At 36.4% G+C, this 72,089-nt stretch overlaps 1 protein-coding gene and 1 pseudogene across 1 annotated transcript; one reads left to right on the top strand and one right to left on the bottom strand.

Annotated features, from left to right (window-relative positions):
• The first annotated feature begins 18,289 nt into the window (after positions 1-18,289).
• Tc2n (tandem C2 domains, nuclear) lies at positions 18,290-62,221 on the top strand. The gene is made up of 11 exons (XM_028777310.1): positions 18,290-18,377; positions 20,636-20,866; positions 26,402-26,569; positions 28,077-28,168; positions 29,817-29,892; positions 30,585-30,685; positions 34,820-34,936; positions 50,145-50,336; positions 57,812-57,926; positions 59,503-59,702; positions 61,417-62,221. The coding sequence occupies exons 1-11, from the start codon at positions 18,311-18,313 to the stop codon at positions 61,525-61,527; spliced, it is 1,470 nt and encodes a 489-aa protein (XP_028633143.1). The 5' UTR covers positions 18,290-18,310; the 3' UTR covers positions 61,528-62,221.
• Positions 62,222-64,177: 1,956 nt separating this feature from the next.
• LOC114629293 lies at positions 64,178-64,513 on the bottom strand (annotated as a pseudogene).
• Between the last annotated feature and the right edge of the window lie 7,576 nt (positions 64,514-72,089).

The following is a 72,089-nucleotide window of genomic DNA, read 5'->3' as shown; positions in this document are numbered from 1 at the left end:
ACTACTCAAACAATAAACAGGTTGAGAAAGAAATTAGGGAAATGACACCCTTCACAATAGTCACAAATAATATAAAATACCTTAATGTGACTCTAACCAGGCAAGTGAAAGATTAGTATGACAAAAACTTAATGTCTCTGAAGAAAGAAATTGATGGATATATCAGAAGTTGGAAAGGTCTCTCATGCTCATGGATTGGCAGGATTAATATAGTAAAAATGGCCATCTTGCCAAAAGTAATCTACAGATTTAATGCAATCCCATCAAATTTTTAATTCAATTCATCAAGTTAGGGAGAGCAACTTGCAAATTCCTTTGGAATAACAAAACTCCCAGGATTGCAAAAATTATTCTGAACAATAAAAGAACTGGTGGAATCACCATCTCTGATCTCAAGCTGTATTACAGAGAAATAGTGATAAAAGCTGCATGGTATTGGTACAGAGACAGACAGGTAGATTGTTGGAACAGAATTGAAAACCCAGAAATGAACCCACACACCTATGGTCACTTGATTTTTGACAAAGGAGCTAAAATCATCCAATGGAAAAAAGACATCATTTTCAACAAATGGTGCTGGTTCAACTGGAGGTCAGCATGTAGAAGAATGCAAATCAATCCATTCTTAACTCCTTGTACAAAACTCAATTTCTAGTGAATCAAGGACCTCCACATAAAACTAGGAACACTCAAACTAATAGAAAAGAAAGCGGGGAAGAGCCTTGAACACATGGGCACAGGGGGAAAATTCCTGAACAGAATACCAATGACTTATGCTCTAAGATCAAGAATTGTCAAATGGGACCTGATAAAATTGCAAAGTTTCTGTAAGGCAAAGAACACTGTCAATAGGACAAAATGGCAACTAACATATTGGGAAAAGATCTTTACCAACCCTACATCCAATAGTGGGCTAATATCCAATATATACAAAGAATTCAATAAGTTAGATCCCAGAGGACCAAATAACCCTATTAAAAAATGTGTTACAGAGCTAAACGAAGCATTCTCAACTGAGGAAACTCGAATGGCTGAGAAGCACCTAAAGAAATGTTCAACATCCTTAGTCATCAGAGAAATCCAAATCAAAACAACCCCAAGATTCCACCTCATACCAGTCAGAATGGCTAAGATCAAAATCTCAGGTGAAATTCGATGCTATTGAGGATGTGGAGAAAGAGGAACACTCCTCCATTGTTGGTTGGATTGCAAGATGATGTAACCACTCTGGAAATCAGTGTGGTGGTTCCTCAGAAAATTGGACATAGTACTACCTGAGGATCTAGCTGTACCACTCCTGGGCATATACCCCAGAAGATGCTCCAACATATAACAAGGACATATGCTCCACTATGTTCATAGCAGCCTTATTTATAATAGCCAGGAGCTGGAAAGAATCCAGATGTCCTTCAACAGAGGGATGGATACAAAAAATGTGGTACATTTACACAATGGAGTATTACTCAGCTATTAAAAACAATAAGTTCATGAAATTCTTAGGCAAATAGATGGAGCTAGAAAATATCATCCTGAGTGAGGTAACTCAGTCACAACAGAACAGTCATGATGTGTACTCACTGATAAGTGGATATTAGACCCAAAGCTCGGAATACCCAGATACAATTCACAGACCACATGAAGCTCAAGAAATAGGAAGACCAAAGTGTGGATACAGGAGATACAAAGTTTGGAGTAGAGACCGAAGGAAAGCCCATCCAGAGACTTCCCCACTTGGGGATCCATCCCATATACAGTTACCAACCCCAGATGCTATTTGTGGATTGTGCTTGCTGTCAGAGGAAGTGGATACTGACAGAAGCCTGATATAGCTGTCTCCTGAGAGGCTCTGCCAGAGCTTGACATATACAGAGGCAGATGCTCACAGCTAACCATTGAACTGATCACGGGGTCCTCAATGGAGGAGTTAAAGAGAAGACTGAAGGAGTTGAAGGGGCTTGCAGCCCCATGGGGTAAGCGACAATACTAACCAACCAGAGCTCCCAGGGTCTAAACAGCTAGCCTGGGAACACACATGGAGGGACCCATGGCTCCAGGTGTATATGTAGTAGAGGATGGCCTTGTCGGGCATCAGTGGGAGAGGAGGGCCTTTGTCCTGTGAAGGCTGGATGTCCCAGTGTTGGTGAATTTGCAGGCCAGGAGGTGAGAGTGGGTGGATGAGTGAGAGCACACTCTCATAGAAGTAGGAGGAGGGGAGAGGGGATAAGGGGTTTCCTGGGGGAATGGGGAAAGGGAATAACATCTGAAATGATGATAAATAAATTATCCAATAATAAAAAATAGATAATGGAATTGGTTATTGCAGTGGAGCATTTGAGACTTTTTGTCAGCAAATTAATATTACCCATATTGCTGGGATTCCTTATAGTTGTCAAGGACAAGGGACTGTGGAAGTGGCTTATGGAACTTTAAAACAATATCTTTATAAAATAAAAAAGGGTGAGGTATATTCCCCTATACCAAAAATTTATTTACATCATGTTCTTTTTATTTTAAATTAAAAAAAATATTTGGATGCCTAGGAACTTTCTGCTGAGTATCTATGGCACTCTACAACTAGGCATGCTTATGCCTAGGTGAAATGAAGGATCCACTTACTGGCATATGGCATGATCCCAGTCAGGTATTTAATATGAGGAAAAGGGCATGTTTGTGTTTTTTCTGCAGAATGCTGAAGGAGCATGGTGGCCGCCAGAGCTAAAGGTGAGACATGCTGATGCCAGGAAAATGATGCTGAACTGTGAGCTTGCTGAGCGCCCTGACAGTGGTGACTAGGACATATTGGACATATGTTCCCAACCTACCTTTGCTTACCTATAACCCATGGGACAAGCTGCCTTGCCTCAAGTTTTTAGACCTTGTGGAATAGAGAATCAAAAAGAGAAGTTATGATGACTCTTGTATTTTTCTTAAATGTGACCAGTTATTCAGACTCAATCATGGACTGGTCTAGAAATCAATCCAATATTGGAAATAACAGTCTTCATTTGGAAGGCTGGTTCTGGACATTTTCAGAGACATATTTGAAAGTTACCTGCAGTTCTCTATGATGTTATGTTAACAAGAGATAAAGCTGGGACAGGATCTGGGTTTCAAAGAAATGTTAGTACATGTGTTAGGGCTCCTTTAATTGTCAAGTTAAAATTACTTTTGTTTCTTCTACAATATTTAATGTAAGCTGCATTGATTGTACACTTTCTAATTGTATTAGTATGTTGAAACCCAGCATGTCTGTTACAGAGGTCTATCAACCAGCTTTTGTTTTATTGTCCTGAGCATCACAGAACCTTGGTATTCTGAAAAAGGCTTGCAAGTACTGGAGGAAGTGAGTCAACTTTTAAGCAGAAGCAAGAGGGTAGTGGGCTTGATTATTGCTGATATAACAGCTTTAATTACATTAATTGCTAGCATCAGTTCTTCTGCTACTGCTTTGACACAAGAAGTTAAGACAACTACTTTTGCTAATCATTTAGCAAAAAAATGTTACTAATGTGTTGAATATACAAGAGGATTTAGATAGGCATTTGGAAAAAATGGATTGATGCTCTTTATCCTATTATAATTATTGGAAGGAGGTTCAGAGATTAAGAGTAAAGAGCCATCTTGAGTGTCATGCCAAATACCATTGGATTCATGTTAGTTCTAAAATTTACAATGGAAGTCATAATTAGGAAAAAGTTTAGACATTTGCAGTGTATTTGGCATAATTCTAACACTTCTCTGGATGTTTTAACTTTGCATAGTGAGCTTACAAATTTAAAGAATGCTGCTCTGCTGAATGTTGATGTGACCAATACTGCTGATAAAATTTCCCATGGCCTGAGGTCAGTATTTCTATTTTGGTCAAGCTGCAAGAATGGCACATATAGCTTGATCATGCTAGTCCTTTTTGTCCTGGGAATACTTTTATTCCTGCCCATTGTGTTAAACCTTGTCTTTAACAACATTAACATGTTGGCAGCCAAAGTACACAGCTTGAACCTGAAAATGGACCCCCAGACAGAGTTATTAAAGTAACATGCTGGCAAGCCAAGGACGGGTAAGATTCTGCACAGAGCCTTACCAACCTAAGACAGAATTGCATTGCTTTTGATAATGCATATTCCATGATGGGTAAGGAAGGCATTATTGGCAGAACAACTTAAGACAGGCTCAGTCATGTTTATGAAATAAAAAAGAGAGAGAGGTGGAGAGATTTTGCTGCTTGGCAAGAATCTAACATGTGCCAAGGACAAGAAATGGGCTGCTTGGCAGGAATCTGACATTGGCCAAGGACAAGGAAGTGGGCTTAAGGCAGGAATATGACATTAAGTTAGAACAAAGAACTAATATCAGGCAGGAATCTAAATCTTAGTCTAGAACAAGGAAGTAGGCTTCAGACTTGAAAATGACTTTGGGCTAGGACAGGGAAGTAGGCTCAGATATTTTGGTCATCCTGATAAGCCCTTAGAAACAGTGATCACGGGAGTGATCATGGAACTTTGTTTTTGCCTTGCTTGTTCCTTGATTATTAACATCTATTGTATTTCTATTTCCTCAACCTAGAACTGACCTTAATACTTGCATGTGATTAAAATGGTATAAAAGCAAATAGAGGAGGGGGATTGCATAGGGGGTTTCTAGAGAGGAAAAGTGGGGAAAGGGGATGACATCTGAAATGTAAATAAATAAAATATCCAATAAAACAGTTAAGTGGAAAACGAAACAAAACAATAATAATAATAATAATAATAATAATAATAAAAAGAAATGCTTGCTGATAGGTTCCTGGTGTAACTATCTCTTGAGAGGCTCTCCCTGAGCATGACAAATACAGAGGTGGATGCTCGCACCAGCCATTTTATAGAGCACAGGATCCCCAATGAAGGATTTAGAGAAAGGACTGAAGGAGCTGAAGTGGCTTGCAGTCCTATAGGAGGAACAACAATATAAACCAACCAGATCATCCAGAGCTCTCAGGGACTAAACCACCAACCAAAGAGTACACATAGAGCAGCCCATGGCTCCAGCCTCACATGTAGCAGAGGATGGCTTTGTTGGGCATCAATGGGAGGAGAGGCCCTTGGTCCTGTGAAGGCTCTATGTCCCTGTATAGGGGAATGCCAGCATAGAGAGGCAGGAGTGGGTAGGTGGCTGGGGAACAAGCACCCTTATAGAAGGAGTGGGAGGGAAGATGGGATAGGGGTTTTTCAGAGGGGAAACATAGAAAGGGGATAACATTTGAAATGTAACTATAGAAAATATCTAATAAAAAATGACCAAAAAATATAAAAGGGCAAAACGGAACTCACAAATTGGGAAAATATCTTTACCAACCCTACATCTAATAGAGGACTAATATCCAATATCTACAAAGAACTCAAGAAGTTAGACTCCAGAGATCCAAATAACCCTATTTAAAAATGGGATACAGAGCTAAACAAAGAATTCTCAACTGAGGAAACTCAAATTTCTGAGAAGCATCTAAAGAAATGTTCAACATCCTTAGTCATCAGGGAAATGCAATCAAATGAACCCTGAGATTCCACCTCACACCAGTCAGAATGGCTAAGATCAAAATCTCAGGTGACAACAGATGCTACTGGGGATGTGGATAAAGAGGGACACTCCTCTATTGTTGGTTGGATTGCAAGCTGTTACAACCACTCTGGAAATCAATCTGGTGGTTTGTCAGAAAATTGAACATAGTACTACCTGAGGACTTAGCTATACCGTTGTGGGCATATACCCAAAAGATGCTTCAACATATAACAAGGACATATGCTCTACTATGTTCATAACAGCCTTATTTATAAAAACCAGAAGCTGGAAAGAACCCAGATGTCCTTCCATAGAGGAATGGATACAGAAAATGTGGTACATTTACACAATAGAGTACTACTCAGCTATTAAAAACAATGAGTTCATGAAATTCTTAGGCAAATTAATGGAATTAGAAAGTATCACCCTGAGTGAGGTAACCCAGTCACAGAAGAACACTCATAGTATGCACTCAGTAATAAGTGGATATTAGCCCAAAAGCTCAAACTACTGAAAATACTATTCACAGACTACATGAAGCTCATACAGAAGGAAAACCAAAGTGTTGGTACTTCAGTCCATCTTAGAAGTAGGAACAAAATACTCAAGGCAGGAGATACAGAGTAAAGTGTGGAGTAGAGACTGAAGGAAAGGCCATCCAGAGACTGTCCCACCTGTTGATACATCTCATATACAGACACCAAACTCAGACACTATTGTGGATGCCAAGAAGTGATTGCTGAAAAGGAGGCTGGTATAGCTGTCTCCTGAGAGGCTCTGTCAGAGCCTGACAAATACAGAGGAGGATGCTCATAGCCAACCATTGGACTGAACATGGGGACCCCCAATGACAGAGTCAGAGAAAGAACTGAAGGAGCTGAAGGGGTTTGCAACCCATAGGACGAACAACAATATCAACCATCCAGATTCCCCAGAGCTCTCAGGGACTAAATCACCAACCAAGGAGTTCAAATGGAGGGACCCATGGCTCCAGCTGCATATGTAGCAGAGGATGGCCTTGGCAGACATCAGTGGGAGGAGAGGCCCTTCTTCCTGGTAAGGCTCGATGCCCCAGTGTAGGGGAATGCCAGGGCAGGGAGGCTGAAGTGGGTGAGTAGGCGATCACCTTCATAGAAGCAAGGGAAGGAGGATGGGATAGGTGGTTTCTAGAGGAGAAACTGACAAAGGGAATAACATTTGAAATGTAAATAAATAAACTATCCAATAAAAAAAATGAAATGAAAATACTTTTGGCTACATCACAAATACCAGGATTATATAAGATGACTGTCAAAAGCTTTGTAAACAATACAGAACTGCATATTGGTGACAAATTACTGAAGGTGAATGTTCTAGTTCTCTAGCACTGTTTTTTTAAAGTGTGGTGATGGTGGGAATAGGTATTTCTCAAGAATAGAGTTCTGTGATTAAATTTGGAAATGTAAGATTAGCAAAATGAAACATAGTTTTTAGGTTGGTAAGATGTGAATCTTAAGGGAAACCACTCTAATGTCTCTTGTCTTAAATTACACTTCTCATGGGACATCCCAACCCCTCCAGGACCAGCATCTCCAGCCCTCATTTGGAAAAGAATATGTGTAATCCTTACATTTTAGTAATATGGAAGCCTCATTAACAATTCTGTTAATTTATGAAATAATTGTCCCAGCATTGAGATTCTGGCCATGGAGGTGTAAGAGGAAAGTTTCAGCCTGCTCTTTAACCAAGTTAATAGGCATTGCCTCTTACAATGGTCATACCTATGGACAGTTGATTTTTGACAAAGAAGCCAAAACCATACAATGGAAAAAAAAGAAAGCATCTTCAACAAATGGTAATGGTCTAACTGGATATCTGGATGTAGAAGAATGCAAAGAGATCCATATTTATCACCCTGAACAAAACTCAAGTCCAAGTAGAATAAGGATCTCAACACAAAAACAAATATACCGAATCTAATAGAAGAGAAATTACAAAATAGTCTTAAATGCATTGGTACAGGAGACAACCTCCTGAACAGAACACCAGTTGCTCAGTCCCTAAGTTCAACAATTGATAAATGGGACCTCATGAAACTGAAAAGCTTCTTTAAGGTACAGGACACTGTCAACAGAATAAAATAATAGCCTACAGATTGTGAAAAGATCTTTACTAACTGTACTTCTGATAGAGGGCTAATATCTAAAACGTATAAAGAACTCAAGTAGTTAAACTCCAACAAGTATAGTAATCCAATTAAAAAATGGGGTACAGAGTATTCTCAACAGAGAAATCTCAAATGGCCAAGAAGCACTTAAAGAACTGTTCAACATCCTTAGTATTCAGGGACTTTCAAATCAAAATGACCCTGAGATTACACCTTACACACATCAGAATGGCTAAGATCAAAAACTCAAGCAACAGCACATGCTAGGAAGGATGTTGAGAAAGATGGACACTCCTCCATTGCTGATGGGATTGAAAACTTTTATTACCACTCTGGAAATCAGTCTGGTAGTTTCTCAGAAAACTGGAAATAGTTCTATATCAAGATACCAGCTATACCGCTCCTGGGTACATACCCAAAAGATGCTCTACCCAAAAGATGCTCTACCATACCACAAGGCCATGAGCTCTACTATGTTCATAGCAGCTTCAGTTTTCATAGCCAGAAACTGGAAACAACCCAGATGCTCCTCAACTGAAGAGTGGGTACAGAAAATGTGGTTCATTTACGCAATGCAATAGTATTCAGCTATTAAAAAACAATGACATCATGAACTTTGCAGGCAAATGAATGGAACTAGAAAAATATCATGAGTGACGTGATCCAGACCCATATGGGCAGGGATGACAGGAGCCTAGTGTAACTGTTCCCTGAGAAGCTTCATCTAGCAGTGGACTGAAAAAGATGCAGATACCTACAGCCAAACGTTGGATGCAGGTGGGGGACACTTATGGAAGAGTTGGGGGAAGGATTGAAGGCTCTGAAGGGGAAAAGAACCCCACAGGAAGACCAACAGCACCAACTAACCTGAACCCCTGGAGCTCTCAGAGACTGAGCCACCAACCAAAGAACTCACAGGCGCCAGGCACATAGGTAGCAGACAGGCAGCTCAGTCTCCATGGCTGCCTTGTCTGACCTCAGTGTGAGTGGATATTCCTAATCTGGCAAAGACTCAGTGTGCCAGGATGGGTGGATACCCCGCGGGGACATCTCAGAGGAGAAAGAGAGAGGAGATGTGGGTAGGGACTCTATGAGGGAGGGACTGGGAAGGGGAGCTTTTGGGATGTAAACAAAAAATGGGGGAGATACATGGTGTTTTAGTTGACACATTCAATATTCTCTTTCAGGGAATATTAGCAGGGCAGTAGAAGACACAAAACAACCATAGTGAAGAGACTTGAACGGAATCTGAAAGATTTTATTTAATTAGACTTAAAGTCTATGTTATTATTTTACATGCATAGTGTTTTGCCTTCATATGTATGTCTGCCCATAGAGGCCAGAAGAGGATGCTGGAATCCCTGCAACTGGAGTTACAGATAGTTGTGAGCTGCCCCCTGGGTGCTGGGAATCAAATCCCAGTCGCCTTTAAGAAAACCACTGAAACATCTTTTCCGTTTATAATTAAATGTTTTATAAAGCATTAAAAGTCACAAAATCACAACTTCTCTGTTTTGGGGGGGGGGGGCCCAAATTCAGAGTTCATCAGGCCAGTAGCTTTTCCTCTTTACTTTTCCTTTCGTCTCACTCAGCACACTTGAGGCTCTGGCCGGTTGGGTTTAGTCTTTCAGGAGTGAGCTGGCAAAGGCTTTCAGCTAGGTGCTGGCCAAGAAGCCAAGACAGCTGGAGGGCTGTAGTTTTAGCTGCTAGTGCTGAAAGTCCCACCCTGAGGGGCGGGGCGGACGCGAAGAGGGGCGGGGCTATCCTGGGAGGCGGGAATTCTAGGGAGGGGTACCTGGTGAGTGAGTGTGTGTACGTGTGTTTTGTGTGTGTGCGTGTGTGCGTGCGTGTGTGAGTGTGTTTTCACCTGGGGGCGGGGAAGCCTGAGAGGAGGGCCCGGGCTGTCCTAGAGGCGGGTACCTTTCGGGGTTGGGGTGGGGCACCTGAGGGTTGAGGGGCGTGGAGCGGTTTTGTTGGTCCGGAGCCGGCCTGGCGTGAGGGGCGGGGTTAGGGGCGTGACCGCGTGAAGGCTGGGAGGAGCTGAGCGCTGCGGAGGCGGAGCGCTGGTGTCAGTTACAGGTAGCAGGCTGTGAGGGGCGGGGCAAAGGGCGTGGCCGCGGGAGGAGCTGGGCGGAGCTGAGCGCTGCGGTTGCGGAGCGCTGGTGTCAGTTACAGGTAGCAGGCCGAAGCGGTGGGACGCCTCCTTGGCGGTGGGTGCAGCGAGGGCGCTCCCGTCTAGAGAGCCCTGAGGGAAGACGCCAGGAGGAGCTCGAGACCTCGGCGACGCAGGTGCGCCTCTCCTCCGGGCAGGTTTCTGGGGGCTGTGAGGGGCGTGAGAGCGGGCTGAGGTGCCGCGGAGCCGGGTGGTTTCAGGTCTCTGAGCCTCTTTAGCTTCTATCGCGGGTCGCGGTGGCCCTAGGTGCGCCGGCTGTTCCCGAGACTCCTTCGGACGCCTGCCGTGCGGAGGCCGGAGGGAGATGTGGGGCGAGGCCGGTTCCCCGCGCGGCTGGGCGGGGGGCCTCTGTGAGACGCGGGACCGGGACTGGGACCGGGACCGCGGCCGGCCGGGCGCCGGCCCAAGCCTGCCCCTGCCCTGTCGGGACGGGAGAGGCGAGCAAGGCGAGCAGCCCGCGGGACTTGACCTGCGAAGCTTCTGAGACTCCGCGAAGCTGCGAGAGGGTGTCAAGTGCCAGTTTCCCGGTTCTTTTTGCACTTCGCGATAGGATTTCTACTTCTGTGCTTTTTTCTCTCTCTCTCTACTATGATTTTTCTTCAATATAGGGAGATAGAATAGTTAAGTTGTGAGATAGATGCCAAGCCAAACATTTGTTTAGAATATTTTAAAGAAAGAGCGTATAGGTTTTGCTTTTGTAATTAGAATATTTTGATTCTCACTGCAGGTAGGCAGTCGGTAGAGTTGTATTTCCCCTTTTACCATAAGAGAATCTACAACAACCCCCATTTTTCCTACCTGTTTAATATTCAACTTGATTAAAAACCATCTCTAGAAGGAAGTTAATAGTATTTGGGTCTGAGATTCGGGGAAATTTGTTTTTTATCGTCTTCGTAATTTTTTTTTCTGTACAGTAATGAACATTTTGCCCTTATAACTAGTAGAGAGTACTTTTTTATCCTTCACAAAAATATGACTAGGCTTTGAACTTTGGTTCAGTTGAATTATAATTATTCATGAATAGAACTTATTGATGAAGAAATTTACTCAGGTTGAGAGAAGATGAATTAAGATTCCTTTAGGACATCTGCCCAGGCGGTGTTTAGTTGGCAGCAAGATTTATTGGTATTAGGTTTTTCTGAAGCCGGACTCAGAAATCATGTAAAGATAGAGAAGATCGTTTAAGTAAGTACAGAATTAGAAGAGAGCGAGACCATGGAAGTTATGAATATTTAAGTGATGGGTACAGACGGAAGAGGCTTTGAAAAGAAAATGAGAAATTCTAGAAGACAGTGGAACTTAAGGAGAGGAGAGTTTTAACGATGTGTTCAAGTAACACGAGTCAGATGGATCAGGCGATAAAGTGCCTATTGACTTCAGTAACTAGCGAAGTGTGTCTTTGCCTTCAGCACACAGAATTGGAATAAAACAGTAAGGGCAGAAGCCAAACTTGAATTAATTTGAATTGTAAATTGAGGATAAAGACGTAAAAAATAGTGAGTGTAGAATCTATATTTTGAGAAAAATTAGGAACAGTGACAACAGTGGTTATTAGAAGGGAACTTATTGTGAAATTGGAAAGAATATAAAGTCCATAGAATAGCTTTTTGTTAAAATTCATTTTCTTCTCTCAAATTTTGGAAGCTGAGATCAAGTGGCTGATCATAATGAATAGCACGATTTATACATTGTGACTAATGCTACTTTAGTACTTCATTCTATATATTGGGTTCAGCAGTTGCTATTAGTATTTAAACTACAAATATGAACTGTATCAGACTGTACTTCATTGAAGTCCAGTCATTTGACTTCTTCAGGTATGTCCTCATGATTCTCCTGGATGTTATATGTGGAAATCAGGTGTTTTTACTAAATCACAATTGCTGCATACATTAATTAGAGCCTTGGGTTTAATATGCATTTACAGGAAATGCTCTTGGATTATAATTTCTGTATACAGTGTTCCACTTTGATCTCCATTTGAAGTTTTGTTGTTGTTGTTATTGTTATTCTACAGTTCAGATGAGTACTTTAATGAATATATTTCTTAGTAGTATGGAAAGGGTGGTTCAAAGGGAAAGTCTAATTACCAAGTATTTAATATGAAACTCTGATACTTTTGCTGGTGGCAGTTTAATTTATTGTAATCACTTTGAAAACCCTTTTTTGGTAGTATATAATAAGGTGAAATAAACTATATGCAAACAGTTACCCAACAGCATTCTAGAAAATGTTGTAAACCAACATGAAAAAAACCACATTAAATTGTCACAATGAAAGGCTGTAAATAGGATGGATTAAAAGGGAGCATTGGCTAACTTTTGGGAGTGTTAGATATATAATTTACTGGATTTTGATAGTACTTTCCCCCAAATATTCATATATGGCTTATTTAACTGTAAATTTAAAAATGTGCAGTTTATTTTGGGACAGTTTTGTACATTGATAAAGTAAGAAAGTAATAAAAAGAGGAAGAAATTCCATCATTTAAGTATAGTTGCTTCATTTAAATAACTGTAGTTATGTCAGGATGATAAGATTGTGAATACTTTTATTTTATTTTTTGGTTTTGGTTTTGGTTTTCGAGACAGGGTTTCTCTGTGTAGCCTTGGCTGTCCTGGAACTTACTCTGTAGACCAGGCTGGCCTCGAACTCAGAAATCCTCCTGCCTCTGCCTCCCAAGTGCTGGGATTAAAGGCAAGCGCCACCACTGCCCGGCTTTTAATTTTCTTTATATCTTATACTCCATTGTTAATATATAATTGAGAAATTATTTCATATATACAAAATGACATTAAACATATCTATAGATTTAAAGAATACAAATACTCATATGCTTAAGAAATGAGACATAAAGATATAATATATTTAAAGCTGTTCTTTGCACTCTATTTTTTCCTTTTGATTTTCTTTGATTTTATCACATAGCCAGCTAGTCTGGAGTGAGTATAATGCCTGAAACAAGAGAGACCCTTCCCCAAAACAAGATGGAAGGAGAGAACCAACTCTCCAAAGGTTGTTCTTTGACTTCTACAAGCACAGAGTGACACTTGTGCCCTCATGTATATAATACATATTATAAACTTTTTATAATATATTGTTTTATTTTTGAACAAGTACTGTAATCACCTTAGGTGAAAGACAAACAAAAAACAAACAAAACCCCTAAAGGCACTCTAATGTAAACCTTATTGGATGTAAATCTTGTCCTATTTCACCAAAGCTAATTTTAAGTTAAAAAGTAAACATGGACTTTATTTTGGAAATATAATAAGTTTCAATTTGGAGTAAATTTTACATAGAAAACAACTAAAGATGCAATGTCCTAAGAAATGGGAATTGACATGTCAGAAAACTAAAAGAATGCTGGAAATAAGAGTAAGGAGCTCTTAAATTCTATTTGCTTGAAAGGTATTTGCCTAACTAGGATAGTTTGATGGCTATGAAATACTTGGATATTTGTAGTGCCACGGATACTTGGAATATATCCAAAGTACCCTGAAGATAAGTTAAAGAGAGAGGTTCTTCCCATAATTCTAACATCCCAAGGGCTGATTGGTTGAAAAAGAAGTAAAAACTTACTCTACCTTCTTTAAAGAAACAACACTGCAAGCAAAATGCCATGGTGCCTAACTAAAATAGAAAGTTGAGAAAAGCCTGTCTTTGGCAAGTTGTGACCATCAAATAAGCCAAGTGAGGGTAGGTGAAGTGGGAGGGGGGTGTGTGTGGAGAGGTGGTTATCTTTGATAAATTGAAAAAATGATCTCTTTTTAATTAAATTCACCCTGTTAAATTATGCCATTCAGGAAACCACAAGACTGCTTGTGGTTCCCCTGAAATAGTGGTTCTCAACCTTACTAAGGCCATGACCCTCTCATACAGTTCCTCATGTTGTGGTGACCCCCAACCATAAATTTACTTTGTTGCTACTCCATAACTATAATTTTGCTATTGTTATGAATCACAATGTAAATATCTGATACACAGGATATGATATGGGAGTCCCAAAGGGGGTCATGACACACAGGGTGAGAACTGCTTCCCTAAAAGGAACATTGTATCCATTTGTATTATAGTAACTTCCTATTTTCTCTCCTCCAGCTTCTAGCAACCACTCATTTATCTTGTGTCTCTGGATTTGCTTATGAACAGAATCATGTAATATGATCTCCATGTCTTACCTCTTTTAACTTAACATATTGTTTCCAAGGTTTCTCCATGATAGAGCATGAGAGGTACTTTATATATTTTTTTGTTGTTGTTGAATAATACCCACTGTATAGGCAAATATATGTCACATTTTATCTTTTCATGGTTGGTTGACTGTTTCTATTTATTTCTTTACTCTTTCAAGTAAGGCCATTATGAACATTGTGTTCAGGTTTTTCTTTTTCTTTTGCATGAAAATATGGTTTTCATTCTCATAGGTATTATTAAACCAGAAATAGGATTCCTGGGTCATATGGTAACTTTTAATGAAGTTTTTGAGGGAGACCATGATATTCTTTTAACAAAGTGTTTGCACCATTTTACATTCTTAGCAGCAATGTGATGATTCCAGTTTTTCTTCATAGATTTTGTGTGTTTTCAATTACACTTTGAAAAGTGATATTTAATTGTAATTTTATTTTTATTATCTTTGTAGTCATTGAAGTTGAGCCCTTTTTCATGTTTATTTTTATTAGCCACTTGTTAACTTCGAGGAATACCAAATTCTTTGCCCATTTGGATTTGGTTCTTTCAGTTCAAAATATGAATGTAAAATAATCAAGCAAGCTATTATAAATACATATCCTTAAAGATGTCAGTTTTTACAAATGTCATTTTTTATAAACGTTCTCAATGAAGATGTCATCAAAAATTTTTGGCTTATAGCTAGACCAGATGATCAGGCAAGATCAGGCAAGTATGACTAGCTAAGAAAAGCTGAAAGTTAAGAGCAGTAAGTATGGCTAGCCCTGCTATACATTTTAATCTTTTAAAACTAAAATTACATGGTATCAATACAGGAATACATTGACCAATGGAAGAGAATAGAAAATATAGAAACACACCCAATTATACATGGAAATTTAGTATTTTAATAAAGGGAACATTCTAATGGTAGTGAGGAAAATAAAAAATTAAAATATGTATTTCACTTATTTATTCTTTTACAAGGGTGTGCATGTCTGCGTGTAAGCTCCAAATATGGAGGTAAAAATATGGACTGCCTCACAAATTTACATATCATTTCTACATAAGGGCCATCCTAATCTCCATATCACTCTAGTTTTAATATATGTGCCGCTGAAGTAAGCATATGGGATTTTGAATATCTGGTGTTTGTGGTACTGGGATAATCAACTTGGAAAAGATATGTTTAGACACATTTTTCATACCATGCACCAGGATGTACATACAAAAAATTAACATACTAATCAAAATAACATGAAGGAAAAAAGGGTAAATTATGATCTAGATATGAAGAAACTTTACTATGACTTAGTATAGCTGCAAAAATGAAAATAATAGATATAATTACATATATAGGTATATAGTTAATATGTTAAATATCCAAAGTGCTTCAGAATCTGAAACTTAAGTGTTAATATAATGCTATAAGTAGAAATTTTCACACCACAGAACTTCGTTTCCTGTACAAAATAACTTTTGGATACATAAGGTGTATATGAAAAAAATATACTTAGATCTGGTTTCCTTCCTATGCATCTCATTATTTTTGTGTAAATATTGCAAGATCCAAAATCTGAAACACTTCTGATCTCAAGCATTTTAGACAACAGTTACTTAATTTGCATATATGTATGTAGTATTTTTGTATGTATAGATATATACGCATATTTGGTGTTTGTTGCAGGGGATCAAATCTTGGATTTTGCACATGCTAGGTAAGTACCCTGCTACTGAGCTACATCACAAACTTATATAAATCCCTTTTTCATAAAAGAGATCATAGTAATCAAATCAAGAAGCAAATGATAGATTAAAAGGACATTTCTCACTTATATAATGGACATGAGTTAATCTCTAAAATACATAAAATATCTCCTAAAACTACTAAGTGGGAGCTTGTGAACACAGAGGATTCATGTAGATAGCTATAATCTTGGCTTATGTGGCAAATGATGACCAATATCATATTTAAAGATTTATTTCTGTTTTATATATACTGGTATTTTGCCAGCATATATGTATGTGTATCATGTGAGTGTAGTGGCAGCAAAGGCCAGAAGAGGGTGTCAGAGTTACAGACTTATTATTTGTTGTGTGGATGTTGGGAATTGAATGCCATTTCTCTGAAAGAGCCAATGTTCTTTTTTTCCCCTCTTTTCATAGTATTTATGTTGATTATTTGGGAATTTCACAACATGAACTTGGATCACACTCATTTCTCAGTCCTCCCAGGCCCACCCTTCCAAATAGAAAAAGGAGGAGGATGAAGAGGAGGAGGAGGGGGAGGGAGAATGGAGAAAGGAGAAGAGGAGGAAGAAGAAGAGAAAGAGGGCTAAGAGGAGGAGGAGGAAGAGGAAGAAGAGGAAAAGGAGGAAGAAGTAGTTGTTCAATTTATGTTGGCCCTATTCTCAATGGAGTATGGTCAAACTCCTGGTGGTCAGCCTGTTAAAGAAGACTGAGTCTATCCCCACCTGCATCCCTGCCAGAAGCCAACAGTTAGAATCCTTATACAAATTTTAAGAGTTATCTTCTATGGCTTTCTTTAGGCTGTTATTTTTTGGGGTAGTGGGGGTAGGATTTGCTTAGGGGTTATCATACAGGAGTTCTGTGTCTCTTTTTCTCAACTGTGTTGTCAGTACCATGGCAAAAGAAGCTTCCTTGTTTTTTACTGTCAGTGGAACATGGACCATGGACTCCTACATAATCTCTGACAACAACATATGCCTGGACCTCATCATGGTCTGCAGTGGCAGTACAGACCACGGACATCAACATGGTCCTCTGCTGCAGCATTGGCCATGGACACCAGCTATTGTTTTTAACCACTGAGCCATCACTCCAGACCTTCCCAACATAATTTTTAATAAGAGTGATGCAAATTAAAACATCAAAAGGAAATCACTTCTTTTATACTAACAAAAAAGCAGCATTTGAATAACATTTTGTTGGCAACAAATGTTATTTTATATACTTCTGTTGTAAATATAAAATGATAGCAATTCAGAGAAATTTTAGCACTAAAAGCAGAATTACACATGTACTTTATGATCCAGTAGTCCTATATCTTACAGATATGTACTGAGAAATATAGGAGTAATACAAACACAATAGTACATAGAACTTGTGGTAATATTTCTAACAGGAAAAGGCACAACAATTTAATTTTATGTTGAATTCAACAAAGCAACTCTTAAAAAATAGAAATCATAGGTGTAACTAGATATAAAATATATTAAAATTGTCATGTCTTGATATTAAATTTTTATATATGATAATGCTATTATGATTATCTTTAAAAGAGTACCTCTTAGAAATGTTATAATTTATTTCAGATGTTTTAATACTTTAGCTAGAGCTTTTCAAAAGTTAACTCCCAAGTCACATCTTTTACTGATTACTATATAAGCATTTTTTATTTAATTATGTTTAAAACTTATTTTAAAGTAAGCAGGAAGTGTAGGGCAAGTTAGAGGTAGAGATAAAATAAGATTTACCATGAGTTGAAGGTTGTTTAATTTAGGCGATTTTGTTGTTGTGGGTTCTCTTGTGTGTGTGTTTAAATTTCCCACAAAATGTTTAGAATTTAGATTATTGTAAATAAACAGAGTTCCTTGGGAACCGGCATATTGGAATTAGGGTAGGAAACTGGACAAAAAATTCTTATGTACTATGTTCCTGATAAGTATAATACATAATCCATTTGTAATATATCTTATTTGTGTGCTTGCTCTCTTTCTTACCTGTGTGTGTGTGTGTGTGTGTGTGTGTGTGAGTGTGTGAATGATACAGTATTTAAGATATATTTTTCTGTTAGTTTAATTCTTAATATTAAGATAATTTTTGAGTCCCAATTTCAAATGATTTTGGATATCAAAATAATTGATATAGAGGAAGTGAAAATTTTCTGTCACACTTTTTATGACAGCCATATTTTCAGATTTTGCTTGGACATAAATCTAGATGTATCAGATGTAAAAGAATATTGAAAAGGGAATTTTTCATTTTCAAATTGTAACATTGAAATTGTTCATTTAATAATTTTAAGTATGCTGTTCTGATAAATTGTAATTCTGATAAAATATTGTATAAAATTATATGGAAGAGTAAAATTGTATCTTTTAAATATTTTTCTTCAGATCGGTCATGCATTAGAAAGACATACTATGGTTTGTTTAGATATTGCCAGTAGCATTAACCATGATGATTTTGTGCTTTCTTTTTTACAAATAGGTTGATATCAAAATTGGAAGTTTTCTAGTTATTAGAAATTGAAAGTAATGGCAGCAGAATTTATAAAGAGTTGTTGTAGAGGATGTTTTTATGGTGAAACGGAAAAGCACAAGTGTGAGTATTATTTTGATTTTGGTAAACACTTAGTGCCTTCTTTGCCATTTTATAATACATGAATAAATTAAGAATGTCTTCTGACTTAGAAGGGAAGGCCAAAAGGGAAAGCATACTAGATCATTCTTTCAGAAACTCCTAGGGACCCTGAATGAAGTATAGTGGAAAGACTGATTAAATCCAACCGTGAGACAACCCTGTACACCACTATAAAGATAGCATTTGCTGTGGGAGTCTGAATAGGACTTAGCAAATGGTGGGAAGAAGGAAGTATGAAAATATAAGAGTTGGACATAGGCAGGTAAAGGAAATATAGTCAAGGTAAGGAGAGATGTGTGCTTGGGGAACAATAAATTCTGGCAAATATTTTGATGCGAATAAAGACAACTTCCACTTTATGTACAGTGCATTAAAAATACCTTGTGAACAAATGATCACTGTGCTAGCTAACTTTATGTTAACTTGACACAAGTTAGATTTATTTGGGAAGGGGGAACCTTAATTGAGAAATTGCCCCCACAAGATTTGCTGGTAGACAATCCTTTCATGCATTTTCTTGATGGATTATTGATGTGTATGTGTAGGGGGAGGGCACCTCACTGTGGGTAGTCCTGGTGATCCTGGGTGCTATAAGAAATCAGGCTCGGGAAGCCAATAAGCAGCACTCTTCTTGGCTTCTGTTTTAGTTTCCCCTTCAAGTTTCTGCCCTGAGTTCCCTTGATAGTGGACTACAAGCTATAAGCTGAAATAATTTCCTTTCCTCCTTATGTTGATTTGGTCATGTGAAAACTCCAAGACAATCACTGAAGAAGAAACTCATAACTTTATCAAGTCTTGTATTTATGAAGGATTCTTAGTCTAGCTATTTCCTTTTATATTGTATAGTTACTTATCACTCCAGGGTTAAGATTAGAACCTTTTCTCTGGCACTTTTAGTTCTTGTAGGATAGAACTTCTTAGTATATATCTGGATATGAAGTTATATTAGTCTATTTTATGATGCCAATAATACAGTACCTCTGTTATTATTGGATAAGAGGTTTATTTTGACATACAGTTCTGAAGGTCAAAGGTGATGTTGTTTGTTTTGTTGGTGGCAGTATCCTGAGGCAGTGCAGAGTATCACTTGACAGATAAATGGGAATGAACACGTGTAACTTTGTTTCTCTCTGTCTCCTACAAAGCCACCATCACTCAACCATGGATTCTCTACCCTCTCAAAGGATACTAATCCCAAAGGCCCCACATCTAAACATACGATTTGGTTTAAGTTTCCATAGAGAATTTTACATTTCTTACAGTGGAGATTGTGGGCTAATACCCTTATAGAAGGGATTAAATATCAACACATGGGGATACACTTAAACCTTTATCCAGTCTGTAGCAAAAGGTTTCTTTTTTTATATTAAAACATTCCACAAATTCCTGTAGTATAGTAGTTGTACTTCTATTCATCCTGCAGATAATACTATTGTCATACATAAAGATCAGCTGTCCCTTTCCACCTTATCTTAGGTTGTGCAGTTATGTATATTTTAGAGAAAGATAAAATAGTCTATAGAGACTCAGGCAGAGGCAGTTGCTAATATGATAAATATTTGGTCAGTATTCATTTTGTTTAGTGATTTGGTGGAAAGTTTAATAGACTTGAAGATTTTTGGCTTCTCAGGATTATGTATTTGAGACTCAGGTTTACCCATAAAATTGACAAAAATTGCTTTGTTTATAGCATTTCAAAATGACTAGATTTTTTTGTTTTACTTGAAGACACTACTTATTTAACTGTGAAATAAACTTTGCTTTCCATAAATGAGCTTTTATGGAAATGACTCTTAAGAACTTCTTTTCCCGTTCTAATAGAATAATGTGTTTTGGCAGTAACGTTAATTGATCAAATCTTGGTTGGCCAAGATTAATGTAGATTCCAGAAGAGGTTGTTAGAACTCAAGAGTAGCTTGAATCAGGATGTTTTTCTAAAATTAGTTTTAAAAGGCCCAGCTGGCAAATACTGTTGTCCTAGTATTCAAGAAGCAGAAGCAAACAGCAGATTCTATCAGATCTTTGTGAATTCTAGGCAAGTGTGGTCTCCCGTGCAAGTTCCAAGCCAGTTAAAGATACATAGTAAAACCTTGACTCAAAATAAAACAAAATAATAAAGTGATTTTAAAAAGTTCCAACCATTCTGGGTTTAGATTATTATATATAATCTATATGCATAATTGTGATTTCTTTCTGATTTTCTCTTCTTTTTAATGCAGTTTCTGCAGAAAGAGACTTTAAAGCATCAGCCTCAAATAGCCAAAATGCCGTCGGTATACCTCCATTGACTTCTGTTTTAGTAAAGCCCCAAGTCGGTTGTAATGAGGATTATTTGCTTTCCAAATTACCATGTGATGGTAAAGAAGTACCATTTGTGGTGCCCAGGTTTAAATTATCTTATATTCAGCCGAGGACACAAGGAACTCCTTCACATTTGGATGAACTGGAAGGTAAACAATGAAATATCAGGATTTAAAAGTCAACATGGACCATTTAAATGCTAATAATATTATTTTCTTTTGCTTTTTTATATCTTTCACACAAAGTTTATACAAATATTTGTAGTTTGAGTTTTATAAGTTCTTTTCTGTAGAACAGCTTAATGAATAGTATTTTTGAAATATCCCATTGTAGAAACTGGCAATAATATAACATTGCACATTTATATATAGTTTGGCTTAAAATGATTTATTTTTATTTGTATCTGTGGATATGTTTATGTCTGTGTATACCACATACGTTTTGATGCCAGTGGAGGCCAGAAGAAGGTACTAGGATCTCCTGGAGCCAGAGTTATAAGTGGTTGTGAGCTGCCAGTGTGGATGCTGGGAACTGAACTTGAGTCCCCTGGAAGAGCAACAAGTGCTTTTACTATTGAGCCATATCTCCAGTTCCTCCAGTTTGACTTTAAAAACTAGTTATATTATTCTAGAAAGAAAAAAGTAAAAGAATTTAATCAGTAAATAATGACACAGAAATAGTTTACTTACTATTTCCTAAAATTTGGTACAGTTAAAACATAGGAAAAATTTCAAGCATATAAAGGAGTTGAAAGAAGGAATACTTTTATATCTTAAACTTAAGTTGTCTCATTAATGACTTACTGTATATTTTTTAATCATTGATCTATGTAACTCCATACTTCTATCCAATATTAGTCCTCTTTTTGGCAGGGAATAGGTGAAACATTTAAGAATAAATTGAAGTCAACAATATGTTCCTTCTAAATACCTGTATATATTATTTATTGAAGTTTACCAATCTAATTACAACTTTATTTTAACTTATATCTTAAGTACAATGTACTTTTTAAAACTACTTTTGAATTTTGTGTGTATTTGTTGAGTTTCAAATATGTATTTGATAGTGACAAAAACATATAATAGTATAGTTCATACACACATCAAGATATATATTGCTTATTCAAATTTTTTTCTGTTTCATCTTCTTTCTATCTTTTAATTCTGATTATATACATTTTGACCTTTTGATATCATTCTGTGCGTCTCTGAGACTGTTACTTTTCCTCAGTAATTTTTCTTTAGTTTGAGAATAATTGGCTCATTTTCAAGTTTATGGTCTCTCATTTGTCATCCTCATTCTGCACTTAAGTTTGTCTTTTGAATATTTTATTCTAAACATTGCATATTAGAATTTGTGTTTGGTTCTTTTTTGTATATTTACTCTCTCCCTGGCAATTTACCATATATTATTGTAAAATCATGTTCTTCTATGGCTTTTAGCCAGTTATAGTGGTGTACATACGTTATTTCAGTGTCGAGGTCATCCATCTAGATTGAGGTTCTGGCAGTGGCACTTTTCCCTTTGGAAATGGATCACATATTTCACTTTGTGTGTGGACTAATTTGGGGTTATAGTCTGGATATTTAATGATATTGTGGAGTCTCTGCATTTGGTCACATTTGAGAAGTCTTATTTCCTTTTCCATCCCTTCCAGTTTCCTTCCAGACTTATAACTTAGTTGAACATGGATTACAAGTTCTGCCTTGTATGGAAGCCCTTGAGTTTTGGTTCAGGAACTAGTCAGATATTTGATCAAATTTGAGAATTTCTCCTTTCCAAGACAACCTTTTCACCACAACATCGCTGATAGCTGGGAACACTGCTCTCTAGTTTATCGGCCAGTCTGCTATTTGAATTTTGTATATTCTGCATAGTGCTAGCTTTGGCTTACAGTAAAACTAAAAGTCAACTGAAAAAAAATTAAGAAATATATAGCAATATATGATAATTCTTCTTTTGTTCTTTTCATACACTTATTAGAAAACAAATTGGATTCTGAATTAAATAGGTAAAAGAATTGCTTAACTCTTAAATTATAGGCTCATTGAGAATGTTGAAAACTATCTAATGTAATCTAAGATATCTTCAAGAGAGTCCTCTTGGAACCTAATCATAGAAGTCAAATATATGAATATTTGTGTGTATATATGAGTAATGAAATGTGGTGGAGGAGGCAATTCTGAGATAACAAGGCCACTATCAATAATAACTAAAACTGTTAAGTATTAGAAGTTTGTCTTGTCCCATTGTTTATCAGCTAATGGGGCTGATTACAGCTGTCCCTTACCTAGTTCTTTACTGTACTGACAACAGATTTTATCATTAATTTTTTTTAAATCAATGCCTACTTACCTATCCACTAAAGGTGATAGATATTGTGGCTTAACATTTTTTAGCTACTTTTTAAAGAGGGGTAAACTATCATTTAGTGTCACATTCAGTTTTATAGCATTTGGTTTAGTAAACTGAGGAGAATTCCAGTTGAACCTAGGATTTCATTGTGTATTGTCTGAAGGAAAAAATTGAATTCTTTAGGAAGTTAATTGTATGAAAGAAAAACGAAGTGAGAATATTATTATATTTTAGGGATAGCTTATAAAAGTAATGAGCCATCTTTGATAGACTGAGGGTCTTTAGTAATCATAATAATAACTACAATAACTATATTATATTATATTATATTATATTATATATTTATTTATATGTTAATATGAATATATTTATTATATGCTATATATAAAGAAAATGTTTTATTTATATTATATAAATATATAATTTATAATTATACATTATGTAACATATACTTATATCATAACTGTAATGATAGGTAGATAATGCTCTTAGGACCGTTGTGATTTTGTTGCCATAAACTAAGACTTCTGGTAGTGTTTTGTTTATGTGCTAAGTGATTTGAGGATTAGTTTATAAGATATATAAATAATGGCTCTTAGACATCACAACTTTTCAGAATCTCCCAGCTCTGTACTATAGTTGGATTGTGCACAGTATTAACTGAACCAGAGTGAAGATAAAATTTCACCTAATATTTTCTTTTCTGAACTCAGTGTGAATAATTTGTTTTTATCATTTAACTTAATTTAAAAAAATACCAGTTTAAACTGTAGGTTGAATTTTAAGTAGGACAAAGTAGGACAGAGAAGCAAAGATGACAATAATTTAAACTTTTTCTTTTATAAATTTTTGTGTTTGTGTGTGTATAATGTATGTGTGTGTGTGTGTGTGTGTGTGTGTGTGTGTATCTGAATGTGTGTGTGTATACATGTGCACAAGTTTGTGGACACCAGAGATTGACATTGGTTGTCTCCTTCTATTGCTTTCCATCCTGTTTTTTTGAAGCAATGTCTTTCTCTGAGCCCAGAGATTATCAATTGGCTCTGGAAATCCTCCTGTCTTTGTCCTTTCAGAGCTAGGATGACAGACAAGTGCCAACAAAATTGGTTCTTATGAGTGGTGGAGAGCTAGATTCAGGCACTCCTGTATGTATGGCAGGCATTTACTGACTAAACCATCCCTTAAATTTAAACCTTTAAAAAATATATGGGCAGGTATATGGGTGCATGCATATATGGAATTCAGAAGGCAACCTCTGGTGACATTTTGAGGGACCTCATTGTAGTAGTACCCAATTTGTGCTACACAAATCAACAGAGGCAGACAGACAGACACACACACACACACACACACACACACACACACAGCCTTTATATTTTAATATACCTAAAACAGCTCAATGATTGGGCCAATTCCCAACCTTCACGTGGCTGATCCAGTCCCCTCTGATACTCCTGAGTTATTACTTACTAAAATCTATATTCCATCTTTGCTGCTCTAGACCCAGACATTCAGTCCTCTTGGACTATGATCCCTGGAACCTATCTGCACCTCTCAGGCATGATCTTCCCCTCCTTCCCTGGCATGGTGGCTGTCATCTTCCTGCTCCTCCTCCGGCCCTTGCCCAGGAATCCTAAAAGATCCTCTCTGTCTTCCTGCCCAATTATTGGCCACTGGCAACTTTATTTACTCCCTCAGTCTTACATGCTGGACACTACAAACAGGTTTCTGGGAAACCTAATTAGCATGAGAATAGACGCAGCTACATTTCCCTCTTTTTGTCCATTAAAAAGGCTTTTCTCTCAGATATACATTCACCTCCTAATCTTAGTCAGGGTTTCTGTTCCTGCACCAACATCATGACCAAGAAGCAAGTTGGGGAGGAAAGGGTTTACTCAGCTTACACTTCCACACTGCTGTTCATCACCAAAGGAAGTCAGGACTGGAACTCAAGCAGGTCAGGAAGCAGGAGCTGATGCAGACGCCATGGAGGGATGTTACTTACTGGCTTGCTTTCTTTCCTATAGAACCCAAAACTACCAGCCCCGGGATGGCACCACCCACAATGGGCCCTCCCTCCTTGATCACTAATTGAGAAAATGCCTTAGAGCTGGACCTCATGGAAGCATTTCCTCAACTGAAGCTCCTTTCTCTGTGATAACTCCAGCTTGTGTCAAGTTGACACACAAAACCAGCCAGTACAAACAAGTGTTCTCAATAGCTGAGCAATCTCTCAGGTCCCTTGAGTTTTTTTTCTTAATTGTTACATATTTTCTTCTTAATTGTTACATTAAAAAATTCTTGGTTCTTAGTATTTCTTTTTTTAATTTTTATTCTCTCATATATTTCATCCTACAGTTTCATCTCCCTCACCCTTCTCTTTTCCCCACCTCTCCTCTTCCCCAGCCCCCACCCACCCCATTCTATCTCCCCTCAGAAAACAGTAGGCCTCTCAGTGACATCAAACAAACACAACACAACAAGATACAATAAGACCAGGCATATACCGTCACATCAGGGTTCATGAGGCAACCCAGTAGGTAGAACAGGGTCCCACAAGCAGGCAAAAGAGTCAGAGATGGCCCCAGCTCCCACTGTTACTCCCAAGCTTCTCAGGTATAACATTTATGCAGAGGACCTAGGTCAGACCTCCACAGGTCTGATCTCTGTGAGCCCACTTGAGTCCCAGTCAGTTGATTCTGTTGGCTGTGTTCTTGTTGTGTCCCTCACCCCTCTGGTTCCTCTGATAGGAACTCCTGCTTGTCTTTAGGACTCCCCAAGTTTTACCTATATGTGGTTGTGGGATTTTGCATCTGTTCCCAGCAGTTGCTGGATGGAGTCTTTCTGGTAGTTCTTTTTAGTATTTCTGTAAAAGTTTTCTATTAATTTTGTTGTCATTTTTCAACTTAATTGCATTGTGGTCAGAAAAAGTTTTGACCTTTTCTGAGTCTTTTTGTTTTGAGTCCTCTCAAATAAAAGATCTGCTTAGTGTAGCTTATTGCATGTGGTCAATTTTTAAATTGTTGTCTTCTTAAAAAAGTATATAAAACTAATTTCATTTAAAAGATATTATACATATAAGTAGAAATATAAGAGGAAATTCAGGTCATGAACTACAGAATTTTGTATAGGGCAAATAAAAATGTTAAAAATTTGCCGGGCTGTCTTAAGAGCAGGATACTTGGCTCGTTCCTTGTATACATCATGAAGTTAGAATTCTATAAATGTGTGCTGGTTAAGGCATATGCTTTAGTATCATTTATGACAAAGTGTTTTTAACCTGTCCCTTCAGTATATCAGCTGTTGGTTATAGAAACACTTGCTTTCAGGATCTGCTAGAGCATCTTTTGGAGATCAAAAGACAGAACTTTGTAGTTCATTCTACCATGGACCCAGCTATGATGTGTATAATCCATGCTATATGTATCAACACTTTTCACCTGATTTAAGTAGGCGTTTTCTTTCTCATCGTGAAACAAAAAAGTTATATGGATCTGGTAAGAAAACAATTTTTTTTTGCATTTCCTCTAAGCTTATTTTTAACAAATTTAGAAATTATATTTAAGATCCTGCAGAAATAGTTATTAAGAACAGTTTTAAAATAAGAGCAAAGCAGACTTCACAAATGTGTGATAAGTGTCATGACTTTTTTCTGGTGTTATAATTAGTATAAATGTTGTCCTTATAAGAGTTGTTTTGGGCCGAGCGGTGGTGGTGCACGCCTTTAATTCCAGCACTTGGGAGGCAGAGGCAGGCGGATTTCTGAGTTCGAGAGTTTGAGGCTAGCCTGGTTTACAGAGTGAGTTCCAGGACAGCCAGAGATACACAGAGAAACCCTGTCTCGAAAAACCAACCCCCCCCCAAAAAAAATAAAGTATTGTTTTGGTCATAGTATCTGTTCACAGCAGTGAAACCCTAACTAAGACAAGCACCAACCAAAGAATATACATGGAGGAACCTATGGCTCCAGCTGCATATGTAGCAGAGGATTGCCTTATCTGGCATCAAGGGTAGGGGAGGCCCTTGATCCTGTGGAGGCTCAGTGCCCCAGTATATGGGAATGATATGGCAGTGAGTCAGGAGTGGGTGGGTGGGTGGGGGAGCACCCTCATAGAGGCAATGAGGAATGGTGTAGGAAGTTTGCATAGGGGAAACCGGGAAGGGATATAACATTTGAAATGTAAATAAATAAAATAATCAATAAAAAAGGAAAAAAGATGGACAGATAATATGTCTGCTGATAGTTCCAAATTCCATTTCTTTTTTCTTTTTTAAAAGTTTTTATTACAGATTATTTTAAATACTTTTTTGTTATATACTTAATAAATTCCACAACAGATATTTATAATATTTTTTTGTTCTAGTCAGGTAAATGACTTTTAGAACTCATGATTGGAAGTACATACAAAGAGAATAGAAAGTAACCAAAAGTTTTTAGTTTGATATTTGAGACTATATCAATTATATGAACTACCATCTGTATCTTGGCTTCATAAATTTCTCAGGTTTTCAGGTTCTACAAGTCTATATGCATGCATGTGTCAGTGTCACTGAAAATAAAAAAAATATCTTATTAAGGGTCTGCTCTAGCACTATGCTAGAACACACACTTGGTGTGTAAAGTTCCTTTTTAAAAGATCTTACAGTTTGTGAGGAGAACTAGAAATATAAGAACTCATGGGATTCAACATTGAAACATTATAATGTTATATGTGCTCAGAAAACCATAGTTGAATTACATTTATCAAAGAATACTTACATCCTGTTAAGTTAATTTTTATGGATGAGGGATTGGGGAATATAAGCAAACTCATGCTTAGTATTTAATATGGATATGAAAATATATTGTTCGATTACTAGAGACTTCTGCCTTAAAGATTAAAATAATTTAACCTTTTTAGATTTTACTAAAATTTCTTTTAATGTAAATTTATATATAATATATGTGATGAACTCCTACTGTTTTATTTCTATTAAAACCCCTTTTTTCTTGTCCTTTTGTAGTTTGTGATTTAAGGACCAGTAAACTTTCTGGTTCCCCTGGGCTAAGCAAATCTATGCTCGATCTTACAACTTCATCTCAACGATTCATCCAGGTATAATAATTATATAATTTCATTATATCTGAACTATTTCAAATAAAAAAATCAGAACTATGTGAATTGCTTTAGGAATCACATGTATTTTTGTGACTATGTGTATTATAATATCTGAAGAATAAATACTTGTCATTTCCTATATTCATTAGTTTAGGAAATTTTCAGTGGTTAATAAAAGGTATTATATTTCTTTCATTTTGCATAATTTTGTATTTCTTAATTGGTATGCACTGAAATATCTTAAAGTAATTGGGATTTGTAATTGTATAGTTAAAACTACTTATTTAACTTTGTGTTTTGAACATAACCAGGCAGTTAGTAAGAATTAGTATTTCTATTGAGGTTTAAGACTTTAATTTTTATTAATAGCAATATAGCATCCTTTGATAGATTTAATGTTTTGTTTTTAGTTCAGCTAAGTTCTGTTTGAAATTAGGACATAAGCCAGAAATGATCCCTATGTTTGTGATCCTAGCATTTAGAAGGCTGAAGCAGTAGGATCAGTTAAGAATATGTGGCCAACCTGGGCGACATAGTAATAAAACTATGTCTGAAAACATCAAAAAGGGAAATAGCAATAGAGAGAAGAAAAGTTTAAAGTAAAGTCTTCTGTCTTTCTGTAAACAAGAGTAATAGTACTCTGAACATCTTTTTACATATATTTATGGACTTCTTTTTAAGTTCATTCTCAATTAACCTTAATGATTCTATCATTAATTCTCAAATAATTAAACTTTACACTAGGACTATCTAAGACCCACCAGCAATATAAATAATGACACAGAGGCTTAATAATATTTTAAAGCCTAGGCCTTTTGCTGAGCAGTCTCCAGACTACTCTATCCAGACTAAACCTGGCACTTGCCACATAGTCAGGTGTACTTCTCTGCCCAGCTCTTGTCCGTCTGTCCATCTCCATGTCAGCTGCTACCTCTGCCTCTGATTTCTTCTCCTGGAGTCTCTCTTTCCAGAAGATCCACCTTACACTTCCTGCCCAGATATTGGCCAATCAGTTACAGTTCTAGAATGCCTTAGGCAGGTAAGGAAGAATGAATATTTACAAAATATGAGACCAGTGATGGGCCATTATCTCTCTGCTGGTACAGAATTAACAATTGAATATACAGAGACATACCTTTACACAGTGTACCCCAACTAATGCTTTATAATAGCACTCTTTTAACACACATCTGAATTGTTTATTTTGTTAAATACAAAATGTCAAGACTTCATTCACCCCTAGAATTTTCAATTCAGTAGTCCTCTGATGGTCTCTGATTTTTTATTTGTATAGTTTGCACGATGCAAATGCTCTTGGTCTAGAGAGATTATGCTATAATAGTGTTTTACACTTTAATAGGTTTCTGGACACTTCTGATAATGCATGCAATATGAAAATTAAGACCAAACCCAAAATACTAAAGGTTTTCTAATGTTGTTACCTACTAAGGTATTTCTCAATACATGTTACAAGTTTCTTTCCTCTTCTACAAGGGTGGGAAATTCGGACCAATAACATTGACAAGTGGATTAACATGGAGTTTGATACCAAGGTGTTTATTGGGGCATAAGTATGAACATTTTTAAAGTTTGATATTCAGTTTCTGATTGAAGCATATTGTTGCTATTGTTATTGTTGTTGCAGAGACATGACTCATTTTCCAGTGTGCCTAGTAGTTCTTCTTCAAGAAAAAATTCTCAGGGCAGTAACAGAAGCCTGGGTAAGCAATACAGTGTCTTATTTATACTGTTCAGCAGGTTATTTCTACTTAGTAATAGCTTGTCAGTATTATAATTGGATAAAGAAAAAAGTGTGCAATACATTTTGTCTGCTGAGTATTGTACCAATGTTGATAGTATTATCACAAATTGAGATCAGATAGCCTATGGCTCAGTGTCCCAGCAGAAATAAGTTTTTTTTTTTAAAATAAGCTGTTACATATCTTTTTATTTATGATTTAAAGTACATGGATTAAGGAACTTTCAGAAGCACATTGACCTGGTAAATGCTGATTGCAGAGTTTTAACTTAATTCCTCACAGTTCTGTTAAATTCCTAAACGATATGCATTCTTAGTGTATTTTATTTCTAGGACTTTAGTACAAAACACAGAAGTGTGATCTTTATCTTACTACCTTGAAAACGTAAAAACCTGTATCAGTTATTGCTAGGCACAGTGGTACATTTCTTTAATTTCAGCACTTGGGAGTGAGAGGCAGACAGATCTCTGTGAGTTCAAGGCCAGCCTCATCTACAGAGCGAGTTCCAGGACAGCCAGGGCTACATAGTAAGATATTGTTTCAGAAGTCCAAAACATTTGTTTTATTTGTGCTTTCAAAATTGGTTTAAATCAAAGGTTAATTGGATTAACAATATTGCGTGGAATTTTTATTATTTCTCCTTTATAATTCAGATACAATTACCCTATCAGGAGATGAAAGAGACTTGGGGAGATTGAATGTGAAATTGTTTTATAAATCTTCAGCAGAACAGATCTGGATCACAGTTTTACAGGTAAATTAGTGTAGTTAATATTGATTTTTATTATAAAATTGAATATTTTGTATTTATTTTTATATAATTGAAGATAAAAATTATTCAATTATTTTATATTCATTCCTTTATATTCATTCAATTAGGCTATATTTTATAACCTACAAGTATGGCTTCCTTCTGAGCAAAGGGTCAATAGCTATCTTCAAATTTAGGATTCTATTGTATTTTCCAGAAAAGAGTGTTTAATAAAGTGTTTAACACTGAAACTGCTAGAAGAAAACAGGGAAAGCACTTCAAGATACAGGCATAGGTGAAAACTTTTTGATTAGAACTCTGAAGCACAGGAAATTAACAAGATTATCCAACCCAGAGATTAACAAGTGGAATTTCATGAAATGTAACAATTTATGATCAGCAATGAAACTATCAGCACAGTGAATGCACAATCTGAAGAATGGGAGAAAATCTTTGCCAGTTATCCTTTAGGCAAGGAGTTAATATGTAGAATATAAGAACTGAAAACATGAAACACCAAACCCCCAAACTGCCAAACAAATGAGCTAAGAACTCAACAGATAGTCCTTGAAAGGAGAAATACAAAAGGATACTACATTCTAAGATAGTACTGGGGGGATTGGATTTGTAGAAGCAGAGAGATGCAGTTCTACCTACTGTTGCCCTAGTTGGAGTGGACAATTAGTTGGCAGGGTTTTTTTCTGATACTACACCTCTTATAATGGAGAGTAGATATGTGTTTCTATGTATATATATCGATCAAAACTACATGTAATGGACGAGTCAACATCTTTCATTTTGATGTCATAGAAAATTTGGACATTACTGTGTGATTTATGACATCTATGACATGTTCTACTTATTTTTCTTGCTTCACATTGTCAGGAAGACTTTGAAATTAAAAATAACACAGATTCTAAAAGCTTAGGGATGTGACTAAGTGTCCTAGCTCCCATGATGTAAAACCATTTTAAATATGAGGAAGGAACTTATCTCAAAAATATTTTATTTTGGGGAACTTGTATTCATTATGTAAAATTGCAAGAATCAGTGTTACAGTCCAACAGATATGCAGAAAATTCATTGGCATACAGAATTACTTTACCCCTCATCTCCCGAACTCGGTTATCATTACAATGAATTATGTAGTCAGGTCTACATTGTCTTTAGTTTCCACATCAAAGAAAGAACAGGTAGGTTTTGTTTTTCTTAACATTCATTTTATTTTTCCTTCCACCTCTCTGTCTCTGACAGTGTATCTCTCTCTTCTCTGTCTCTATATATCTCTGTCTCTCTCTTTATCTTTCTCTGTCTTTTTCTTTCTCTTCTGCCATCATACTGGATTTTTAAAAATTAAAATAATGTTAAACTTTTCATATATTGTATGTTAGGCATATGCACCCTTCCCTTCCCATTTCCTTCTCAATATTCATCTTTTCACTATCATTAGTTTTCTTTGTACTCTTAGACAGTTTTACTTAGTTCATGTTATAAATACTTTTATAAATCTACATAAAATTGAAATCCACAAATATGAAAATATATGTATTTGTCTGCCCAGATATTTGGAAATTTACCTAAATGACTCCAAGTCAAGATATAACAGTGGTACTTGCACATCAGTGTCTATTGTAACACCACAGAACTCACCTAGGTGTTTATATTAGTCAGAGTTCTCCAGAATAATAGAAATTGTAGAAGATCTGTCTGTCTGTCTGTCCATCCATCTGTCCATCCACCCACCCATCCAACCAACCATCTATCCATCCATCCATCTGGACAAAGAATTTGTTAGAGTGGCTTATAAGCTATGGTTCAGCTTTTCCCACAATGGCTAGCAAGGAAAGAAAAAAAATCTAAGAACCCAGTAGTTGCTCAGTCCATGAGTTTTGATATCACAGCTGGTCTTCAATAAATACTAGAGTACCAAAGAAGTAGGGCATTATGTGAGTGAAGGAGTGGATTTGCTAGCAAGGCAAGGGCAGAAAGGTAAAGAACAAATGATTCCCTGTTACATGTCCTTATATATAGGCTTCTAGTAGAAGGCTTGGCTCACATTAGATCGGAATGAAAGCCTTTCTTTTTTCAGGTCAAAAGATCTGTATTACAGATGAGTCTTTCTACATAAAAGATTTGGTGTATAAGTAGAACTTTCTACTTCATATTAAATAAAAATTCACTCACAGGTGTGCTCTGAATTTTTGGTATTTAGGTCTAGATGTGATGTATTCACTTTGCCAACCAGGACTAGCCATCATTCTGTACATAAACAAAGGAAAATGTGTTATTTACATGATGTATTTCTTTTCAAATATAAATAAGATGAAGTCTTTTCATTGGCAAGAAAATGGGTGCAAATGTAAAAATCTCTAATGAGTGATCTACTTCATTTAATATTCCAATTAATGTTAAGGATATAGAACATAATTCTTTTTATGGAAGAATAGTGTTTTTTACATACGTAAATATAGCACATGATCTACATATCTATATATGATTCCATATTTTGCTACTTGTTATTAGTAGTATTGCAGTAAATATGAATAAGCAGCTGTTTCTTTGATATATTGAGTTCATTTTACACAGATGTGAGAGGTTTGGACCACATGGCCAATATATTATTGGTAGAGTGTCATTTAATTTCTGAATTTCAACAATACAGACTTCATTTAGTTCCCACTGAGATCAAAGTTTATGTTACAAAGACAAAGAGTATGTCTTAAATGGTCCTCATGTGTTCTATGCAATATTATAGTAAAGTTTACTTTCATATTAAGATACACCTTAATACTGAGGTACAAAAGCTTTACTGGTAGAATGTTCTAATTCATTCAATATATATATGTATATGTATATATTTCTTCACTATATATATATTATATATATAACATATATATATAATATATATAATTTATAATTCATTCTCTCTATATATATCTGTATGTATATATTGACCTATTAAAATTAAAGAATTTAATAAAAAAAGAATGTTCAGTATCCTCAGACATCAAGTAAATGCAAATTAAAACTTCTTTGAGATCCTATCTCATCCCATTCGGAATGGCTATCATCAGAAGATGAATGACAACAAATACTGGTCAGGGTATTAGGGTAAAGGAACCCTTTGCAGGAGTGTAAACTGGTGTGAACATTATGGAAATCATTGTGCAAATGCTTAAATAACAAAACAAAACCCCAAATGCCAAAACCAAAAAGTGATCAAAACAACCAAAACTTGAAATAATCCCCACCCCAAAACTCAAAAATAGAACTACTAAAGGATTCCATTCCTAAGCATATACCCAAAGGTCTATAAATCCTACTACAGATATACTTGCACATTCATGTTTACTGTTTTACCATTTATAATAGAAGGGAAATTAAGTCAGCCTAGATGTCCATCAACATATGAATTGATGATAAAATATGGTACATATACTCAATGGAATTTTATTTAGCTATATAAGTTAAATTGTGAATGTTTCAGGAAAATGCATAGATCTGGAAATTAACAAGTGAGATAAGCATGACTCCCAAGACTATTACATGTTCTCTTTCATATTCTGACCCTCCTTTTAATTTTTATGTTTGCACTTATATATACATAAGTCAGGAAATTAGAAAGAGGAACTATAAAGGGGATGGATTTTATGTATTCTCTTTTCATTATTTGTTATGGAAAAGAGTTTTTAAGGAAGGGTTTAGGGATGATAATGGAATACTTGTTACTTAAATCTAGAAGAGTACAATTGGGAACAAGTTGAGAGGTGTGGCGAGGAGAGGAGTAGAGGAAGAGTGATGAACTAAGACAAAATTTGTATGATAATGTTATGAAGGAAAATGTCAGAATGTTAGTGTGGATAAAGCGTGAAATCTTAGTATTCTAAAAGTTATTTAAAAATCTTAACTAAAAATAATTAACTCAGTAGGCATGGTGGCTTATACCTCTTATCCCAGCACTTTGGAGGCAGAGGCAGGTGGATCTCTGAGGCCAGCCTGGTCTACATTGCGAGTTCCGAAACAACCAGGACTATGTAAAGAGACCTTGCCTCAAAAAAGTTATTAACTCAATACATATATGTGTGTTGTCAGAGGCCTTTGTAAAAACTTAACTTATGCTTTCATTTTTTTTTAAAGTGCAGAGATATAAGTTGGCCCTCTAGTTATGGAGACACTCCCACAATTTCTATAAAAGGCGTTTTAACATTGTCCAAACCAGTACATTTTAAATCTTCAGCCAAAGAAGGTTCTAATGTAAGTGGCTCTTTGTGTTTGAATTTTTCATTCTTCTCTTGTTACTTTTATTTATGTAAAATGTGAGAATAAGAAAGTATTTTAATTTGGACAAGCTAAAATGATGTACTTTTGCTTTTAAAAGGTATTTTTATTCTCTGATAGTAGATGAATTTAAAAAGAAAACTAATTACTAGCATATGTAGAAGATTAGCAATAAGTAAGAAACTTCTTTATTTGTTCCCAGCAACTTGGCTTTGAAAAGTCATTGCAAAATTGTAGTTAATCTGTTTCTCAAAATCTTCCAAATATTATAGCTAGAAGGTTTATTATCTTTAGTTTTGTTTTATAGATTTTTTTCATATTAATTTAAAGAACTGTCCATTACTGTCATTTGATATTGTTAAAAGTTAAGTTTTTACGTACAAATGAAATGATATTTTAAAAAAATATTTAAAATCCTTTATATTTAAGTGTGTGTGTGTGCGTGTGTGTGTGTGCGCACGCACAGGTACACATTGAAGCCAGAGGATTGCATCTCCTCAAGTAGAAGTTAACAGGTGGTTCAAGCCACTTGAAATTGATGCTGAGACTTGAACTCAGGTCTACTGCAAAAACAGTATGCACTCCTTATTTTTACACACACACACACACACACACACACACACACATATATATTATAGATTGGGAGTGGGCAGCCTTGTCTTGTCCCTATTTTAGTGTGATTGTTTCAAGATTCTCTCGATTTAATTTGTTGTTGGCTATTGGCTTGCTGTATATTGCTTTTATTATATTTAGATATGTGCCTTGAATCCCTGATCTTTCCATGACTTTTTTTTTTTTTTTGGTTTTTCAAGACAGGGTTTCTCTGTGTAGCCCTGGCTGTCCTGGAACTCACTCTGTAGACCAGGCTGGCCTTGAACTCAGAAATCCGCCTGCCTTTACCTCCCAAGTGCTAGGATTAAAGGCGTGCACCACCACTGCCCGGCTTGCCATGACTTTCATGAAGGGGGATTGGTTTTTGTCCAGTGCTTTTTCAGCATCTAATGAAATGATTATGTGGGTTTTTTTTCTTTCAGTTTGTTTATATAGTGACTTATATTGATAGATTTTCATATATTGAACCATCACTGCATTCCTGGGATCTACTTGATCATGGTGAATGATGCTTTTAATGTGTTCTTGAACTCAGTTTGAGAGAATTGTATTGAGTATTTTTCTGTCAACGTTTATAAGCAAAATTGATCTGAAGTTCTCTTTCTTTGTTGCATCTTTTTGTGGTTTAAGTATCAGAGTAACTGTGGCCTCATAGAATGAATTAGGTAGTATTTTTTTCTGTTTCAATTTTGTGAACTAGTTTGAGGAGTATTGGTATATAATAGATTGGTATTAGCTGCTTGAAAGTCTGGTAGAATTCTGCTCTAAAACGATCTGGCACTGGGCTCTTTTTGATTGGGAGACTTTTAGTGACTGTTTCTGCTTACTTAGGGATTATGGGACTCTTTGGATAGATTACCTGATCTTGATTCACCTTTGGTAAGTGGTATCTGTCTAGAAATTCATCCATTTCATTTTCATTTTCCAAAGCTGTGTGCTTTGGCTGCCAACATATTAATGTTGTTAAAGACAAGGTTTAACACAATGGGCAGGAATAAAAGTATTCCCAGGACAAAAACGACTAGCATGATCAAGCTATATATGCCATTCTTGCAGCTTGGCCAAAATAGAAATACTGACCTCAGGCCATGGGAAATTTTATCAGCAGTATCAGTCACGTCAACATTTAGCAGAGCAGCTTTCTTTAAATTTGTAAGCTCACTATGCAAAGTTAAAACATCCAGAGAGGTGATAGAATTATGCCAAATACACTGCAAGTGTCTTTAAACTTTTTCCTAATTATAATGACTACCATTGTAAATTTTAGAACTATCATGAATCTAGTGATATTTGGCATGACACTCAAGGTGGCTCCTTACTCTTAAACTCTGAACCTCCTTCCAATAATTATAATGGGATAAAGAGCATCAATCCATTTTTTCCAAATGCCTATCTAAATCCTCTTATATATTCAACAGATTAGTAACATTTTTTTGCTAAATGATTAACGAAAGTAGCTGTCTTAACTTCTTGTGTCAAAGCAGTTACAGAAGCAATAGTGCTAGCAATTAATGAAATTAAAGCTGTTATACCAGCAATAATCAAGCCCACTACCCTCTTGCCTCTGCTTAAAAGTTGATTCACTTCTTCCAGTACTTGCAAGCCTTTTTCAGAGTACCAAGATTCTGTAATACTCAGGGCAATAAAACAAAAGCTGGTTGATAGACATGCTGGGTTTTAACACAATTAGAAAGTGTACAATCAATGTAACTTACATTAAATACTGTAGAAGAAACAAAAGTAATTTTAACTTGTCAATTAATAGAGCCTTAACACATGTACTAACAATTGTTTGAAACCCAGGTCCTGTCCCAGCTTTAACTCTTGCTAACATAACATCATAGAAAACTGCAGGTGACTTTCAAATATATTTCTGAAAATGTACAGAACCAGCCTTCCAAATGAAGACTGTTATTTCCAATATTGGGTTGATTTCTAGACCTGTCCATGATTGAGTCTGGTCACATTTAAGGAAAATGCAAGAGTCATTATAACTTTTCTTTTTGATTATCTGTTCCACAAGGTCTAATAACTTGAGGCAAGATAAGTTGTTCCATCTGGGGTATAGGTAAGCAAAGGTAGGTCAGGAACATATGTCCACTATAGCTTCCCAGTCACCATTGTCAGGGCACTCAGCAAGCTCACAGGTCAGCATCATTCTTTATCCTGGCATCAGCATCTCACCTGTTGCTCTGGCAGCCACCATGCTCCGTCAGCATCCTGCAGAAAAAACACAAACATGGCCTTTTCCCCATATTAAATAACTGATCAGGATCATGCCATATGCCAGTAAGTAGATCCTTCCCTTTCACCTATGCATAAGTATGCCTAGTTGTAGAGTGCCATAGACATTCAGTTCCTATGATCCTGGGTATGTTAGAGCTCATGGGAGTCCAGCCTCCTCTGGGTTTTGTGGGATTAGGTGCAGAGCTGGCACCCTAGGACTGCTCAGGGCACCAGCTCAGACTGGTGGAAGGAGTTATTTCAGTCTTCTTGTGTCTGTTGAGGTTTGCTTTGTGGCCAATTGTTTGGTCAGTTTTGCAGAAGGATCTATGATAATGCTGAGAAAAAAGATATATTCTTTTGTTTTGGTGAAATGTTTCCGTTAAATCCACTTGGTTAATAACACTGGTTAGTTTAAATGTTTCTCTGTTTAGTTTCTGTTTCTATTAACTTTCCTTTGGCGAGAATGGAGAGTTTAAGTTCCTCACTATTATTTTGTGGGGTTCTGTGTGTGATTTGAACTTTAGTAAAATGTCTTTTATGAATTGTGTGTTCCTTTGAATTTGGAACATAGATGTTCAGAATTGAAACTTTATCTTGGTGGATTTTTCATTTGATGAGTGTGGAGTGTCCTTCCCCGTCTTGTTTGATAACTTTTGGTTGAAAGTCTATTTTAGGAGATATGAGAATGGCTAATCCTGCTTGTTTCTTCGGTCTTTTTTCTTGGAAAATCTTTTTCTAGTTCTTTCCTCTGAGGTAGTGTCTATCTCTTTTGCTGAGATATGTTTCTTTATGCAGAAGAATGGTGGATACTGTTCACATACTCAATCTGTTATCCTGTGTCTTTTTATTGGTGAATTGAATCCAGTAAAATCCAACTGATGTTGAGAGCTATTAATGACCAATAATTGTTAGTTCCTTCCTGTTGTTTTATTGTTGTAGGTGTTTGTGTTTGTGTGTCTGTGTGTGTGTCTGTGTGTGTGTCTGTCTGTGTGTGTTTATATTTGTATATATGTAATTTTCTTCTTTTGGTTTTGGTGTGAGATGATTAAGATGATTAATTTCTTGTGTTTTCTTGGGTGTAATTGCCTTCCTTGTGTTAGTGTTTTCCTTTAGTATTCTCTGTAAGGCTGGATTAGTGGAAAAATATTATTAAATTTGGTTTTGTCATGGAATATATTTGTTTCTTTATCTGTGGTGATTGAGAATTTTGCTGGTTATAATAGTCTGGGCTGATATCTGTGATCTCTTAGAAAATGTAGGACATCTGCCTAGGCCCTTCTGGATTTTAGAGTCTGTTGGGAAATCAGGTGTAATTCTTATAGGTCTGACTTTATATGTTCCTTGGCCTTTTCCCCTTTCAGCTTTCAATATTCTTTCCTTGTTATGTACATTTAGTGCTTTGATTGTCATGTGGTGGGAGGATTTTCATTTTTGGTCCAATCTATTTGGTGTTCTGTAGGGTTTTTGCATCTTTATAGCCATCTCTTTCTTTAGGTTAGAGAAATTTTCTATGATTTTGTTGAATATGTTTTGTGGCTCTTTGAACTGGGAATCTTCACTCCCTTCTATTCCTATTATTCTTAGGTTTGGTCTTTTCATAGTGTCCCAAATTTCCTGTATGTTTAGAGTTATGGACATTTTACATTTGGCATTTTCGTTGATCAATATATCAATGTCTTCTTTTTCTTGTATTTTTATTGGATATTTTATTTACATTTCAGATGTTACCCCCTTACCCCATCCCCCTCCCCCCGCTCAGGAGCCCCCTATCCCATCGCTCCTCCTCCTGCTTCTCTGCTGATGTGCCACTACCTATCCCCACTCCCACCTCCCCACCCTCGAATTCCCCCACACATGGCATCCAGCCTTCATGAGACCAAGGATCTCCTCTCCCACCTATGCCCGACATGACCATCCTCCCCTACATATACAGCTGGAGCCATGGATCCCTCCCTAAGTGCTCCCAGGCTGGTGGTTTAGACCCTAGGAGCTCTGGTTGGTTGGTATTGTTGCTCTCCTCATGGAAAAGCAGGATTCAGATTTAAAATCACTTCTCATGATGATGATAGAGGATTTTAAGGAGGACATATCAATATCTTCTATGGTATTTTCTGTGCCTGAGATTCTCTCTTCCATCTCTTGCATTCTTTGGTGATGCTTGCGTCTGTAGTTCCTGTTCTCTTTCCTAGGTTTTTTATCTACAGGGTTTCTTCTATTTGTGTTTTCTTTCTTGCTTCTATTTCCATTTTTATGTCTTGGGCTGTTTTATTCATTTCCTTTTCCTGTTTGATTGAATTTTCCTGTATTTCTTTAGGGGATTTGTTTTCTCTTTAAGGGCGTCTACATGCCTGACTGTATTTTCCTTTGTTTCTTTGAAGGGATTATTTACATCCTCTTTAAAGGCTTCTATCATCTTCATGAGGTGGGATTTAAGGTCATAGTCTTGTTCTTCAGGTGTGTTAGGACATCCAGGACTTGCTGTAGCAGGAGAGCTGGGTTTTGATGGTGCCATATCGCATTGACATCTGTTGATTGTGTTCTTGTACTTGTTTTTCACTACTTGGTCGTCTCTGGTTTTGGCTGGCCTGTGTGTCCTGGCTTGGGGCAGGCTTCCTGGGAGCTGCTGGAGCTGTTTGTCTCTTGTTTGAGGCCTCCTGGGAGGCTAGTGGAGCTGTGGGGTGGGGCACCCTGTGCTGATCTGTGACTGCTGCAGGTGTAAGTGTGTACCAGAAGGAAGATGGATCTCCATCAGGGTGGGTCAGTGCCATGGGGCTAGGCTTGCTGGGGTCCCAGCAGAAAGGGTAGTGGGGTAGGGAGGTGTGTATCTTACCTGTGTGTGTTGGGTTAGAACCAGCCTCCTGGGAGGCAGGCAGAGCTGTGGGGTGGGGCCTGGTGCACTGATCCAAGACTGCTGCAGGTGTAGGTGTAAGGTGTGGGCCAGAAGGCAAGCTTATAACTAAGCCATCTCTCTAGCCCTGAAAAGATAGGTTTCTCCTTCCTCCTTTCTTTCCTTCCTTCTTTCTTTCTTTCTTTCTTTCTTTCTTTCTTTCTTTCTTTCTTTCTTTCTTTCTTTCTTTTTTCTTTTGGTTTTTCGAGACAGGGTTTCTCTGTGTAACCCTGGCTATCCTGGAACTCACTCTGTAGACCAGGCTGGCCTTGAACTCAGAAATCCGTCTCCCTCTGCCTCCCAAGTGCTGGGATTAAAGGCTTGTGCCACCATCGCCCAGCCGAAAAGATAGTTTTCAAAAGAACATGTCATCCTAAATTAATAAAATTCATGTCTAAGAATTAAAGAAAATTCATTTTAATTATTAATCATAAAATACATATTGATTTTTTACTTAATATGATTAGGAAATTTTCACTGTAGAAAAATTTCCTATATTTTAATTATGCTTTTCTCTTTCTCTGATTCCTCCAAGATCCTCTGAACTCACCCAGTTCCACACAGGACATATTTTTAAATGACTCTAAAACAGTGATTCTCAACCTGTGGGCCATGATCTCATGGGGGGAGTCACATACTAGATATCCTGCATATCAGATATTTACATAACGGTTCATAACAATAGCAAAACTATAGTTATGAAGTAGCAAAGACATTTTATGGTTGGGCCATTACAACATAGGGAACTGTATTAAAGGGTCACTGCATTAGGAAGGTTTAGAACTACTGCTCTAAAACATATACATTTTGGGGACATTAATTTGATAACATACATCAAACCTTAAAATATTTACAGTTATTATCACAGATACTTTATTTGAAATATGTTCTATGAACATAATCTAAGATGCAAACAAAAGCATATATAAAATGTTGGTAATTTTGTGTGTAGTAGTAGAAAATTTAAAAAAATGTCTAAATGACTCTGGAGAAATGATGCACTCAAAGAACAACACTTTCTGAATTGAAAATTTTATTTTATGATTTTAAAAATAAAAGTAAGTAACTTAGGAAAAGTTATGAAAAATACCTTCATTATTCTTTTATTTTCAAAATTTATTTTCACATATCAAGTGGTTTGGGAGATCCCTATTGTGGAAAATGTGAAGTATACCAAGCACACTTGCACTGTGTAAGATTTGTATAGTTCTAGAGCATGATAATATAAAAGGAGCAGTTCAGTGGTTGGGAGGCCAACAAGGACATAATTCTCTCTGATTAGATATAAATTATATCTGTGAAACTTTGGAGACAATACCCATCATATTTGCTATTTGACTAGATTCTTGACTTTTTAAAAAGCTCCACCAACAATGTAAAGAAGGAAATTTATAGCAAAGAACAACTTTGCACTCAGTCTCTTTTAAAGAGGGAATTCAATTCTCTTTATGTGAGCAACTTAGATTTTTTATACTTAGTAAACTTGTATATGAAATTCTTGAAACGTTATCATCAAATTTTTCAAAGATTGTAATAAATACCAAGAAAGATACATTAGAAAACCAAGATAGAAAAATAATCTAATTTTCAAATGGCAAAGCTATATTCTGGTGAGGTTATTTTTAATAAGGAAGAATTGTAGAGCTAAGTAATACACTAAAACAAGAACTCTGTTTTTATTTTTTAAAAGGTTTTCTTTTTTTAATTGAATATTTTCTTTATTTACATTTCAAATGTTATCCCCTTTCCCGGTTTCTCTCCCCCACTTCGGAAAATCCCTATCCCATCTCCCCTTGCCCTGCTTATATATAAGAGTGTGCCTCCCTCCCATCCCCTCACCTCCCTCCCATTCCCCTACACTGGAGCATTGAGCCTTCATAGGACCAAGGACCTCTTCCATTGATGCCCAACAAGGCCATCCTCTGCTCCATATGCAACTGGAGCCGTGGGCACCTCCATGTGTACTACTTGGTTAGTGGCTTAGTCCCTGGAAGCTCTGGCAGTTCTGGGTGGTTGATACTGTTGTTCTTCCAATGGGTTTGCAAACCCCTTTAGCTCCTTCAATTCTTTCCCTAACTCCTCCATTGGGGACTCAGTGCTTAGTATAATGGTTGACTGCAAGCATCCACCTCTGTATTTGTCAGTCTCTGGCAGTTCTCTCAGGAGACAGCTATATCAGGCTCCTGTCAGCAAGCACTTCTTGGCATCCACAATAGTGTCTGGGTTTGGTGATTGTATATGGGATGGATCCCCAGGTGGTGCAGTCTTTGGATGGCCTTTCCTTCAGTCTCTGCTCTACACTTTGTCTCCATATTTCCTCCTGTGAGTATTTTGTTCCCCTTTCTAAGGACACTTGGTCTTCTTCTTGAGCTTCATGTGGTCTGTGAATTGTATCTTGGATGTTCCAAGGTTTTGGGCTAATATCCATTTATCAGTGAATGCATACCATGTGTGTTCTTTTGTGACTGGGTTACCTCACTCAGGATGATATTTTTAGTTGCATCCGTTTGCCTAAGAATTTCATGAAGTCATTGTTTCTAATAGTCGAATAATACTCCATTGTGTAAATGTACCACATTTTCTGTATCCATTCCTCTGTTGAGGAACATCTGGGTTCTTTCCAGCTTCTTGCTATTATGCATAAGGCTTTTATGAACATAGTGGAGCATGTGTCCTTGTTATATGTTGAGGCATCTTTGGGGTATATGCCCAGGAGTGGTATAGCTGGGACTATACCACTATAGTACTATGTAGTACTATGTCCAATTTTTTGATGAAGCACCAGACTGATTTCCAAAGTGATTGTACCAGCTTGCCATCCCACCAACAATGGAGGAGTGTTCCTCTTTCTCCACATCCTCACCAGCATCTGGTGTCACCTGAGTTTTTGATCTTAGCCATTCTGACTAGTGTGAGGTGGAATCGCAGAGTCATTTTGATTTGCATTTCCCTGATGACTAAAGTTGTTGACTCTTTCTTTAGGTGCTTCTCAGCCATTCAATATACCTGAGTTGAGAATTCATTGTTTAGCTCTGTATCCCATTTTAATAGGGTTATTTGGTTGTCTGAAGTCTAACTTAATGATATTAGCCCTCTATTGGATGTAGGATTGGTAAAGATCTTTTCCTAATTAGTTGGTTGGCATTTTGTCCTATTGAAAATGTCCTTTGCCTTACAGAAGCTTTGCAATTTTATCAGGTCCCATTTGTCAATTCTTGATCTTAAAGTATAAGCCATTGGTGTTTTGTTCAGAAAAATTTCCCCTGTGCCCATGTGTTCAAGGCTCTTCCCCACTTTCTCTTTTATTAGTTTCAGTGTATCTGGTTTTATTTCGAGGTCCTTGATCCACTTGGACTTGAGCTTTATACAAGGAGATAAGAATGGATCAGTTTACATTCTTCTACATGCTGACTTGCAGTTGAACCAGCACCATTTGTTGAAAATGCTGTCTTTTTCCCACTGGATGGTTTTGGCTCCTTTGTCAAAGATGAAGTGACAGTAGGTGTGTGGATTCATTTGTGTCTTCAGTTCTATTCCATTGATCTTCCTGCCTGTCTTTGTACCAATACCATACAGCTTTTATCACTATTGCTCTGTAATATAGCTTGTGGTAAGGGATCGAGAATCCTCCAGATGTTCTCTTATTGTTGAGAATAGTTTTTGCTATCCTGTGGTTTTGGTTTTTGTTGTTGTTGTTATTCTAAATGAATTTGAGAATTGCTCTTTTTAACTCTATGAAGAATTGTGTTGGAATTTTGATGGGAATTGCATTCAATCTGTAGATTGCTTTCAGCAAGATGGCCATTTTTACTATGTTAATCCTGTCAATCCATGAGCATGGGAGATCGTTCCATTTTCTGAGATCTTCTTCTATTTCTCTCTTCAGAGACTTGAAGTTCTTGTCATACAGATCTCTTTGCTCGCTTGGTCAGAGTCACACCAAAGTATTTTATATTATTTGTGACTATTGTGAAGGGTGTCATTTTCATAATTTCTTTCCCAGCCTGTAAATCCTTTGAGTAGAGGAAGGCTACTGATTTGCTTGAGTTGATTTTATATCCAGCCACTTTGCTGAAGTTGTTTATCAGGTTTAGGAGTTCTCTGGTGGAAGTTTTGGGGTCACTTAAGTATACTATCATATCTCCTGCAAATAGTGATATTTTGACTTCTTCCTTTTCAATTTTTATCCCTTTGACCTTCTTTTGTTGTTTAATTGCTCTGGCTAGGGTTTTAAGTACTATATTGAATAGGTAGGGAGAGAGTGGATAGACTTCTCTAGTCCCTGATTTTAGTGAGATTGCTTCCAGTTTCTCTCCATTTAGTTTGATGTTGGCTACTGGTTTGCTATATATTGCTTTAACTGTGTTCAGGTATGGGCCTTGAATTACTGATCTTTCCAAGACGTTTACCATGAAGGAATGTTGAATTTTGTCAAATGCTTTCTTAGAACCTAATGAGATGATCATGTGTTTTTTTTTCCCTTTGAGTTTGTTTATATAGTGGATTACATTGATGGATTTCTGAATATTGAACTATCCCTGCATTCCTGGGATAAAGCCTACTTGATCATGATGGATGATTGTTTTGATGCGTTCTTGGATTTGATTTTCAAGAATATTATTGAGTATTTTTGCATTGATATGCATAAGAGAGATTTGTCTGAAGTTTTCTTTCTTTGTTGGGTCTTTGTGAAGTTTAGGTATGAGCAGGATTGTGGCTTCATAGAACGAATTGGGTAGTGCTCCTTCTTTTTCTATTTTGTGGAATAGTTTCAAGAGTATTGGTATTAGGTCTTCTGTGAAGGTCTGATAGAATTCTGCACTACAACCATCTGGTCCTGAGCTTTTTTTGTTTCTGATACTTTTAATGGCTGCTTCTATTTATTTAGGGGATGTGGGACTGTTTAGATGGTTTATCTGATCTGGATTTAACTTTGGTACCTGGTATCTGTCTAGAAAATTGTGCATTTTATCCACATTTTCCAGTTTTGTTGAGTATAGGCTTTTATAGTAGGATCTGATGATTTTTTTTTTTATTTTCCTCAGTTTCTGTTGTTATCTCTCTTTTCATTTCTGTTTTTGTTAAATTGGATACTATCTCTTTGTCCTCTGGTTAGTCTGGCTAAGGGTTTATCTATCTTGATTTTCTCAAAAACCAGCTCCTGGTCTTGTTGATTCTTTGTTTCTACTTGGTTGATTTCAGCCCTGAGTTTGATTATTTCCTGTTGTCTAGTCCTTTTGGGTGTATTTGCTTCTTTTTGTTCTAGAGCTTTGAGATATGATGTCAACTGCTGTTGTATGCTCTTTCCAGTTTCTTTTCAGAGGCACTTAGAGCTATGAGTTTTCCTCTTAGCACTGCTTTCATTATGTCCCAAAAGTTTTGATATGGCGAGCCTTCATTTTCATAAATTCAAAACAGTCTTTAATTTCTTTTTTATTTCTTCCTTGACCAAGTTATCATTGTTCAGCTTCCATGTGTATGTGGTCTTTCTGTTGTTTTTGCTGTAATTGAAGACCAGCATCATTCTTTGGTGATCTGATAGGATGCGTAGGATTATTCCAGTCTTTTTGTATCTGTTGAGGCCTGTTTTGTGACCAATTATATGGTTTATTGTGGAGAAGGTACCATGAGGTGCTGAGAAAAAGGTATATTCTTTTGTTTTAGGATGAAATGTTCTATAGATGTCTGTTAAGTCCATTTGGTTCATAACTTCTGTTAATGTCAAAGTGTCTCGGTTTAGTTTCTGTTTCCATGATCTGCCCACTGATTTGAAGGTTGGGTGTTGAAGTCTCCCACTATTATTGTGTGAGGTTCAATGTGTGCTTTGAGCTTTAGTAAAGTTTCTTTTATGAATGTGGGTGCCCTTGCATTTGGAACATAGATGTTCAGAATTGAGAGTTCATATAGGGTTAATGGGTCCCTTGTCTGCTCTGCCACAGGGCTGGGTCCACTCAGGGAGGCAGGATGTAGGAACTTTTGACTGTGCTTACCACATGCTGGTGCTGGACTGGTTTAGGGTTAGCTATGGGAAGCTGTAGGACATTGCTTTGGGGGTTGGGAAGCACAGTCTGATGTCCCCGGGACAGAAGAAGCTGGCTTGGGGGTCCCTGGGCCTGCAGGGTCATCAGGCTCTTGGGCATCCAGGTACCACTGGAAGCCACAGTGGAGCTGAGAATGAAGTGGGGGCCCGCGGGCTAGATCTAGCCTGAGGCCGAAGGGGAAAAGGAGGAGTGCCCAGACTGTGTCCTGCAGAGAGAGTCCTTGGCTTGTTGATGGGCAGCTGGCTTGGCTTGGTGGAGGCCATGGCTGTGAGCACAGAGAGATCTTGGACCAGAGTTGTATCTTGAGGCTACATGACCTGTGGTCATATCCTTTACCTGTGGAGGGGCTTTGGGTGTTTCCCTTATGTGACCTATGGCCAAAAATCTATGGAGGTCTGCGGCCTCCTGCCAGGAGCCTAGTGTCTGGAACCATGCAGAATGCCTGCTGTCCCTCAGGGTCACCGAGGTTTCCAACCTTAGCTCAACCAAGAACCAGGCTGCCTTTCATGGTCCTATAAGTTCATCCCGGTAGATTTTCTCTTTGATGAGTATGAAGTGTCCTTCCTTATCTTTTTTGATAACTTTTGGTTGAAAGTCAATTTTATTTGATATTAGAATGGCTACTCCAGCTTGCTTTTTGGGACCATTTGCTTGGAAATTTGTTTTCCAGCCTTTTACACTGAGGTATTGTCTATCTTTGTCACCGAGATGCATTTCCTGTATGCAACAAAATGCTGGGTCCTGTGTACATATCCAGATCTGTTAGTCTGTGTCTTTTTATTAGGGAATTGAGTTCATTGATGTTGAGATATTAAGGAAAAGTGATTGTTGCTTCCTGTTATTTTTGTTGTTGGAGTTCGAATTATGTTTGTGTGGCTATCTTCTTTTGGGGTTGTTGAAAGATTACTTTCTTGCTTTTTCTAGGTTGTAGTTTCCCTCCTTGTGTGGAGTTTGCAATCTATTATCCTTTCTAGAGCTGGATTTGTGGAAAAATATTGTGTAAATTTGTTTTTGTCATTGAATATCTTGGTTTCTCCATCTATGTTAATTGAGTGTTTAGCTGGTTATAGTATCCTGGGCTGGCATTTGTGTTCTCTTAGGATTTGTATGACATCTGCTCAGGATCTTCTGGCTTTTATAGTGTCTGTTCAGAAATCTGGTATAATTCTGACAGGTCTGTTTTTATATGCTACTTGACCTTTTTCAGTTACTGCTTTTAATATTCTTACTTTGTTTTGTGCATTTGATGTTTTGACTATTATGTGATGGCAGGGATTTCTTTTCTGGTCTAGTCTATTTGTAGTTCTGTAGGCTTCTTGTATGTTCATGGGAATCTTTTTCTTTAGGTTAGGGAAGTTTTCTTCTATAATTTTGTTGAAAATATTTACTGGCCCTTTAAGTTGGGAATTTTTGGTCTCTTCTATACCTATTATCCTTAGTTTTGGTCTTCCCATTGTGTCCTGGATTTCCTGGATGTTTTGGGTTAGGACTTTTCGTATTTTTCATTTTCTTGGAATATTGTGTCAATGTTTTCTATGGTATCTTCTCCACCTGAGATTCTCTCTTCTATCTCTTGTATCCTGTTGGTGATGCTTGCATCTCTGACTCCTGATCTCTTTCCTAGGTTTTCTATCTTCAGGATTGCCTCCCTTTATGATTTCTTTATTGCTTCTATTTCCATTTTTAGATCCTGGATGGTTTTGTTCAATTCTTTTACCTGTCTGTGTTTTCCTGTAATTCTTTAAGGGATTTTTGTGTTTCCTGTTTAATGGCTTCTAGCTGTTTGCCTGTGTTCTCCTATATTTCTTTAAGGGGGTTATTTATGTCCTTTTTAAAGTCCTCTATCATCATCATTAGAAGTGATTTTAAATCTGAATCTTGCTTTTCCATTGTGATGGAGTATCCAGGACTTCCTATAGTGGGAGAACTGGGTACTGATGATGCCAAGTCACCCTGGTTTCTGTTGCTTATGTTCTTGTGCTTGTGTCCCACCATCTGGTTATCTCTAATGCTACCTGCCCTTGCTGTCTCTGACTGGGTCCTGTCCTTCCTTTGATCCTGGTTGAGTCAGAACTCCTCAAATTTCAGCTGTCTCTATGTTTCTGTGATACTGTGATTCTGAGATCCTGGTTGTGTCAGAGCTTCTGGGAGTCAAGCTACCTCTGGGATCCTGAAATCCTGGTAGGACCCAGCTCCTGAGATCTTGTGATCCTAGGTATATTAGAGCACCTGGGAGTCGAGCTTCCTCTGGGTGTTATGGGACTGGGTGTGGAGCCAGCACCCAAGGTCTGCTCTGGGCAATGACTCAGACCAGAAGGAACCCGTGCTACTGGCTGGGCAGGGGTTCCTATGTCCCTGGATCCGGATGGTCCCAGTTACTCCCAGTGTTGGGGCAGATGTTGTGGCCTCCTCATCTATGATTCTGGGTGTGTTAGAGCACCTGGGTTGACCTTTTCCTGGGTTTTGTGGGGCTGGATTCAGAGCCAGTGCCCAAGGTCTGCTCAGGGCACTGGCTCAGACTAGAAGGCTATTTTGATTTTTTAAAATATTTATCTTTATTCTTTTTTTACAGTTCAGTCATTATCCTCCTCCAGTTCTGCCCTCCAATAGTTTCTCATCCCATTCCTCCTCCCCCCTGTCTTCAAGAGGATGTCCCAACACCCCTACCACACCACACCCCAGCTCACCAGGCTTCCCTACTCCTTGGGGCCTCAAGTCTCTAGAGGGTTAGGCATGTCTTCCCTCACTGAGGCCAGACCAGACAGACCTCTACTGTATATGTGTTGGGGGCCTCGATTCAGCTAGTGTATGCTGCCTGGTTGGCGGCTCAGTGTCTGAGAGATCTCAGGGGTCCAGGTTAGTTGAAACTGCTAGTCTTCCTGTGGGGTCACCTTCTTCCTCAACTTCTTTCAGCCTTTCCCTATTTCAACCACTGTGATCCTCAAGTTCAGTTCATTGTTTGGGTGCAAGTATCTGCTTCTGTCTCAGTCAGCTGCTTGTTGGGCCTCTCCGAGGGCAGCCATGCTAGGCTCCTGTCTGTAGTTACATCATAGCATCAGTTATAGTGTCAGGTCTTAGAGATTCCCCTTTAGTTGGATCCTAATTTGGGCCAGTCACTGGACCTCCTTTCCCTCAGTCTAAAAATACTTGTCAGGCTGGGCGGTGGTGGTGCACACCTTTAATCCCAGCACTTGGGAGGCAGAGGCAGGCGGATTTCTGAGTTCGAGGCCAGCCTGGTCTACAAAGTGAGTTCCAGGACAGCCAGGGCTATACAGAGAAACCCTGTCTCGAAAAACCAAAAAAAAAAAAAAAAGAAAAGGAAAAAATACTTGTCAAATATATTTTACATACAAATTTATCCTATAATTATATATAAACTCTCTGAAATATTTATATTTAATATTTTTTGTTTTACAAGGCTATTGAATTTATGGAAACATTTGTATTTGCTATTAAACTACAAAATCTACAAGCAGCGAGACTTGTATTTAAGATTCAAACCCAGACTCCCAAGAAGAAAACCATTGGAGAATGTTCTCTTTCACTCAGAACTCTTAGTACCCAGGAAATGGATTACTCGTTGGAAATAATACCACCTTCAAAATTTCCTGTAAGTTGATAATAGTATCCAATAATGGACATAGTTCACACCTTTAAAATGGTTTATTAATAACTTTCATTTGTTGGAAGATAATTTGAATATATGTTGGATATGTGGGAAGAATATAAATTTTCAAGAAGCAATATTATTTGAAAATATTATTTTAGAAATAATTATAAAGCATTAACATGAGCATTTCTTTCCTTTCTTCAAAATAACACCATGACACCCTTTCCCCACATTTTTCATTAATGTTTACTGCAGTAGTAGTCATCCTGAAAGTAATAACAATGAAGTATAAATATTTTCGCATAATTTTTAAAAGATTTTAGTAGCTGACAACTGAGAAAAAATATGAATCATAAAATCCATATGCAATCTGGGATTACTATAAAGTGAAATTAATAAAAATAGTTTGAATTTTAGGTAAGCTACCTATGTATCTGTTCACAAATTGGTTAGAGTGTAATTTGGGTCCTTCCTGCACCTCCCATATGAGGGATGGAGTCCAGGACCTTATGTGTTGAACAAGATTTGTGCTGCTGGACTATAATCTACCATCATCACAGAATGAAGGTTTGTTTTCATTTTAATAAGTTTTTGCTTTTATGTAAAAAAAATTGTATTATCTGAGGGAGGAAGATGTATTCTATAGTATGTGTGAGAAGTCAGGGGACAACTTGTGAGAATTCTCTTCACTCTATGTTCTGGGGATCAAACTGTGGTTGCCAGGCTTAGCACCAGTCACCATTAGACTGAGCCATCTCTTTGGACCAAGCATGGGTGTTTTTAAAGTTAACTTTTTAAAATTGTTATTGCTATAAACAAAAAGTGCTTGCTTGACCTTTGAGACCTGATACTTTCGTCTCTCAGACAGTCAAACACTGTCATTAAAGTATTTAGAAATTCTTAATTATTTAACTATAGACTTTTTCTGTTGGGATAACATTTTTAGAAATCAATCTTAAGCTTTAACCTATATATGATTTTAAATTTATAGAGTATTTATATTTTATTTCTTTAAGAATATTTAGGATGAGTTGAAGTACTAATTAAAAGAGCCCCAGCTATATATTGGTATCATTTGGGAACTTTAAAAGCATGTTCACACCAAAAGTAATAAAATTAAATTTTCCTAAGGGTCAGGACAAACACATTTGTAGTCTTCAGTAACTTCCCCTGTAGTGAATCTACTGTGTTGTCTGCCTTGAGAACCACCAAAGTGGGAGGAATTAGGAAATAAAATGAATAACAGAACAAAACAAAAAATTGTTAAAGTGGTCAGAAGAATTAAACTTTCTTTCTAGTTGTTTTTTGATGATATTTTCAATTTCAGCCCCCCAGTGTGTGTGTCTATAACATTTGTTACATCATATTAAAACTTATTTAAATTACTTTTTTGCTGTTAAATCACAGTAATTGTGACAGAAATTTGCACTGGCATCAATTATAATAGCTTAGTAGATAGTAATATGCAGTCATATTTTATTGAAGATATAAATATCAAATGGATGCTTCATATATTAAATGCTAAAGATAGGTTATATCAGAAGATAACTCAGTGAAAGAAATTGAGAAATTATTTTCTTTGAAGAATTTGAGGGCATAGTTATAGATATATTCCTGTTTTTTAGAAATAAACTTTATCATAGAAACTCAAGAATATTTATGCACTAAAATTAAGCAGACCATATGCATGAGCTTTGATATTTAGCACAGCCATTATGAAGCTCTGGAGATTCTCATAGGATTTTACCCTTTTACTATTGTATATGTTTTATGAACTTATCAACCACCCAAAACAGAAAAAAATCAAATGACAGAATTAAGACTAGAAAATGTTGGCTTTATATTGTCTTTCATAAGTCATGTTCGTTACCTGCAGTCGGTCTCTGTTTATATCACCTAATACGTAGCCTTTCTTGTTCTCTCTTCTACATGTTAAACTGTAGTCCCACATGTGTGTGTGTTTACAATATGTTATTGGCTAGGTTCTGCATAAGAGGAAGACCATCCAATTAGATTTCTTCCTAAGATTGTTTGTTGATCGTGCTTAATCTTATACATTATAAGCCTATGCATTTTCCTGAAAATTTTAGGATTAAACTTTTTTAGAGCTAAATAACATTTTATTTTCTACATATATGAATTTTCATATATTTCATGTTAGTGGATAACTAGGTTGATTCTAACTCCTTGATAGAGTGAATAAAGCAGCAGTAAATGAGGATGCATATTTTTCTGGTAATGATTAGAGTTCTCTAGTATTTGGCTAGGAGTGATACATCTGGGTCATGTGGTAGTTTTTATTTTTATCTTTTTGAGAGTTCTCCAAGCTGAATTCCACAATGGCTATATTAGTCTGCATGCCTGCCAATAGTGAATAAAGTTTTCTTTTCCTGCACATCTTCTCCAACATTGTCCTCAGATCTGTTTATAATAGCCATCTGACAGTATTCTAAGTAGTCTTAATTTGCATTCATTGATGGCCTGGGTTATTGACCAATTTTAAAAATAGTTATTGACCATTTATATCATCATCATTGTAGTTGTCTCCTTCTCCTCCTCTTCCTCCTCTTCCTTTTCCTTTCCCTCCTCCTTCCCTTTCTCCTCTTCCTTTCTCCTCTTCCTTTTCCTCCTCCTTCCCTTTCTCCTCTTCCTTTTCCTCCTCCTCTTCCTTTTCTTTCTCCTCTTCCTTTTCTTTCTCCTCTCCCTTGTCCCTTCAGTTCATTTGCTTGTTTCTTGTTTGGCGTGTTTATTTCCTTGGTATTTAATTTCTGTATACTTGGTAAATGCTAGATGTTTGTACCTTGTCTGAATTGCAGTTGGTAAAGATTTTCTCCCATTCTGTGTAATATTTGCTCTGCTGATTGTTTGCTTCGCTGTGCTGAAACTTTAAATTTCTTGTAATCTCATCTGTTGATATTTGTAGTTAGTTCCTATGCTATTGGTGTTCTATTAAAACTGTCTTTGATGGGGCTAGAGAGATGTTTAAGTGGTTTTGTTAATTTGGCATTCTTGCGGAGGACCCAGGTTTGGTTTCAGATTCTGAATGGTAGTTCATGATCATCCATATGCTCACTAGGAACATACACATATGCAAGTCAAACCCTTTTACATGTGAAAATAAAATATATCAATCTAAAACTTTTAAAAATTAAGTTCTTGCCAAGTCCAACAATTTCAAGGCTATCAGTTGTGTTATCTTCTAGAAAGTTTAGTGTTTCTGGTTTAAAATTAAGATCTTTGATGCATTTTGAACGAATTTTTTTTTAACAAGGTGAAAGGTAAGAATCTTATTTCATTCTTCTGCAGGTATATATCCAGTTTTGCCAGTACCATTTGTTGACTAAATTATCTTTTTTTTTTTTTTTTGAGATAGATTTCATCCTATAGCCCCTGCTGTTCTGGAACTCTCTCTCTGTAGATCAGGCTGTTGTTGAACTCAGACATCCGCATTCTTTGGCCTCCTGAGTGTGTTGGAATGAAAGGCTTGAATCAACACTCTCAGTTTTAGTCTATCCTTTTTTTCCTAATGAATGTTTTTGCTTTTGTTTTCAAAAATTAACTGGATATAGCTTTGTTGTTTTATGACTGAGTGCTTTATTTTATTGGCGCCCTATCTCTCTACTGGGAATTCTGTCTGTATACAGGAGGTGGGCACTTCAAGATCCATACCCGCACTGCTAGGAGTCTCAGCTACAGTCACCTCCATAGACTCCTGGGAGCCTCCATTATTCCACATCTCTGGCATGTCCGATAGATCCCCCTACCCTCACCTCCAACAGCCACCGATTTCCATTCCTCCTCCTGACTCTCTGGCCCTCCTTCCTGTCTCTTCCTACACTTGATCCTGGCCCCCATTCCCTCCCACTCCCTTCTCTCACCCAGTTCCCTCTGTCCTTCTGCCTCTTATGGCTATTTTATTCCTTCTTCTAAGTGAGATTTGAGCATCCTTGCGTGGACCTTCCTTCTTGTTTAGCTTCTTTGGGTCTGTGGAGTGGAGTGTGGGGATCCTGTAATTTTTGACTAATAATGTCTTATCAGTGAATACATATCATGCATGTCTTTTGGGTCTGAGTCACCTCAGTCAGAATGGTATTTTCTAGTCCTATCCATTTGCTTGAAAAATCTATGATGTCCTTGTTCTTAATTGCTGAGTAATATTCCATTACATAAATGAACCACAATCTCTGTATCCATTCTTTGGTTGAGGGACATCTGGGCATTTCTAGTTTCTGGCTATTATGACTAAAGCTGCTATAAACATAGTGGAACATGTGTCCTTGTGGTATGGTGGAACATCTTTTGCATATATGCACAGGAACAGTGTGGCTGGGTCTTCAGTTAGAACCATTCCAAATTTTCTGAGAAAATGCCAGATTGATTTCCAGGGTGGTTGTGCCCCCGCCCAGCAGTGAAGGAGTGTTCCCCTTGCTCCACATTCTAATGTGCTCCTGAACGTTGTTTGCAAGTATTGAGAACTTTCGCGCCTCTCCCTCCCCCGACCTCTCTCTCAAAATTAGCTTCATAGGATCCATTAGTTTGGTGAATTAATTCACTTTCTGCTTTATGAAACATATTACAAAGAGTCTTCTTGGAAAATTTTACTTAAGTTTGCAATGAATCTGCCTGGCCTTAGGCTTTTATTGGGGGAGGTGTTTTTAAGAATGTCTTCTATCTCATGGACTATATGTTTTATATGTTTAAGGTTTTTATATCTTTGGAGCTTTATTTATTAGATTATATATGCATTTAATTTTTTTTATCTTATTCAGGTTATCCAGCTTTTCAGAGTATAAGTGTTCACTGGGATTTCTAGTGATATTCTGTATTTCATTGGGGTCCATTGCAATGACAGCATTTTGATCTTCAGTTTGTTAATTTTCATCTTTTCCCTCTTTTGTTAGATGGGCTCAGGGTTTCTCAGTCTTACTTTCTCAGAAAGCCACTTCTTTGGTTGACTTTCTGTATTGCTCTTTGATATTTATTTTATTAATTCCCCCTCATATTTTTTTGATTTATAATTGGTTATTTTATTTATTTACATTTCAAATGTTGTCCCCCTTCCAGGTTTCCCATTTGAATCCTCCTCCAATGACATCTCTCCTGTCCCCGACTCTATGAGGGTGCTCCCCTACCACCCACCCACCCACTCCCACCTCACCACTCTCTCATCCCCCTATGCTGGGGCACCAAGCTTCCACAGGTCCAACCCCCCCACACACACTGAAGCCAGACAGATAAGGCAATCCTCTGCTACATATCCATCCGGAGACGTGAGTCCCTCCATGTGTATTCTTTGGTTGGTGGTTTAGTTCGGAGCTTTGGAGGGTCCGGATAGTTGATATTGTTGTTCTTCCTACGGGATTTGAAACCTTTTCAGCTCCTTCAATCCTTCCCCTAACTTTTCCATTGGGGTCCCTGTGCTCAGTCCAATGGTTGGCTGTGTACATCTGAGTCTGTATTGGTCGGGCTCTGGTAGAGCCTCTCACGGAACAGCTATACCAGGCTCCTGTCAGCAAAGCTCTTCTTGACATCAGTAAGTGTCTGGGTTTGGTGTCTGCAGATGGGATGGATCCCTAGGTGGGACAGTCTCTGGATGGCCTTTCCTTCAGACTCTGTTCCACTCTTTGTCCCTGCATTTCCTTTTGACGGGAGGAATTCTGCATTATTTTTGAGGTGGGTGGGTGAAGAAAAAAATCATAAACAAAAATAAACAGGATTAATGGTGTGAAAATATTTATTTTGTGTTTTCTTGAGTGTAGTTAGCCTCATTAGAGGTTTCCTTCTAGTTTCTTCTGTAGAACTGTATTTGTGGATAGATATTGTTTAGTTTTGGTTTTGTCATGGAATATCTTGGTTTCTCCATCTACAGTGTTTTAAAGATTTGCTGGGTATTGTAGACTAGACTGGGTTGACATCTGTGGTCTTATTGTATCTGCAATAGATCTTCTCAGACCTTTCTGGCTTTTAGAGTCTCAGTTGAGAAATCAGAAGTAATTGAGACAAGTATGTCTTTTTATGTTCCTCTGCCTTTTCTCTCTTGCAGCTTTTAATATTCTCTCTTTGTTCTGTACATTTAGTGATTTGATTATTATGTGGTGGGAGGATTTTCTTTTCTGGTCTAGTCTGGTGTTCTGTAAGCTTCTTGTACAGTTACAGGCATCTCTTTCTTTAGGTGAGGGAAATTTTCGTCTGTGATTTTCGTGAAGATGTTTTCTGTGTCTTTGAGTTGGGATTTTTTTCTTCTATTCCTATTATTCTTAGATTTGATCTTTTCATAGTATCCCAAACTTCCTTGATGTTTTGTGCTATGAACATTTTAGATTTTGCCTTTTCTTTGACTGATGTGTTCATTCGTTCTATTGTATCGTCTTTGTCTGAGATTCTCTCTTCCATCTCTTGTATTCTGTTGGTGATACTTACATCTGTGGTTTCTGTTCTCGTTCCTCAGTTTTCCATCTTCATGATTACCTCAGTTTGTGTTTTCTTTACTGCTATTTTAATTTTCAGGTCTTGGACAGTTTTACTCATATCCTTCACTGGTTTGATTGTATTTTCTTTGATTTCTTTAGATTTGTTTGCTTTCTCTTTTAGTGCTCTGCCTTTTTGAATGCATTTTCCTATATTTCTTTAAAGGTTTTATTCATTTCCTATTTAAAGGCCTTTAGTATCTTTACAAGATTGGATTTAAGATCCTCTCTTTGTGAGTCAGTTTCTTTAAGATATCCAGCATTTGCTGTGCAGGATAGTTGTTCTCTGGTGGCGCCATATTGCCCTGGGTCTTGTTGACTGTGTTTTTATGCTATCCTTAGGCATCTGGTTTTCCCTGGATGATCCTGATGGCAGCAGGACTTCTCAGGAAAACAGGGGAACTGTGGTCCAGACTTTGCAGGTCAGGGTACCTGACTGCTGATTGTGCCTCAAGCAGAACCCATTGACGAGGGACTGGTGGGACAGCATTTCAAGCTGGTAGTTTACTGGGACCCTTGCAGTCCTCCAAGGATAAGCAGGATGATCTTGGGGTCCCTCAAGGTCCTCGGAACCAAAAAGTGGGTCCAGAGCTGTACAAGTGAGATCACAGATCACATGCAACTCGCTTCTGCTGGCTGTGTCCTGGGTGGACCTGACTGGGAAGGGATTGGTGGAACATGATTCCAAGCTGGTTAGTCTCTCCCCAAGGCCTCCAAAGGGGAACTAGAACACACTTGGAGTGCAACTCGGCTACTGGGGGACTTATCTTTTGTATCAGTAGTTTTGAAGTTCAGTATATAGATATGTCATGTATTTTCAGATTCTGTGCAAGTGAATATATTTTCGAAATTCATGGTATTTGTCCTTAAAACCTCTCGTAGCTTCTGAGTTTGGATATGAGTAGAAAATAATACTTTGAATATTTTACTCTAGCTTTTTATGTTAGAACTTTTGAAATGTCTCAAAATTCTATTATGAACTGCCAAACGATGTTTTTTCATGTATAGGTTTGCCAAGCAGAACTTGAACTGGGGACTTGTTTTCAAGCAGTAAATAGCAGGATTCAGCTGCAAATTCTCGAGGCACAGTACCTTCCAAGTTCATCAACACCTCTGGCTTTGAGTAAGTATAACATTGGATCAAAGAACATACAATGTGAAGAGGTTCCAGTAGGGTAAGATCTAAAAGATAAGTGCATTAAAGTTTGTGTCCTTCTCTCGATGTTCAGCTAGGGACTGTGATACATTGGTGAGCAATGCTTAGTTGACCAGGCCACCCTTATATCTGAATGTTTGAGAAGAACCCTATATTAACAGCTAAGAGTGGGAGGGAATTATCCTCCCAAAGTAAAAGTATTCTCACTAAGAAAGATTAAAAAGATATAAAACTGAGCATTCAATTTAAGAAGTTAGAAAAATAAGAAGTATTAGGAAAGCTGAAGTTGATAAATATGTTAAGAAAAGTCAATAAAACCAAAAGTTTTTTCTTTAAAGGGACCATTAAAATAGAAAATTTTGTAGGGAGTTGGATGAAGCAAAGTAAAGGAAACGTGATTAGCATTCTGAACAGTGAAGATTATATAATTTTAAAATAAGAAATTTGTAAGTCAGAAATTTAATAATATGCAAGACAGTTTTGTATAAACTATGCTAACTCATTTGTACATACACAGAAATTAAATTATGTCCTTAAAATTTCACTGAAGACTAGGAAGAATCTGAAAAGAATAATAAACATGAAAAAGTGAATAACTCCTCGTCAAAAGCACTAGGCAGGACGAGGGTGGGAGATAGCTCAGTTGGTAAAGTATTTTCTATACATACGTTAGGACGGGAGTTCTGATCCCTAGGGCCTTATAAACAGTCAGATCCCATTCCTCATCCTGTGATCCCACACTTTCTAGCCGTTTCCTCTTTCCTCTCTTGCTGCCTTTTAGCCCCAGTTCTATCAACTGACTCCTCATAGTCGCCAGACAACAGTTGTTGTTTCAGCTATAGTCATTTTGTGTCACATTGAAAATTATGGTTAGGTGAAAAAATATTTACCCACAGTTTTATCCAGGGCAGCTGTCTAGTTGATATTCCTGCTCCCAACTTCTTTAATATCCTTTTCTCCCCTTTGCTTTAAATAACAAAAGTTTTATTTTCTCAAAACTCTAAAGACTGAACATTCCAATGTTAAGAGCCAGCAGAGTTGGTTTTGGGTGATCTTTACTTTTTTTTGTATTGTTCCTAAAGTTGATAATTGTTATGTTTGGTTATAGTTCAGACAAACTATTTTATCATTGTCAAAGTGAATGATCATATATTTACTTAAGAATATTTACTTGTTTTATTCTAGTACACATACACTTATGACATCAGAAGCAAATAAATTTACCTATAAAATTGTGAAATCAATACCTCTGGATGTCCAGAGAGTGGACACTTTTCTTGTAATACTTTTCAGTGCCTTTTCCTTTGCTGATAATTGTTTCTTCTTTTTGATGTCAGTTAGACCAGAGGAATATTAAGTTCATTTGAGGCCACAGTTACTTATTTGTAAAGTGTGACAAAAGTTTTGTGTTCTATAGTCAAATAACAACCCGGAAGACCTTTCAAGTTGATTATTTATATTTTATAATAATCCATATGTAGATAAAAATCCTTAGGTAGTATTTCACATAAAATTTTATAAACTTCAGTTTCTTGTTTCCTAGGTTTTTTTGTGAAGGTAGGGATGTTTAGCTCAGGAGAGCTGATTTATAAGAAGAAGACACGCTTACTGAAGGCCACCAGTGGAAGAGTGAAATGGGGAGAAACTATGACTTTTCCACTTATACAGACTGAAAAAGAAATTGTTTTCCTTATTAAACTTTACAGTCGGGGCTCTGTTAGAAGAAAACATTTTGTGGGCCAGGTTAGTATATGTTACCTAGAATTTCTTCCTGATACATCTCTGTGCGTTACTATGAAGTTTATTAACAAAGGAAAGAAGATGAATTTAAGATGACTGTATGAAGATTCTTCAAGATTCTAAATTAAAATTCAGTATTACCTCAGAATCAATTTTTTTCAGATATTTTGCTTTAATATAAAAAAATAACATTTCTGAACAGTGAAGCATATTTTTTAAGCCTTCTGAACTTTTCAATTTTAAAAGAAGAGAAACCTAAATATGTAAATCACACTTAAGACTTTGAGTAACACATTTATTTTATTCTGTTTAATCTTTAACTTTTTATTTAAAATGATCCTTTTATATTATTATATTACTATGTGATATATTAATATATTTCGATAATTTAGTTTTAATAGATTTTAATTTCTAGAAATTGTCAATTTTTAATAATGTTTTTTATATCATCTGGATAGTTAGTTCTACTGTGGATTAATTAAAAGTCTCAGTAATTTGTATAGGGCTTGATAAAATATAAATTTGTAGAATTCTTTTTTTATATTTTCTTTTTTAAAATCTTTGATTTGCGGTAGCTATTAGTTAGCTTTTTATCTTAATTCTAACTGTTTGTGCCACATTTAAGTCTTGAAGTCTTTAACTGATGTTAAAACTTTCACTTGACAAAAAACCTGCTACTAGTAGTCTAGGTGAGACTTTCAGATTATGTGTATGATTTTTCAAAGATTTATATAAACTCATTTTATGTAATTAGACTGCTAATTTAAAGTGGTTCAGCTTTCTGTATTCTTATTTGGAGAGGACCTTGAATTAAAGAATTCATGGAAATTTAATTTGCGAGATGATTTCCAGGATAATAAAACTGGAGAGCTTCTTCTCTAGTGGCCTCAGAAGTCAGTCACCATAAGGGAATCATATGTGAGATCAAGTTCTCCCAGTCTATCTAACCAAGTACTCTTAGTGTTACCTGTGTTATGTATTAGATTCTATGTAAGATGTTGTTTGAAGAAAAGTTCTTCTTAGGCCAAGATAGAAAAAGAATTGGAAACTAATGATTTACACAAATCTATTAGAAGAATTAGAAACTTGGTCTCAGGTAAGTTAATTCCAAGGTTACAGCATTTGTGAGTGTTATAGCCAAGACAAAGATTTGAGTTTTTTCAGTTGTGTGTCCACCTTTTTTCGATCTTATAAACTCATTGTGATGCCTTGTATTTGTACAATATTTCAAGTTTCTCCAGATGATTCACATGTATCATCTATAGTTATAGAAGTAATAGGTATGATGAAATTATTATGGATTTAGAATGACAAGTCATTAGATTTCAGTTAAGATTATAGTTTCATTTAATGTAAAAGGAGCTCAAATGCACATTTCTATGTTTTGGCAACAATGTTTTTGAGTAAAATGATCAATTTTATTTGAGCTTCTAGATTAATTGAACAGGAAAGAATACTCAAGGTGATTTTCTAAAATAATATTTCAGTTTTAATTCTTAAGTTGAATTGGGTCACATAATCCAGAATGATTCAACAGGTTAAATATTTTAACATTTATCAAATCATCAAATCACCAAGCACCTTTTGAAAAAATGTGGAATTGTATTTATTTAAAGATATGTTTCCAAACTTGTCCATATTTCTTAACAGTAAGAGTATTTATTTAAACTCAGTTACTAATAATTATCAAGTTGAATGGTTGTACTGTTCTTTACAGCTCTGGATAAGTGAAGACAGTAATAATATTGAAGCAGTAAACCAATGGACAGAGACAATTACAAATCCGGAAAAGGTTGTTATCAAGTGGCACAAGTTATATCCATCTTGAAGACTTCGGACATTAATTTAGTGAAGAGACAGCTTAACATTCTTTTAGAACATACTTTCTAAAACTTGTAATGAGTTCTATTAGGTGTACAAAGTGAATGAAATGTTTTAAAATAGTGCCAAAATATGATAAAATAAAAGGGTAGTAGCAGTAGGCCAACTTAATGGATTATAAAATCTATAAAACTATCAATCCTAGATAGAAATTTCTATATTGGTTTTACTTTTGTTTTAAAGATATTCAAAACATAGCACATCAATCTTTTTTAAGTACTGTTACATATTTACAAGACTTTACCACTTTTCTGTGCTAGACCTGATTAATTAGATCTTGGTTACACTGTTTATATCTTTATATGTATTTTTCTCACAACAAAAATGAATTGAACCATTCCATTAATTTTTTACTGTATTTGAGGAAAATTTGTACCCTACACTTACAATTTTTTATCTATAAGTTATTGCATGGACATTTTATAAGCTGCTTATTTCCTGGAGAATTAGAGAATTACTTACATTTTTCAAAGAATAAATAAAGCTTGGAGCTAGCAGGATTGCTTGGTGGGAAAGATACTTGTCACCACACAGACAGTTTGAGTTCCATCCCTGAAATGCAACATGATGGAAGGAGAGAAACAATCCCTTCATATTGTTCACTGTCATTAACATGTATACCATCAAAATACACACAGAGAGAGAGGGAGAGGGAGGGGGAGGGGGAGGGGGAGGAAGAGAGAGAGAGAGAGAAAATAAATAAATAAATAAATAAATATCCTAAAAAAGATTAAATGAAGTAAAACTGAATGTTAGAACATACATAGAACATTTTGCTGTCTTCCTCATTTTTAACCTTTATTTTCTTTGGAGTTAAAACAAAATATTTTACATTTGGAACAACTCAATTTTGGAAAATTATATTAGCTTAAATAGAAAATTCAGTATTTTATGATCATTAGTTCTTTGTACCAATTTTTGATGTAAATTACTTGTCCATAATCTAAGTGTTAAAGTAATTTCCCATTTTAAATAGTCATACCAGGTAACAATGTATAGAATATGTTTCTACTGTAGAATTATTTCAGGTACTATTAGAACTTAGCATATGGAGATTATTTCTACTTGGATGGACGTAAGAGTGTGGCTAAAACCAAACAATTTTAAGAAGAAGCAAGCAACAGTTTCTAATCTTATAAATAGTTACCTTCGTTTTGCCAGTAAGTAAATAATGGATCTGTGTTCCTGATCCTTATCTCTCTCTCTCTCCTCCTGCCTGCCTGCCTCTCTCTCTTTCTTTGATCCACACATTTTAGGCCAGACAAATACCTTGCTATAATGTAAGAATAACCTTTTAAATTCTAGTTCTTCGAGTCTAGTTATCTCTTTAGAATCGAAATTGAACTGTTATATAGCTATTGCCTAGATGTTAGGGTACTTGTGGTACTGACCAGAATTCTGTGCCACTGTGAATTTTGAAATAATATTTTTAGACTTGTGAAAGATGGAATACTGGTCAGTATTCACATGTTCTTTTAGGAGAAACCATTCTTTGTGATAGTGATAATATTTCGAACATTGAGACTTCCACTTTCTTTTAGTGAAGTTCATTTGTGTAATAGATTGCACTTTTTAAAGTGTGCAAAGAAATTTCCTACATGTAATCTTTCATTCCAACACAGGCATAGCCTCCTGTGCTATCAATATCCTGTACCCAAATAAGACATTTGTCAGGACGGACTGACCTTCACCAATATATCACAGACTTAATTTTTAAAAACTAGAATTTTAGTTTCACTGTTTTTAATGTTTTACCTCTTTTAATTCCTAAATTTGATACATGTCATTTATTTAAGTTCTCTTGTAATGATCTAATTATTAATTTTAAGGGTAGGTATAATATAAAATTTGAGGAAAAGATATGCTTTCTTGATTTCCTAGATTCTTGGATATCTTAGATAAGTCAGTACAAAGAAAACTTCATTTAAAGAAATTTCAGGTAGGGAAGTATTAATAGGTAAAGATTTTCTAATGTTTTATTCACCTTTTATTTAAGCATTTTTCAGCTGAAGATGTATTGAATGTAAACATGTATATTTATTGTGTCCTTGAAATGTGTTGTGTTGTTGGGAAGCCACCTAGAAACCAATTAAACTTCACAACAGGAGAAGGATTATTCATTTATAAATTATATCATTTAATATATATTAGATACATACAAATACACACACACACACACACAGAGAGAGAGAGAGAGAGAGAGAGAGAGAGAGAGAGAAGAACAAAAAGTTTTATAGACCATGTCAGAATATTACTAGACCATGTCAGAATATTACTATTTGGCATTGATTTAATTTTACACAATGCTGTTCTTTTAATAATTTTTCTTCTTTTCTCCCTCTCTTTCTTTTCTCCCTTTTTAAAATGAACTCTCATACTTGTTTACTTCCAAGGTTTGGAAATATCTTTAATATGTTGGTATAACAACACATTTCAATTCAAATAGCGACTGCAAACTGGTGTGCAGAAGAACAGTAGTAATCTGTTGTGCAATTAATTTGCTCGTTTGCATGCGAGCAATATGCTGTGTGTGGAAAAACTTCCAAATTACAGGTGTTGAATACTAAATGATTTACAGTTAATATGATCTATTTTGTTTAATAATCTAGGAAGTTTGACGCCATCAGCAACTCCAGTGACAATCTCAGGTGCAGTTGGGAGTTGAGGAGTCTCAGTGAAGCTATTAGTGTAGTAGATCTTGTGGGTAAAATATATGCATCTTTCAGTAGCAAATGTGAAGGATTCTCTAAAATTGTCCTCATTGATTTCATTCTCAGCAAACTGTCCTTGCCCATGCAGCATGGCCTTTAATTTTCATGGTATTGGTGCATGTTTGTTTTTACAATAAATTCATGACCACCTGAAGTTATTAACTTGATATATATGGCATGAAGACTTTCACATCCACCATAGGTTTTTCCCCCTCCGTCCATTATGTTATTATAAAATATTAACTAATATTAATAAATTAATATTATGTTATTATAAAATATTAATGTTATTAAAATAAAACTTTGTAAGTTTTTTCTGCACATTCTGAGATACTAGAAGATATAACTTCTGCCAGGTTACAGCTGCTTTCTGCAACAGGAAGGAGATCAGTCAACAATGGATTTATAAACTCTCAGATAACACAGAAAGTTACATCCCATGTCAAAAAATGGCCTCATTACTTGGCATTCATTTAGTTTTGCATGAATTTTTTGAAGCAGGAATCATAAGGGTCCCAAGTGTATTAATTCCAATTCTTACCAGACTGTTGAGAAGAAGTCATTATGATTTTTGAACATGCATAATTATGGACTAAAAATGAACTAACCTGAATTTCTGTTTGAATGTAGTTTTTCAAATTTCTTTGATACTAATAAACTCATCAGCCAGTTGGAAACTCTTTTCCAGCAAAAATTCTCATTGCTTATATGTTTAAATATTTGTACATGTATAACAGATTGCAAAAACTTGGAATAAATTCAGACCATTCTTAAAAAGGGTAGTAACGGATATTTCAAGCGCCTCTCTTTTCAATGTTTGGGAATTTATCTGGTGTTTCTTCAGAGCATATCAAATCAATAAAATGTCCATGTCTGTGATGAGTAGGAAGACACTCTTCTATTTTCCTCTTGCTGCAAAACCTGTCTTATTCAGAACTAAATTTCAAATGCCTCCAGCTTTAGCTGAAACACTGAATTAAAAGAATTTTGAACCATGTAATAGCATGTCTATTTTAAAATATAGATTTATGATTTTAAAGCTGCTTTTACAGTAGACTTGGGTTCAGTTCCCACCACCCACATGTTAGCTCACAACTATCTATAAGCCCAGTTCCAATGGTCTGATGCCCTTTCTTCTGCCCTCTCCAGGCACATTTTCTACATAGGCCTACAGAAGCCAGACATACATACAGGCAAATCATTTTAATAGATAAGATGATAAATAAACCTTTAAAGGAAATTTTGATGGAAACTCTGTGCTTTCTAGAAGTTCAACATCTCCCATATGGAAGGTTGTATTTGCTGTATGAAAATACATGACGTAGACCTGCTCTTTTCTTTTATGTGGATTAATTCAGAGACCCCTAACTTGCTTCTTCACCTCTCTCATTTATCCATGGAGTCACCTAGCTCACAGCTTTATGAGAAAGCTCATCCTTGGCTCAGAGATACCAGATACCAAAGTGATTTTAAAAGAACTGTGGTGTCTGCCTCATCTGAAACAGAGTGGGAGCATTTTCATGTGACCTCTACTAAATACTAGTGTCCCACTTCCATGTGACTTTTACTCACGTGCCTTTCTGACAATTTTTTGTCTTTCATGAACTCTTGATTTAACTAGTTTCCAGCTTCCAAAGTTTGAACATGCTGCCTCTTCCACATAGACATTCTGTCTCTAATTATTCTATTTTTTGTTCTTCATTCATAGGAACTTTCATAACTTACATATGCAAATAAACCATCATATCTCTGAAAAAAAGCATGTATGTTTTTGCTGTGTTTTATTGCTTTCTACCTTATTGAAGGGAGAACTTATCCCACCTACTAAAATTCCTGATGCGTTATTTACACCTCAGAATGCCAAGATTTTTCCTCTAAACATTTTAGCTGTTCTATAAATACTTGTTGATTGAATATTAAAAGTGCCTTTCTACAGCTTTTCTTATCTACTGATGTAATTTGTAGAAAATTTGTTGCTTGAAAGAATTTTTAACTGTAACCATTATAATGATGATGACTGTTAAGCATATACAAATTAATAAAATCTGAACATTTAGATGTCACATGCATTTTTAATATGGTAACAAAAAGTCTTTCAGTAAAATTTATTTGTAGGTGTACAGTTATTTGTCACTTAGGATTCTTGATTCCTTGTAAAAAGCACCTCCTGTTATCCTTTCTAATTAAGACTAGGAATGCCAGAAAGAAGACAGTGAAAAACTGTCTTATTCTGAAATGAGAGAACAGGAGATACTCCATGTAGCCTAGTGTTTGCTTTAATTTTGGCATCTAAACTTTGAACACGCTGCCCCTTCCAAATAGACTTTCCTTTTCTAACTATTCTATTTTATTCTTCATTCATAGGAACTCTCATAACTTACATGTGGAAATAATCCCTCATACTTCTGAATCTAACCAGACTTCCAGTCTGAAAGATGTTAGACATTGTGCATAATCCCATATGTTTATGTACATAATCCCATATGTTTATGTACATAATCCCATATGTTTATGTGCATAATCCCATGTGTTTATGTGCATAATCCCATATGTTTATGTGCATAATTCCATAACCCCAGGAAAAGTGAGTAGAGAACAGATACCTTGGATACATTTGGGAAAATTTCCCAGCCCTTTTGACTTTAAGGAAGTCAAAAGGTTAATTGGCCATGTCTAGTACATTTGTGAATTGATGACACATGGGTTTAAATTAAAGACTCTAAGATAGATATGAACACAGTAGCAGCATGCTGAAAGACAGTATAGAGAAAGAGCCACTCAGTATGGCATTATGGTCACGTCCACTATGTTTCTCAGTTTCATGTATGTTTCCATTCCTTTTACTGTGATTGTAACATAAATGTACTCAACCCCACAAAAGAATTAACATAGTCCTTCAAAAGTATATAATTTTTTTTTGTTGCAATGGTGAGTGTTGTCCGGTTTTGGTGATTTTCTAGTATTTTTTTCTTGGTTATCATTTTTAATATTGTCATCTATTAAAAAATCTGCTTTTAAAATGGTTGACAGGCAATATTTCCATTAAATCAATAGGAACAAAGTTATTTTTACACTTTCTCAGATGGCAAATAGGTAACTAATCTATGTTAAGCCAAATAAGGTATTCTTTTCAATGTGTTGATAATTATTCAGTAATGCTTTTAATATTCTCATATCATGGGATTTTAAGGTCATCATTCATTAGTTTGGAGGATAGAAGATAATTTTTTCAAAAAGTCTGCTTCTTATGATTTATTTCAGCAGTAGTAAGTTTAGTAGATTGAGGCACTAAGTTGACCTTCAGTTTAATTTCTGGACTTTTTAACTTCTTTGATTATTTAATGTATGCTGTTTAATCATGAAATAACTAAAGGTGTAAATGAGTCACATTATATATTTAAATACATAAAACATGATTGCTTATACTGAGATTTTATATTTTTTTATTTGCAAAGTAAACCAGAGAAAGCATGATTATAAGAAAAAAAATTGCTGTATGGATAAAATGCTTTGCATAACCAATTAAAGAATTAAATGAAAACGAAGAAAGTAGGATAAGTTTGGTCAATCTCTTAACTGACATGTACATATCCAAGAACTCTGGTAGCACTAACTCATCATTACTGACTGCCCATTGGTTTCTTTTGTCAACTGACTCAATGACAAGCAATTATACTTCCACTTGTTTCACTCTTTATGTACCTCTCTTTTTAATACTTAGTAGTTCTTATTCCTGCTTTCAAAGGAAACATGGTTAGATTCCTTCAACTACCTTCAAGCGTACCTACAAGTGTAGTTTTGCTTTTATCTATTCTTTCCACCTCATGTTGGATAGCCAGACCTTGTAAATTCTGAATCCATTCTTCTCAGTCTTTTGCAGGGTTGCGTTCTATTTATTAGGCCCTGGTTTCCCTATTTGTTGTGCCTCCTCTACTGGATTCTTTGAGCTATAAAACTATATATATATGAGATATATCTCATATATATATATGTAAATGTATATGTATATTTATGTATATATATACACATATATTCTTTGTAGTGTAGGTTTCAGTATTGACAAAGGAAACAAAAATTACAGTGGAAAAAATGTCCAGTTTTGTGTGTTGAAATTGCAATCCTTATAAAATGGATGGTATGGGAAGTTGGTGTTTGGTACATGCTTAGGTCTTTAGAATGGAGCTCTCATGGGTGGGATAAATGTTCTATCAAAACAGAGTCAAGAGTGATTGATGTTTGCCCTTTCTGCCATGGAAGATCACATAAGAATATGACTGAAGCAGCGTGCTTTCATCAGGAACTGATTTATCAGCACCTTGGTATCAGGTTTCTCAGAATCCAAAACTGTTTGTAAGCTACACAGTTGTTATAGAAGATAGTCCTCTAATCAAAACAGCTATAACATTCCTGAGACCATCTGTGCCTACTTTTGAGAGAGCATTATGCTTGGACCTGTTGACTGTTAACATTCCTTGAGGGGAGAGGGGTATATGAGGAGTTCCAGGTGCTCCTGTCAGCCATTTTTGTGCAATTCTGAGCTAATTGGATGTAGCATGCTGAAGAAGGTTAATTGGAGATTCCATCCTTATAGTTATGGGGGAGCTATCATATGCACTGAATGAAGACTTTGTGGTACAGCAGCCTTGTAGCCACCTGTCAGAGACCTGTCCCTGTCTTTACAAATACTGCTGAGTTGAGACACAGCATTGGACAAAGGTCAAATACTGATGTTGTCTGGCCTTGTAACTCTTTCTTTTCTAAGGACCATAAGCTCATGGCCTCTGGAAAATTAACTCTCTTGCTATTTTGTGGCTACAAGCCACTGGTTTCTGGTAATCAGCCCCTGCTGTTAGCAGCAGAGGACTAAGTAAAGAAGTTTTAGTTGCTAGGGCTCTTTCTTTCTGGCTTGAGGCCCCCTTGCTGTCCAGGTGAGGTACTTGGAGCTTGTTAACTCTTTTTGAACTAGAGAAAAAAGAGAATGAAAGAAGGAAAAGGGAAAATTGAAGCATGCAGAAAAAACACTCACTTGCTCTGGATGAAGCTGAAAGACAGCCTTTATTTTCTATTCATATATATACATATATACACATACACACACACATATATGATGTATGTATGTATACTGTCTCTAAAAAGTTACCTCATACAACTATTAGGCAGAGCCATTACAGCAAAGTAATAGATTATATAATTTTCTAACTACTAGTATGTTACCATAAGTTCTTAGTAAGTTTAAGGCAATAAGTCATGTCCTAAATGAATAAGAGAAAAGGAATAACAACATAAATGTTTACATGTATTTGATTAAGACTAGTATCTCACCAAATATCTGTTACTAGCCACATAAGTTCATTGTAAGTTCAAGCAATATTTCTTAAAGATTTATTTATTCATTTTAATATATATGAGTACATTGTCCTGTCTTCAAACACACCCGAAGAGAAGACATCGAATCTCATTACAGATGGTTTTGAACCACCATGTGGTTGCTGGGAATTTAATTTAGAACCACTAGAAGAGCAGTCAGTGCTCTTAACATCTCTCCATCACCACAGGAAACTTGAAGTGATGAACCTAAAATACAAATTCCATGAATGCATATAAGAATGGAAAATTTAATAGTATCATTTCTCGCCATGAATGAATGAAATGTTCACAGAACCTTGGTTATTCTAAGTGGAATGCTTCTTAGGATCTCTGCCTTTCAAATATGGAAATGGTCTATCACAACCAAATCCATGAAAATTCCAAGGAAGCATATATAGTAATGAAATTCACAACTTTTAAAAACACTAAAATTAGTATACAAATGATGCATGCCATTATGGAGTTTTCTTACAAACACATAATATATACATAATTATTAATTAATTAATGTATAATTAATATATAATCATGGTTATTAATATATAATAATTCATATATATAATTATCCTGGAATTTTCTTCCATAACTGTCATTGTAAATTGGGTTTTTGTTTTGCACCCTCTTCTGTAAAATCCCCTTCTTCTCCACAGACAGAGCTCCCTTCTGCTTTTATGTTCTATAAATTTTCTTATCTGTCTGCCACAAATTAAGATCTTTTCCTCATCTTGTGTGGTTTCTACTTTCTACTCCCCCAATATAATTTTAAGTGTAGAGACTTCATATGAGGAAAAACATAGTACTCCTCTTCTAAGCCTGACTTATAACACAATGATCTGCAGTACCATCAAATGGTACTTTTCCTACAAATGTCATGATTTCATGTTTTGTTTTGTTTATTGCTGAAAAATACTTCTGGACAAATATTGTCTAGCCATGAACACTTAAGATAGGTTCATCTCTTAGTGATTGTGAGTACTGCAGTAATAAACGTGTATGAGCACACATCTCTGTGGTATATTGACTAAGTCCTTACAGTGTATATCCAGAAGTGGCACAGCTAAATCACATGAGAGAACTGATCTCCCAGGAGTAATGTTACTCCTAAGTTCACAGGTGAGACCACCACTTTTGCTCCAATAACTGGCCAAAGAGGAACCTGCCAGGAGTGCACAGGGAACTGGAACTGCTAAACAGCTAGGGACAGGATTTTTACAGTTTCAGTCAGTGCCCTGGAGCTAACCCTGTGACACAGGTCTCCATAGTCAAATCTCATCCAGAGAGAGCTGGTTTCCCAGGAGTGATACCACATTAAAGAGCACAGGCTCACAGGCTCACAGGAGGGACAAGCTCCAGTGAGAGACAGCAAGATCAACTTGCACCAGAGATAACCAAATGTCGAGAGGTAAGTGCAAGAATCTAAGCAACAGAAACCAAGGTGACTTGACATCATCTGAACCCAGTTCTCCTGCTGCAGCAAGCCCTGGGTACAGCAACACTCCTGAAAAAGCAAGATTCTGATGCAAATTCCCATCTCATGATGATGATAGGGGGCTTTAAAAAGGACATAAATAACTCCCTTAAAGAAATATAGGAGAACACAGGTAAACAGGTAGAAGCCCTTAAAGAAACACAAAAATCCTTTAAAAATTACAGGAAAACACAACAAACAGGAATTGAGCAAAAACATCCAGGATCTAAAAATGGAAATAGAATCAATAAAGAAATCACAAAGGGAGACTACCCTGGAGATAGTAAACTTAGGAAAAGGATCAGGAGTCAGAGATGCAAGAATCAAAAACAGAATACAAGAGATAGAAGATAAAATCTCTGGTACAGAAGATACCATGGAAAACATTGACACAACTGTCAAAGAAAATGGAAAATGCAAAAAGCTCCAAACCCAAAACATCCAGGAAATCCAGGACACAATGAGAAGACCAAAACTAAGAATAATAGGTTAGAAGAGACCAAAAATTCCCACCATAAAGGGCCAGTAAATATCTTCAACAAAATTATAGAAGAAAACTTTCCAAACCAAAAGAAGGAGATGCCCATGGACATACAAAATACTTATGGAACTCCAAATAGATTGGACAAGAAAAGAAATTCCTCCTGTCACATAACAGTCAAAACATCAAATACGAAAAACATTTCTCAGCAGAAACAAACCAGGAAATTCTGGGCAGATGTCATACAGACACTAAGAGAACACAAATGCCAGCCCAGGCTACTATACCCAGTAAAACTCTCAATTACCATAGGTGGAGAAACCTAGGTATTCCATCACAAAACCAATTTACACAATATGTTTCCACAAATCCAGCCCTACAAAGGATTATAGATGGAAAACTCCAACACAAGGAGGGAAACTACACCCTAAAAGGAACAGGAAAGTAATCTTCATTCAACAAACCCAAAAGAAGAAGCCCCA

This window comes from Grammomys surdaster, unplaced genomic scaffold (assembly GCF_004785775.1).
Source record: "Grammomys surdaster isolate TR1022 unplaced genomic scaffold, NIH_TR_1.0 279, whole genome shotgun sequence".
Classification (NCBI taxonomy): domain Eukaryota; kingdom Metazoa; phylum Chordata; class Mammalia; order Rodentia; family Muridae; genus Grammomys; species Grammomys surdaster.
This window is presented reverse-complemented; position numbering and strand designations above follow the sequence as displayed.

Excerpts from the sequence above, each read along its gene's own strand:
- Tc2n (XM_028777310.1), top strand. The coding sequence starts at position 18,311 with ATGGCAGCAGAATTTATAAAGAGTTGTTGTAGAGGATGTTTTTATGGT. Across the intron at positions 20,867-26,401 it reads ACATTTGGATGAACTGGAAG|GATCTGCTAGAGCATCTTTT; the intron begins GTAAACAATGAA and ends ACTTGCTTTCAG. Across the intron at positions 59,703-61,416 it reads GAAAACATTTTGTGGGCCAG|CTCTGGATAAGTGAAGACAG; the intron begins GTTAGTATATGT and ends TGTTCTTTACAG.